Source organism: Zingiber officinale, chromosome 2B (genome assembly GCF_018446385.1).
Source record: "Zingiber officinale cultivar Zhangliang chromosome 2B, Zo_v1.1, whole genome shotgun sequence".
In the NCBI taxonomy this organism is placed as follows: domain Eukaryota; kingdom Viridiplantae; phylum Streptophyta; class Magnoliopsida; order Zingiberales; family Zingiberaceae; genus Zingiber; species Zingiber officinale.
This window is the reverse complement of record NC_055989.1, coordinates 125,815,773-125,887,861: the sequence shown is the minus strand read 5'-3', so window position 1 is coordinate 125,887,861 and position 72,089 is coordinate 125,815,773. Positions and strand designations below refer to the sequence as shown.

Genomic DNA, 72,089 nt, shown 5'->3' with positions numbered 1-72,089 from the left:
GCACCTTGATCCTAACTCATGATCCTAATATCTCACACACATCTAAAGTGTATCAAACACATCCAAGTCAATTTTGATGTGAGATATGGGTTTAGGTATCTTAGACTAAGGTCTCATGCATTTTCTAAACACAAATTTGATCTCAATATCAAAGTGTGTTTTTCATCCTTAAATCAATTCAATTGATTACTAATGCAAGAGATGATGACATGGCATAAAATGGTATCATAAATGAAAACATGTGCCAATGTCATGATGTCATGGCATAAAGTTTGAAACGAAACTAACACATGACATATAGATAACCTAAGCATTATCATGACATTTCAAATGATAATAAAATAAATATGATGTCATGGCATGGCATATGGCAACCAATCATGGCAAGTTAGCACAAATAAAATACCTAAATTCCCTATCTAAGTATCCTTAGCCTTAGCTAACTTAGAATCTAACCCTAGATTGCCCATATATCCCTAAGAGACAACCAAAATCCCAATTATGGTATTTCTCTAGGTTTTCTTAAATTGTGCCAAATAAGATTAAAATCGATATTTTTCAAATATAGCACAATTTACTCTTTAAGGAGTAAATAATAATCCTTTTTCATTTTCAAAGGTTATCAAAATCTTGAAAATGCTCCTTGAGTGTCAATTTCCTCAAAGTTGGGTTAACTACCCTTCTAATTGGAGTTGACACTCTCTAACCCATCTATGGGGTAGAGAAGATGCTCCTAGGAACCCAATACCTATTAGAGCTCATTGGGTTCACTAAATATTCACTAGGGATAACTTCCCTAGCAACCCTCCTAATGACCCTCTTAGGCTTTGAAGCCTTGGTCATTTGGGTCTCATCAAGGTCAACTATAGGGATGACTCCCCTTGTAACCTTGGTAATGGTCTTCCTAGCCCTAGGTTTTGTTCCATAATCAAATGGAACATTGTGGTAAGTGGGCTTGACCATTTGGGACTTAGGTTTGTGACCCAAACCTTTCTTGTCCTTGGACTTGGGTTTTTGACTCTTAAACCCTAGAGATGACTTCTCCATGTTTTTAAGAGCCTTTTCTAAATTATCAAGTCTTGACCTCAAGACTTGATTTTCCCTCTCCAATACCTCAAGTTTTAATTTGTCATTTTCTCTTGAGATATTCCTAGGCATGTGTCTAGTCTTCTTGGGATTTCTACCTAGGTTTTCCTTAACTTTAGAAGCGTTAATCCTAGGGTTGGTATTTCTAGTGTTATCCTTACCTAGGCTAACATGTTTAGCTCCTAAGCACATGTATTGGTTCCTAAAGTTAACATGCTTATCATTATTAACAATTGCAACAAAACTACTAGCATGAGTTTTATTAGAATTGCAATAATGAACCTTAGAGGTTACCTTAGGGTTTGCCTTAGCTCCCCATCGATGTGCCCGGTCTCTTGCCCTTGTGAGGTTGCCTCCCCTGACATTGGCTCCTATAGTGTCCCCTTTGTTGCATTGGAAGCACACCACGTGCTCCTTGCCTTTGATGGGACCCCGGCTTCCTTGACCTTTGGCGCGGTGGAGTCTTTCTTACCCTCTTTGGACACTTACTCTTGTAATGTCCATGTTCCCTACACTCAAAGCACATAATGTGTAATTTAATTGAACTTAAATTGCTCGAGTTACCTAGGGTTGAGGGTGGATGCGAGCTCTCTTCTTCATCTCTTTCGGAGGTAGAAGCTTCTTCTTCTTGCTTCGAACTTGAAGAAGAACTTTCCTCCTCTTCGTCCTTAGATGTTGAGTAACCCTCAACTTCTAATTTGCTCCCTCCATGATGTGAGCTACTTGGCTCACTAGGCTCCTCTCCATGGCTTGAAGTGGAGCTCTCCTCATGGTACTTGGCCAAGTTATCCCATAATTCCTTGGCATTGTTGTAACCTATCTTACACAAGATGTTAGTAGGCAATGAAAATTCAATTATTCTCGTTACCTCTTCGTTGATTTCGGATTTGTGAATTTGTTCTCTTGTCCACTCCTTCTTCTCAAGTGGTTTTCCTTCCTTATCCACCGGAGGAGTAAAACCTTCTTGTACACAAAACCAATTCATTATGTTAGTCATAAGAAAGTACTTCATCCTTACCTTCCAATACGCGAAGTCGCCGCATTCGTAGAAGGGTGGAATGGTGACATCTTCTCCATAGAGATCCATTCTCTAGCTTTGCTCCCACGGGTGTTGATCCGATGAAGAGCGGCCTTGCTCTGATACCACTTGTTAGGATCCTTTGTACTCGGCTAGAGAGGGGGGGTGTGAATAGCCGACCCCAAATCGTCGTTTCTTTCTACAATAAGGGTTAGCGCAGCGGAAAATAAAACAAAGAAACGAAAGCGGAAAGATCAAACCTCAAACTCGTCGATGTAACGAGGTTCGGAGATGAAACTCCTACTCCTCGGCGTGTCCGTAAGGTGGACGAAGCCTATCAATCCGTCGGTGGATGAGTCCCCGGAAAACCGGCTAAATCAAACTCCTTCTGGGTGGAGAAACCTCGCCACAATGTCTTGCAACAGCAAGATAAACAGAAGTACAAGAATACAGCAAGAAACTAAGTACAATACAAAATGTAATAACCCTAGCTTGTCTTCTTGTCGACTGGATGAAGCAACAGCTCCAAGCGCCTACAACAGCAGGTGATCCAGCCGGAAGCTCACGCGAAGCTTTGGACGAGCTCAACAAAGCTCAAGCACAGCAGCACTTAGCAACAGGAAGGAGGAAGAAGAAAAAAAAGCGTGAGGCTCGCAGCAGCAGCCCTCCTTTTATAACCTGCGAAGAAAGCGAGGAAAACACAGAAGAAATCTAGCCGTTGTGTCGCAACGGCTAGTGCCTGGATCGGTCTGTGGACCGATCAGGCTCCATGTGGATCGGTCCACAGACCGATCCATTCCCTAACTTCGCTTCTGTTCCGTCCGATCGGTCCATGGACCGATCAGAGATGGTCCAGAATCGATCAGGGAACCTCCGATCGGTCCGTAGACCGATCAGCTTCTCTCCCGAACTTTTGCGCCTCGATCGTTGTCTCGACGGCCCGCATCGATCAGAACTAATCTGATCGGTCACCGCATCGATCAAGAATCGAACAGAGCTTGTTGATCCGATCGGTCACCGCACCGATCGAGCAAACAGATCACCGGATCGGTCCGGTGACCGATCCGGAGCTTGGTTTTGCCCAAACCAAGTCCCAAGACTTCAAACCAATATCCGGTCAACCTTGACCTATTGGTACTTCATCCCTAGCATCCGGTCACCCTCGACTTAGAAACTCCTGCCAAGTGTCCGGTCAATCCTTTGACCTACTTGGACTTTCCAACACCGAAGTCCGATCATCCCCGATCCATCCGGATTTTCCCTTGACCGCTTCACTCACTGGGACTTTCACCGGCTTCACTCACCAGATTTCCACACCGCCTAACATCCCAGTTAGGACTTTCTCACCGCTTCACTCACTGTGACTTTCCATCTGCCTAAATTCCCACTAGGACTTTCCACCGCCTCGCTTCACTCACTGGACTTTCCAACTGCCGACATCCTTAGGACTTTCCAGCCAAGTCTCCATACTTGGACTTTTCCAAGCCAAGTTTCCATACTTGACTTTTCGCGTGCCAAGCTCCTGCTTGACTTTTCCGTGCCAAGTCTCCATACTTGGACTTTTCCAAAACCCCCTGCTTGACTTTTCCGTGCCAAGTCTCCATACTTGGACTTTTCCCGAATCAGGTCAACCAGGTCAACCTTGACCTACGGTTGCACCAATAATCTCCCAAACATCTATTCTTATCCCACATCAAGAATAGAACTCTCTCACGAGTGTCAAACATCAACATGCAACACAACTAGGTCAACCTTGACCTAAGGTTGCACCGACAATCTTCCCAAGTCAAACATCAAAATACAACTCGAGTCACGTCAACTCGAGTCGGGTCAACCAGGTCAACCTTGACCTAAGGTTGCACCAACAAGAACAATAAAATATGAATAATAAATTATTCGACTACCTCTAGACTGTCCAATTCTAACTTTCAAAATTTTTAAAAATCCTAGGTCGAACTGATGCCCACTGTTTCCTCAACAGGGAGCGCATCCTCACCTACTCCTTTCAGGAGAAATTATCTTTTGCCAAACCGGTCCTCCAACCAGACTGGACTTTTGCTTAGCGTCCGAGACTTCAGGACTTTATGCTGAATGTCCGCTCCTCGACACATCCAGACTTTCACCTGGTCCGCGACTATCAGGATTTTCACCTAAAGTCCTTGACTCTAGGATTTCACCCAAAGTCTTCGACACGCCAAGACTTCGCCCAGTCCCCCGAATCAGGACTTCGTTGCCTAACCGTATCTAAAACTTTCCACTTACCTAGAATCCACTAGGACTTTTGCCTAAGAACACTTAGAACTTTTTTGCAAGCTCATTCACACTTGTTAAATAACAAGACATCTTAATTTTTAAACCCTTTACAATAATCAAAACGTAGGTTCGATCGTCTTGTGCTCCCTGCACCAACATAGCTGGTATAACATCTTCAAAAAACAACACCCTCAATTTTTGCTATATTATTCATAGACTTTAATAGTTAGAGATGCTAATACTGGACTTAATTTATTGCAAACAAAAGTTATGAGAGACTTAGAATAACTTTAACTATTTAGTTGGAATTATATTAAACTTTTCTGTAACAATTTCTTAACACTTATGACAGTTTCAAAAAACTACTGTAATCTTGAATTAGGAGAAAAACTATTTAGCAAATTACTAGGAGGTTTAGACAAAGAAATTCACAAATCATGGATGGATATGAAAGTTAAAGGATGGATAGAAAGCGATAGAGGGGGAGGGGGTGAATATCGCTCTTGAAAAACTCTTCTTATCGTATCGTAAAACAATCACAGTAAACAGCGAAAAATGGAATAATAAAATAAACGACTCAGGTGGTTACTTGGTTCAGAGCCTACGTTGACTCCTACTCCAAGGCTCGCGATCCTTGATCACACCGTTGGGCAATTCACTATAATTCTTCTTTCTGAAATCTTCGGAAAGAAGTAATTCATACAATGAATAATATAAGATAGTAACAACCTATTATTGAAACTAAGTACAATACAACCAATATAAAATTATACCGACAGTAGAAAAATGATGAAACTCGGTCAGCACTTGAATGAAGTAGTAGCTTGCTTGAAGAAGTGTTGCAGAGTAGTTGCACGAAACTTTTGCACAGAGGTGAACAGAAACCTTGATTGACTTGATTGTCTTACAGCCTCGGACCTTGAGCTCCTTTTTTATAAGAATTGTTAATGTTTGGTCGACCAATCCTTGGGTTCGGTTGACCGAACCCGCTACCTTCCTTCTTTGCTGAGATCCTATCTTCGGGCATTGATGACATTTAATAGTTTAGTCGACCGATCACTATGTTCGGTCAACCAAACTATGAACCTTCCATGTTTGCCGAGATTTGCACTTAATGCTTCATTAATGAGAGTTTATTCGATCGACCGATCTTCCAGTTTGGTCGACCGATTAGTTAGGTTTCCTTCTCTGCTTTGGCTTGATCTGATCTGTACCACATCATTAAGGTTCAGTCGATCGATCCTCTAGTTCAGTCGACTGATCCTCTGGTTTGGTCGACTGATCAAGCTTTGGTCGGACTGTGCTCTATGTTTGGTCTGAACTGGTCTTTGGTCTGAGTCAGCCTAGTTCGGTCGATCGATTAGGTTCTTCCCTGCAAAACAAAGTCAGACAATTTCCTGCAAAACAAAGATTAACACAGTAATATAGTGAGATGCATGATTAGTAATAGATAGTAACACTGTCTTGATCTCAACTTGGAAACATTCCCGGTTTCTTTAGTTGAATCAGCGATATACGGTTTGTTCCTTACCGGAACACGACCTCACTATCGCTCTTCCAGTTGCTTAGCTCAACCTACCTGCCAAACATTGGTCTTCTAGACATGTTTGGACTTTACCGCTTAGTATCGGATCGGCCCACCAAGACTTTCCCTTGATCTTCAGTTCTCCAAACCTAACGAGCTTCCCCGCCAAGTGTCGAATCCTCTTGACCTACTTAGTCTTTCAGCATGGCTTCCACGATCTGCTAAGTCTTTCCTGCCTAGTCATGACTAGGGCTTTCCTGGTTGAGTAAATAGCCTGCACATTCAGTTAACTTGTTAGATCACCACAAGACTTAACTTGAACCTTTGAAAATATCAAAACTCAGGTTTGATGCTAGTGCACATGAATCCTCCAGACCAAGACTTTGTTACCTAACTGTAGCTAGGACTTTCCACCTACCTAGAATCCACTAGGACTTTTACCTAAGAATACTTAGGACTTTCTTGTAAACTCATTCACACTTGTTAGATAACAAGACATCTTAACTTTTGAACCATTTTCTATAATTAAAACATAGATTTGATCGTCTTGTGCTCCCTGCACTAACATAGCTCGCATAACATCTTCAAAAAAACAATATCCTCAATTTTTGCTACATTATTCATAGGCTTTTAACAGTCAGAGATGCCAATACGGGACTTAATTTATTACAAAGAAAAGTTATGAGAACTTAGAATAACTTTAACTATAATTGAAATTGGATTAAACTTTTCTATAACAATTTCTTAACGCTTATGGCAGTTTCAAGAAATTATTGTAATCTTGAATTAGGAGAAAAACTATTTAGCAAATTAATAGGAGATTTAGACAAAGAAATCCACAAATCATGGATGGATATAAAAGTAACACCCAATATAATAATATAGAGGTATGAATACAATATATTATCTCTATACTTAAAGATAAATGTAGTTATATCTAAATCTAAAAATAACTTTAAAACCAACAATATGATTTTTATAGCCAAATCTATACTCCCTAACAATATGAGTTATAACAAGATCAACATTGACAAAGAAGGAGACCTTTCAAGCCTGCTATACAGTCTAGGCCTAAATATAAACCCAAGAAAGCTTATTACTAAGAAAAAACTAGATAAAGAAACCTTATCTAAATAAAGATAAACATATCAAAACATTTAAGCCTAACAAAACATATACAAATCAAATAACTTATTTTGCTTATAATGAACCAGAACACTTATTGTTTGCATGTCCAAATAGGAAAATTTTACAAATAGAAGCTAAATTAGTCTCTTGTATCAATTACTTAGAATTAATAGAAATATAAGTGGACATTTTTGATACTTTCTATTATTGGGTTGCAATGGTTACAAACAAAGTCTCATATTGAACACATGGAAAGGATCATAGATTTATAAGGAAAAGATATCTCCATTGGTATGAGATCTTTTGGGTAGAGCCCAAAAATAAAATCATGAGGGTTTAGGCCTAAAGTGGACAATATCATACCATTATAGAGATATCTTAATTCTTTTGGTCATAACAATTGGTATTAGAGGTCGAACTATCAGAAGGACTACAAAAGCCATGATCCAATCGAGTCATGTGGATGGAATATTGACCTCTAATAAATGAAGTGGGGGCTCTCATGTATTGATCAAGATGACCATACACCAGATATAGAAGTCCTAGTTATGGCTAGGCAAGGAAGACCTAATAAGTTGGTTGGACTGAGTGACAAGAAAATTCTAGTAGGTTGAGTGGATTGAGGGACAGGGAAGTCCTAGTAGGATGGTTGGACCGAGGGGCAGGAAGGAAAGTCCTAGTGGATCAAGGATCATATGATATCAAGCAAATAAGCTTGAGGAGACGGTCCTTTGTTTGAGGGGGGATTATTAGGTTACAATAGTTATAAATAAAGTCCCACATTAAAAACACATGGAAAAGATCATGAACTTATAAGGGAAAGATATCTCTATTGGTATGAGGCCTTTTGGGTAAAGTCTAAAAATAAAATCATGAGGACTTAGGCCTAAAGTAGACAATATTATATCATTATAGAGATATCTTAATTCCACCTCTATTTATTATATTGCTTCTATAGAGGATATAGAAGAAATAACAAGTACCTCTGATTATAAATTAATTAAATCATTCTTAGATACCCCATGTACCTTAACAAACAAATATGGAACACCTAGTAACACTTTCCAGTAAGACATGGTTGACTTAATAGACTAGTGGGATGACTTATTCCTACTAGAAGAAACCAACTTAATGTTTTCCCAATTTATACCCCAGAGTTTAACAATAGTCAAACCAGAATTGTCAAACTGTCTCCATGACTAGATACTAAAAATAGGAATTGATAATGTTTCTTGCTTTCTATGTGGTTTTTATACACCAATCGATAAAAAAAAATCTTGTAAATTATTTGGAAAAAAAGTTTGCAACCTATGCCTACAACAAACTTTTAATATTGTCAGCCCTGCAACTCAGTAGGTATACGACAGTATCCGAAATGTTCTCCTTAAAACCAAAGTATTTGTTCTAGATACCCAATTTAACTTATTGGAAGCTGAGTTAGCTAGTCTTAAACAACCTCCTACTCCTTCATATCATGGGAAAAATCTTATGATCAATGAACCAACTTTAGATACTGACTTAGTTTTTATAAAAAAAATCCTAGTATCTGCAATACAAGAAGAACCACAGATATAAGAGTTTGGTGCTTGGTTAATATCCATGGACATGAATTCACCTTACACACTTTTCTTAATAGTGGAACCACTAATTCCACTATTGACAAAGCCACCATTCTCTTCATTTTACCTACACCACTTACTAAAACTGCTACTCAACCATTGGTCAGTACCCAATTTGACGGCTAAAAACTCTTATACACACAATTTGTTACCAACATTCATTTACGATTCTATAATAACGGTGATATTTTAGCTCTCCCATTCTCTATCCAAATTATGGATTAAACCTCTTTTACACCCTAATATCCATTTAATCTTAAGACTTAATTTTCTTATTACTCCTAATTGTGCTTTATTACTCGCTAAAGGCTATGCACTTTTCTTGTCTAATCTTGTTGTCTCCCCCCATTATCTCAGATTATTCTTCTACAGTATGACAACATGGTGAGATCCTTCAACTATCGATCCCTCTACTTCTATTTTTTTCAATTACTCCTACTATACTTAGCAATGTATCATGTCAATGCTCTATTAAAACTCATGTAAGGGCTCTTGTCTAGTAACACAAGAATACTCGTGTACTTTAGTCATCCAAGAATTTTAAGAAAACTAACAATAGCCTTTATTTAGAAGAAACTTTCATAAAAGAAAATCTTGGTAACATGGATTTAGATATTCTAGGAGACCTACTATCTTCAACATTTTTTACTTTACTTAATCAATCTACAACTATATTTAGATTTCATGATCTCCAGATTAGAAAAACAAAAAAAATCATAGGCGAAAACCACATAACATATTAGGAAAGAGATATGATCTATTGTAAATTAGTAATAATAAACTCATATCTTACCATAAAAGCTTAAGACGTAAGATATACAAATTGAGAAATAGAAGAATGTATAAAGCATATCAAGCAACTACTCAACCTTGGAGTCATTCAAAGGTCTATGTCTAGATATAGGAGTCCAACTTTCATAGTAAATAAAAGATCTAAATAAAAATATGGACAATTTATAATAGTTTTTAATTACAAAAGATTAAATGACAATTGTCAAGAAGATGACTATAAGATATTTGACTAAGACCAACTTTTAAACAAAATATAAGACTCAAAATGATACTCTAAATTTCATATGAAATTAAGATTTTGGCAAGTTAAAATGTACCCTGATTCAATCGAATGAACAGTCTTCTTATGTCCAGAAGGATATTTTGAATGACTAGTCATACTATTTAAACTTAAGGTAGCACTTTAAATTTTTCAATAAAAAATGGATGATATTTTTTTAGATGTCTCTATGTTTACGTGTGTATATATTGATGATATCCCAGTCTTCTCCAAAACAAAGGATGAGCACTTGATAACCTACATATGATTTTTAACTTATTTGAGAAATGTGACCTTATAATATCTCGTAAAAAGATGAAACTAACCACCAAATATGTTAAATTTTTTGGAGCAAAAATTGGACAGAGAAAAATTTCACTTCAACCTCGTATTACTTCTAAAATACTTACATTCCTTGATAAAATGGAAGATATAAAAACTCTTAGAGAATTTCTTGAGCTTCATAACTACGCCTAACATTACCTTAAAAACTTAGGAAAGATTAGTGGACCACTATACAACAAAATTTTAACTGCAAGATAAATTTATTTTTTAACCAACAAGATATTCAGTTAGTAAAACAAATCAAAAAAATTGTTAAAACTATCTCAGTCCTAACCCTTTCATTAGATATTAATTACATGGTAATAGAAAATGATGGGTGTGAATTTGGATGGAGAGGAGTCTTATTTAAAAGACTTAATATGATCCCAAAATATTTGAAGTTTTATGTAGATATGCTTTAGGAACATAAAAGGGAAAAGACCATTTAACTTTCCTATATTATGAAATTCTAGCAATAATCTATTGTCTTGATGTATTTATATTTTTTTATCTACAACAACTAAGAAATTACTATTAGAATTGATTGTAAAGTAATTATTAAATATCATTAGCAGACAAAGGGATTAAGAAAAGTTTAAGCACAAGAAGATGACTTAAGTTTAAGGACACAATTATAAATCGAGGATATGAGAACATATTAAGGGAATAAACAATTCTTTAGTAAATACTTTATCAAGACTTTTACATTAACTTATCTTACAAGACATATGGATTGACAAAAGAAGGTGAGAATCTTGGCCATAAAAATAATGAAGTTTGGGAACCAAAAACTTCAATAATTTACAAGACATGAGGATCAATTTCATTTTTTTTCAAGAGAAATACAAAATTGTCTATTTGACAATATTTGGAACATTCTACAATATCAGGGAGCTCCAGCTACAAAATTGATATAATTAATGTTTTGTCCAATTACTTCTTAAAACAATGCAAGAAGTTTTTTACTATGCAATATTCTCTGGTACCCAGCAAGGATATATTCAGAATGGGAAGAAGTAAGAATCACGATCCAAGAATGTGAAAAATTTCCTACAAAGAGTTTTACTTATTGGATGATGCATTGACTTCTGTTAGGACAAAAGTAGGTCATAATTTCTTCATTAGTACATTACTTAAGACTAGTGGATGTAACGACCCAACTCCTGGGTACTAAGCTGTGAGCCGGATCGCTACATTAACTACTGAAACTACTGTGTTGTACTGTGCGGAAACTGGGTAGAATAAAATTTTACTAAACTATTGTAGTTGCCTCTGTTAACACTGTGAGAGTGAGATTTCATATTCAACTACCCTCTAGATATTCATAGCTATGCTGGGGAGGTGAAACTGGAGCTTTGGATCGGTCCGTGGAACGATCCACGGGCACGCACAGGAACGCTGGCTGGATCGGTCTGTCGACCGATCCAGCTGCTCACTGATCGGTCGGGAGATCGATCAGTGGCTCACTGATCGGTCGGCTGACCGATCAGTGACTGCTGATTTCGTCCCGAACTCTTTGTTCGCGGATGGATCGGTCGGCTGACCGATCCAGGGAGATACAGTAGGCTACTGTATCTATCCGGGTCGGTCGGCTGACCGATCCAAGAGGAGGAATGGAACTGGATCGGTCTGCTGACCGATCCAGGTTCTGATAGTCTGATACGAAATTAGAACTTCTGATTTCCAACACTGATTCGTGCCAAAAATCACATACACAAACTCCAGACACATGAAAAGCACTCTAGCATGTAAATACTAACATTCTAAACATGATAACTAAGCAAGACATAGTTTACTAAGCTGTAACACCTAGTAACAAGACTAAATCATAAACTAGACATGTTAAGTATTAAAACTGAAATAAAAGCGTATAGATCCCAAGGATCTTTATTCCAAACCCCTTGCACACACACATCATCGTAGCATCGCCCTCCAGCCTCCGCTAATCCACTTTTCTTTTACCGGTATCTGCAGTATAAGAAAAGTAGCATCTGTAAGCTAAGAAGCTTAGTAAGAAACCATCTACCTCACAAAAACTTGCAACGATGCGATTATGTTTTTAAAACATGCTGTTGGAAAACTGAACTGAGCATGACAACATGGCATGGCATATAAAAGCATAAACTGGAACTGAAACATGGCATAGCATATAAATTGAACATGCTTTAAACTGAACATGGCATACTTATAAACTGAGTATGAAACTGAACTAGTCATGCATATATCTAAATCTGTACATGAACTCAAATAATGTAAATGAACTGAACTGAATGAATCGAAAGCTAAATTAGTGTTCTCATCATCGGTTTCAAATTTGAAAACTATACATATAATAGATGAAAATACTAAACATCCTGTTTGGGCCCAATTTACTGTGCGCGATCCCTACGAGACCCGGATTGCAAGTTCAATCCAAGAGGGTTACTAGGTTATCTCGAACCTAGGGACGATCAGGAGTCCAGCCCATGGATATCTGATCCAAATACAGTGCCAACTGAAAAAAAAAAGTAAAATACTTAATACTGTTTTATTTTACTTTGCTGTTCTAGGTTATCTGAACCTAGAGCTAGGTTATCTGAACCTAGAGGCTACTGTGGGAGCCCACCCAATGGATGTCTGATCCATATAGCTGTAATAACTGATAAAAAAAACTGAATATAATATTTCTAATGCCTTTTTCATGCTGTTAGGACGCCTACTGGTGCATCCTTCTGAACTGGGCATTCTACCGAATGCTTGGTGTGCACTGAGAGCACACCCTATAACTAAAAACTGTAAAACTACTAAACTAACGCCAAAATTAATAAGCGAGAGCAATTATACTGCAGGTGAGGGGTTTCTTACCTCAATCGCAAGGTTTTCTTACGATTCTATCCGCTAGGTTTTCCGAAAAACTGCTCCGTTCGATGAACCGTTTACGTCCTCGCGTTCCTCTCGCGGAGAAGAACCTTTTTCGTGTTGGAGTCGTCGCTGGAAGATGTTCCCTTGACCCTTGGCTTGGTGTGCCGTGCGTGAGGAAGAGGAGAAGAAGAGAGGTGCGGCGGTTTTAGGTTTCGGGTGAGGAAAAACTACGGTGAGAAATAATCTAAAACTTCTCACTTAAATCCTTATTTATATTTACTAATTAATTCATCCAAAAATCAATTATAAATATAATTGATTCCCTCTTCTTTCAGCACGACCCTGCTGGGTTCAACTGGTTACTAGCATTATCCCTACACCATAGGTCTCGGGTTCGATTCCCGCCTAAGCTATTTTGCGGTTCTAATTATTTTTGCTACTTCCGCTACTCGGAAAAATTCCGGAAAAATATCTAAAAATTCCAGAAAAATCATAGAATAATTCTAATGCAAGTTTGAGAATTTTCGGGCGTTACAATCCCCCATACCTTATAAAAAGTTCATCCCCGAACATAAAACAATTCTGGGTACTTCTGTCTCATGCTGGCCTCTGTCTCCCAAGTCGCCTCTGCTGCTGTGTGATTTTGCCAGCTGACTTTGACTAATGATACTTCCTTGTTCCATAATTTCTTTACTGCTCGGTCTATTATCTGAATAGGTCGACTGTCATAGCTGAGATCATCACGGACTTGTACCAACTGGGGCTCAATCACTTGGGTGGCGTCTGGAATATGCTTCTTCAACATGGAGACATGAAATACGTTGTGGACCGTTGACATCTCCTGAGGTAGCTCTAGCTCATATGCTACCTTGCCCACTCTCTTCGTGATAAGGTATGGTCCCACATATCTGGGAGCCAGCTTGCCCTTCTTCCCAAAACGCATGACTCCCTTCATGGGAGCTACCGAGGAAAACTGTATCCCCAACCGAAAACTCTAGGGGTCCGCCGTGTATCAACATAGCTCTTTTGACGGCTCTGTCTGCCTCTATCCTCTGCGAATCTGATGGTCATTGTGGTATCGCTACTAGATCCGTCTCAAGCTCTAGTTCCTTCTGCTCACCACTCTCATACCAACAGATTGGTGATCCACCTCCGCCCATATAGTGCCTCATAAGGTGCCATGCCGATAGTGGCACGATAGCTATATGCAAATTCTGCTAGACTCGGATATTTGCACCAACTTCCTTGAAATCTAGGGCACAAGCTCGAGCATATCTTCGAGTACCGATTTACTCGCTCCGTCGACCATCCGTCCGAGGATGGAAGGCTCTGCTGAATTTTAACTGGTGCCCATAGTGATCGCACACACTTCGTGTGTGATGTAAATCTTGCCTCTGCCGATATAATGGTTCGTGGGACTCCATGCACCTGACAATCTCCTTGAGATACAATTGAGCTAGCCGCTCCATGGAATAGGATATTCGATAGCTAAGAAGTGGGCTGATTTAGTCAACTCGACTATTACCCGGATGGCATCGAAACCATTCGTGGTTGGGTAATCCCACTATGAAGTCCATAGAGATATCCTCCCACTTCCATTCGGAATCTGGATCATTGCCGAACTCCTCCCGGTCGCCGATGTTACGCCTTAACCCTCCGGTGTTAGACATATCTGATGTATCTGGCGATATCTCGCTTCATCCTGTGCCACCAAAATCGTTTCTTTAGATCCCGATACATTTTGGTGGAACCAGGATGCATCGCATAGGGAGTCCTGTGAGCCTCGTCTAGAATCTGTTTTCATAGTTCCTCCCGATCCGGAACACAAAGTCTGTCACCACAAGACACTACCCCACTGGCGGACACTCTCGATTCTGCTAACCCTTGCTTGATTTTCTGGATTTCAGGATCCTGCTCCTGAGCTGTCTGGATATCATCAAGCAAGGTAGATGCTAAGGACATAGTGGAAAGCTGCCCGACTATAAGCTCGAGACTAAAATTTGTAATCTCCTTCCTTAGGGGTGGTGACATAGCTGCTAAAGATAATAAGGTAGCACTGGACTTCCTGCTGAGTGCGTCTGCTACCTTATTAGCTTTCCCTGGATGGTAGAGGATATCTATGTCATAATCCTTGACCAGCTCTAACCATCTGCGCTGTCGCATATTCAGATCCTTCTGAGTAAAGAAATACTTCAGACTTTGATGATCTGTATACACTCTGCACTGAGCTCCGTACAAATAATGTCTCCAAATCTTGAGAGCGAACACCACTGCTGCAAGCTCAAGGTCGTGAGTAGGATAGTTCCTCTCATAATCCTTGAGTTGTCTGGAGGCATAGGCGATCACCTTGCCCTGCTGCATCAGTACTGCTCCTAATCCCAATTTAGAGGCGTCACTGTAGATGTCGAAGCTGTCTGTGTTTTCTGGTATAGCTAAAATAGGAGCACTGGTCAATCTCGCTGAAGCTGTTCTCGCAGTCCTCTGTCCACTGAAATTTCTTGTTCTTCCTGGTGAGAGCTGTCAGTGGGGAGGCTATCCTAGAGAAGTCCTCTACGAACTTCCTGTAGTAGCCTGCTAGTCCCAGAAAGCTTCTGATTTCACTGGCGTTCTTGGGTCTCTTCCAGTTACTTACTGTTTCTATCTTGCTGGGATCTACCATAACACCATCCTTGGAGATGATGTGACCTAGAAAGGCTACCTGGTCTAGCCAAAATTCACATTTCGTGGATTTGGCGTACAGCTGGTTCTGCTGAAGGATCTGCAAAACTGTCTTCAGATGCTCTGCATGGTCCTCCTGAGTGCCTAAATAGATAAGAATGTCATCGATGAACACGATGATAAACTTGTCTAAATATTCTCTGAATACTCTGTTCATGAGGTCCATGAAAGTAGCTGGAGCATTGGTCACGCCGAAAGGCATGACTACGAACTCATAATGTCCGTATCTGGTCCTGAAAGCTGTTTTAGGTATATCATCTTTCTTGACTTTAACCTGGTGGTATCCTGATCTGAGGTCAATTTTAGAGAACACTGTGGCTCCCTTTAGCTAGTCAAACAGGTCATCTATCCTGGGAAGAGGGTACCTGTTTTTAATTGTGACCTGGTTCAAGGCACGGTAGTCTATGCATAGGCGCATGCTTTCATCCTTCTTCTTCACGAACAACACAGGTGCTCCCCATGGTGAATGACTAGGGCGTATGAAACCCTTATCAAGAAGCTCCTGTAATTGCTCCTGAAGTTCCTTCAGTTCTGCTGGAGCCATGCGGTACGGGGCCTTGGAAATTGGATTTGTGCCGGGAATGAGCTCTATCTCAAATTTAATCTCCCTGTCTGGTGCTAAGCCTGGTAGCTCTTCAGGGAAGACTGCTGGGTAGTCACAAACGACTCGAACCTCTGATAGCTGTTGGTTCTTGTCCTGGCTGGTGTTGACTACATTTGCTAAAAATCCCATGCATCCTGAATCCATTAGCTGCTGTGCTTTCAGTGCTGAGAGAAACTTCTTGGCTTTTCTCTTTGGTTTTCCCATGTACTCAAACTGTACTCCTGCTTCAGGTTGGAATATGACCTTCTGTTTACGGCACTCTATAGAAGCGCCGTATCTGATCAGAAAATCCATTCCAAAGATGACATCGTAGTCCGTCATTTCTAGCACTATCAGATCACCAAAAAGTTCTCTGTCTGCTATAATGACTGGCACTGCTCTGAGCCAGTGTGTAGATGTCATAATGTCTCCTGAGGGTAGTGTTGTCAGAAACTGACTATTGAGTACCTCTGGAGGTGTTGCTAATTTCTCGGCAAATGCCCTGGATACATAAGAGTGGGTTGCCCGAGTATCGAATAAGACAGTTGCATTATGCTGTAAAATACTGATCTGACCTGTGACAACTGTCGAGGTATTTGCTACGTCCTCTCTGGTCAGTGAGAAAATCCTGGCATTTGTGTTAGCTGTGGGGGCTTCTAATCTGCCCTGACTGATCTGTGGACCATCTAAGGCAGCATACATCTAATGTAGCTGCGCTGGCTGAGCTCCATACTGTATCGGCTGAGGCTGAGGAAGGCTGTTCTTGTTCGGGCACTGTTTAGCCATGTGCCCTTCCTGTCCACATTCAAAACAACCTCGCGTACCTTTGCGGCAAACTCCTGGATGATGTTTCCCACAAGTAGCACACTTGGGATGTCTGGAATGTTTTCCAGCTGGTCCTCCTTTTGGGTCACTGTTTGCCTTACATTTCCCCTTCCAGTTGGAGTTATGTCCCTGTTGTTTCTGCTGAGTACCTGAGCCAGCTTGTCCCTTGGGCTCGGTGGAAACCTGCTTCTGCTGGGTGATGCTGTGATGATAGTGCTCGGTGATCAGAGCACTACTCACTAGCTCCTCTGTGGTTTGTGGCCTATGAACGCCACCAGCCACATTCATTGCGATCTCTGGTCTGAGCATCTTCAGCATCAACCGTACTCGTTCCTTCTCTGTGCTGACTAGTTCTGGACACAGCCGGGCCAACCTGTTGAATTTCTTCACGGCTTCCTGAACTGATAGGTTGCCCTGACGAAATTCTGTAAACTCGTCATAGTGTCGGTTCGTGACTTGCATGTGAAAGAATTCCTCGAAGAATTCTTTCTCGAAGTTGGCCCATGTCATCTGGTTTACTGGCCACTTCGATTTAATCCGCTCCCACCACATGCGTGCGTCTCCTGTTAAACAGAAGGAGGCACACTTCACCTTTTCGTGCTCTGGCCAGTCTAGAAGCTCCATCGTGCTTTCCAGTGTTTTAAACCATGCCTGAGCATTCCATGGTTCGCTGGTGCCTGAGAAGTTCTCGGGCTTAATTCTCTGCCACTGGATAAGATAAGCTTCTCTCTTAGCCCCTGCTACTGGGGCTACTGGGACTGGTACTGCAGGCTGAGCTGGTACAACCTCTGTGATTACTGGAGTCGTGAGGTTCGGTACTGGAGTGACTGGGGGAGTAGTCTGCTGGTTAGCCTTTAAGGAGGCTATCTCCTGCTGCTGTTCAGCTAACTGCTGAGCCACTAGTGTTGTAAGGTCTGGGGGAGGCACTGAACTGCCTGCCTCATGCTGGGGCTCAGCCGCTGATGTTTTCTTAGCTGGACGTCCTCGTACCATTTTCTAAATAACAGAGAACACATATATATAGCTAGGCTATCATGTTATAGTTAACTACTGGTAACATGTTAAATACTATCACTGTAAGCATGAATTAATTAACTACCAACATGAGAGAAAACATGAAGCACATATAACTGATATGAAAGCTGAAAACAAAACTGAGTGAGAGATGTTCTTACTTGGAAGCTATAGGCACAATGCTGATGTGTGTGTAGGAAGTATGGAACACTGCTCTGATACCACTCTGTAACGACCCAACTCCTGGGTACTAAGCTGTGAGCCGGATCGCTACATTAACTACTGAAACTACTGTGCTGTACTGTGCGGAAACTGGGTAGAATAAAATTTTACTAAACTATTGTAGTTGCCTCTGTTAACACTGTGAGAGTGAGATTTCATATTCAACTACCCTCTAGATATTTATAGCTATGCTGGGGAGGTGAAACTGGAGCTTTGGATCGGTCCGTGGAACGATCCACGGGCACGCACGGGAACGCTGGCTGGATCAGTCTGCCGACCGATCCAGCTGCTCACTGATCGGTCGGGAGACCGATCAGTGGCTCACTGATCGGTCGGCTGACCGATCAGTGGCTCACTGATCGATCGGCTGACCGATCAGTGACTACTAATTTCGTCCCGAACTCTCTGTTCGCGGATGGATCGGTCGGCTGACCGATCCAGGGAGATACAGTAGGCTACTGTATCTATCCGGGTCGGTCGGCTGACCGATCCAGGAGGAGGAATGGCACTGGATCGGTCTGCTGACCGATCCAGGTTCTGATAGTCTGATACGAAATCAGAACTTCTGATTTCCAACACTGATTCGTGCCAAAAATCACATACACAAACTCCAGACACATGAAAAGCACTCTAGCATGTAAATACTAACATTCTAAACATGATAACTAAGCAAGACATAGTTTACTAAGCTGTAACACCTAGTAACAAGACTAAATCATAAACTAGACATGTTAAGTATTAAAACTGAAATAAAAGCGTATAGATCCCAAGGATCTTTATTCCAAACCCCTTGCACACACACATCATCGTAGCATCGCCCTCCAGCCTCCGCTAATCCACTTTTCTTTTACCGGTATCTGCAGTATAAGAAAAGTAGCATCTGTAAGCTAAGAAGCTTAGTAAGAAACCATCTACCTCACAAAAACATGCAACGATGCGATTATGTTTTTAAAACATGCTGTTTGAAAACTGAACTGAGCATGGCAACATGGCATGACATATAAAAGCATAAACTGGAACTGAAACATGGCATAGCATATAAATTGAACATGCTTTAAACTGAACATGGCATACTTATAAACTGAGTATGAAACTGAACTAGTCATGCATATATCTAAATCTGTACATGAACTCAAATCATGTAAACTGAACCTGAACTGAACTGAAAGCTAAATTAGTGTTCTCATCACTGGTTTCAAATTTGAAAACTATACATATAATAGATGAAAATACTAAACATGCTGCTGGGGCCCTGGCAACTGTACTTACTGTGCGTGCATCCCTACGAGACCCGGGATTGCAAGTTCCGAATCCAGTAGGGTTACTAGGTTATCTGAACCTAGGGATGACTGTGGGAGTCCAGCCCATGGATATCTGATCCAAATACAGTGTCAACTGAAAAAAAAAAGTAAAATACTGAATACTGTTTTATTTTACTTTGCTGTTCTAGGTTATCTGAACCTAGAGCTAGGTTATCTGAACCTAGAGGGTACTGTGGGAGCCCACCCAATGGATGTCTGATCCATATAGCTGTAATAACTGATAAAAAAAACTGAATATAATATTTCTAATGCCTTTTTCATGCTGTTAGGACGCCTACTGGTGCATCCTTCTGAACTGGGCATTCTACCGAATGCTTGGTGTGTACTGAGAGCACACCCTATAACTGAAAACTGTAAAACTACTAAACTAACGCCAAAACTAATAAGCGAGAGCAATTATACTGCAGGTGAGGGGTTTCTTACCTCAATCGCAAGGTTTTCTTACGATTCTATCCGCTAGGTTTTCCGGAAAACTGCTCCGTTCGACGAACCGTTTACGTCCTCGCGTTCCTCTCGCGGAGAAGAACCTTTTTCGTGTTGGAGTCGTCGCTGGAAGATGTTCCCTTGACCCTTGGCTTGGTGTGCCGTGCGTGAGGAAGAGGAGAAGAAGAGAGGTGCGGCGGTTTTAGGTTTCGGGTGAGGAAAAACTACGGTGAGAAATAATCTAAAACTTCTCACTTAAATCCTTATTTATATTTACTAATTAATTCATCCAAAAAACCAATTATAAATATAATTGATTCCCTCTTCTTTTGGCACGGCCCTGCTGGGTTCAACTGGTTACTAGCATTATCCCTACACCATAGGTCTTGGGTTCGATTCTCGCCTAAGCTATTTTGCGGTTCTAATTATTTTTGCTACTTCCGCTACTCAGAAAAATTCCGGAAAAATATCTAAAAATTCCAGAAAAATCATAGAATAATTATAATGCAAGTTTGAGAATTTTCGGGTGTTACAGTGGACAAGTTCAGTCAACAAAAACTTACTTACAAGCAACAAGCTCTCAAATTGATAGAATGGAAATACAACTATCATGTCGCACTTACAAGCCTTCTTACTTAACTTTGGTTAAACTCTAAAATAAGACAACTTAAATAAAAAAAACTATAGTTACTTCAGAGCTAATGGCTTCAGAAAAGATACTTTCGAGATTACCTAATACTATTTCATAAGATATTTCTTTATACATTCATTGCATGGCTAAAAAGTCAACTTTCCCGCATTTTTTAGACTCATGCGAGTTATTTAAAGTACTTCACACAAGTCCCCTAGAAGGCATAACTATAGTCTATGAAGAAGAATTTAGTTACAAACTAAAATATCAAAAACTCTCCAAATCTTATGCTAACTCAATAAATTATACGTGTCAATGCCAACTATTTTACTCAATAAATTATAGATGTCCATGAAATAAATGGTCTTCAGCTAGACATTGACGAGTATTTTTCTGATCTAGATCTTAAATAAGCAACGATTAGTGAACTAGTAGACTAACTGAAACATTAGCGTGCTTCAGTCCAAGGTAGTAATTGGCTATGAGACCGACATGATAATCCCTCAAAGTATCTCTTAGCTGGAGAAACATATACAAAGAAAATCTATTGACCCTGAGACATAAGCACTAAAATTTTCGTTTTCAACTTCACTACTCAACATAACGTTGTACCAACACTACAAGAAAAAGATAGAATAGTAGATTGACAAGAAACTAGTTAGAGTGTATACTAAAAGTCTAGCTTTTTGCAAACATTTATTTTGAAATAAAGAATCGCATTGGTCAAATGTCTACATGCTAAGTGTAGTTGTTCAATTAATTTATATTGTAGATAACATGGTGTGTGATGTCACACACAGAAGATCATGTTATCGATTCCTTATAAATTATAAACAGTAGCTCACGACTAAGATGAATAGGAACAAACCATTGGAATAGTTGTAGTGTAATTTGGTATTAGTTTATCTTAACTATAAAGTTACACTAGTACACTCTGAGTGTATTGAGCAGGACCATTTGAGGTAGTACCTTTTTATACTAACTATATAAAAAAATAATACCTCTGTTATTATGGAAGTGTGTACTCTTAATCATGATATAATAACAAGCATGTATACTTAATATTTATTTCTTTAATTTATCAAAGGGTACAATTTAGTTCGATAAATTAATAGGCCCGATAAGTTGGGAAATGATATTATTTATATGGTGTGTTGTTAATAATAGAATGAAACTGTGTCCTAGGTATCTAGGTTGATGATGTTCACAAGAGGAGCTCATAAGGATTGTCATGTAAACTCTGCAGGTGGACTTAGTCCGACATGACGATAAGGTTGAGTGGTATTACTCTTGGAGCTAGATATTAATTAAGTGAGTTGTCAGTAGCTCATTTAATTAGTGAGCATTCAATATCTTAAACACAGGGAGATTAACACACTCATGATAAGAAGGAGCTCATAAAGTAATATGAGATTTGTGCGATAGTTCAATAATAACTCTTTAGTGGTACGAGTTATTATTGATGAACTCGAGCTGGGTGTTCAGGGTGAACACGGGAAGCTCAAGTTCATCGGGAGACCAAAACCAATTCCTCCTCTCAGTCCCTGTCGTAGCCTCTTATTTATAAAATCTTATACCCAACTTCTTACCCACCTTAAGGTGGTCTGCCAAGCCTAGCTTGGAGCCCAAGCTAGGGTCGGCCAAACCAAGGCATGATGGGTCAAGTTGTGGCCAGCCCTAGCTTGAACCCAAGCTTAGGTGGCCGGCCAAAATAAAATAAAAGGGGAGTTTAAATTTAAATCTTTCCTAATGTGGAAGACATGATTTTAAAAGAGAGTTTTAAAATTAAATCTTTTCTTTTATAGATTTCTACAAAGGATTAAGGAAAGGTTTGATATATTTCCTTATTTGTAGTTTAAAGGAAGATTTTAATTTTTGATAAACCTTTTCTTTTTGTAATCATCCATATGTTTTAAAAGAGATATTTTAATTTATAAAACTTTCTTTTTATAACCAACCATGAAGGGAATTTTAAAAGAGAAATTTTTATTTTAAAAATTTCCGGAAATAAATTAGAAAGTTTTAATTTTGTGTTTAAAACTTTCTTTGTTTTGGAGGAGATGGTGGTGGCTGGCCATTAAGGGTTTATAAGGAAATTTTTAATTGAATTTTCCTTCTTAAACATTGGCAAGGAATATAAGGAAGTTTTATTTATAAAACTTTCCTTATTTGCCAAGACCAAGGAATATAAAAGAGAGGGTAGAGGTACCTCACCTCACAACATATCATCTAGTATTCCTCTCTTCTCTTCCTTGGTGGTGGCCGACCCTCTCTTCCTCCTTTTCTCCTATTCTTCTTCCTTGTGTGGTTGGTGACATCTTCATCTCAAGGAGCTTGGTGGTGGTCAGATCTTGTTAGAGGAAGAAGGAGAGATAGGAGGCTTTGTTTCTTAGCATCCCTTGGAGCTTGGTTAGTGGCCGAAAGTTCTTCATCTCTTGAAGATTGTTGGTGGTCGAAACTTGCTTGGAGAAGAAGGAAGCTTGGGTGGATTCTCGTCTCGGTAGATCGTCGCCTACACGACGTCCGAGATAAGAAGAGGAATACGACAGAAGATCGTGAGGCCTATAAGCTACAAAAGGTATAATTAGTTATTAGTTTCCGCATCATAACTAGTTCATCATTTTGTTTAGATCTTGGAATACCAAACACAAGAGGCTAGTGATTCTAGGTTTTCAGATTTATGATTCGATTTGTGTTTCTTTTGTTTTTCGATCTTGTCATTCGATTGTTCTTATTGGTTAAACCTAGGGTTACTATAAGGAGATTAAATATTGAATTTCATTGAAAGGCTTTATCTAGGAAGTGGTGGATGATCCCATACCCAAGAAGGCCTAGTGCCTCGCCATGTTTAACCTGGAAGCCGATCTCTAAAATAAATATTTAATCAAATTTGTAACATAGGTGGATTTGGATTAATAATGTTAAGCATCATTTGCGATCCAAGTCTAAACCTCTAAGAACAGATAAGTTGAACTTGGAATCAATAATGTTAAGTTCTGTTTGTGATTCCAAATTTAATTTCTAAAGAACAGAATAGGTTGTTGGAAAGGTTCAGGACTTGTACAAAATTTTTGTACAGGGGAACCAGTACGATATTCCGAGTAGCAACTGACAATTGATATCAGAGCTAGGGTTTGCCTCTGTGTATTTGGTTTTCAGTTTAATTATGCACATGTCATACATATTTTAGGCAGGATAATAGTAGGATGTGCAAATAAATTTAACTCTGTGGTTGCAGGCATCCTAGATCCAGCTATTATGGCCCTAATGTGATTATGTATGATTGGACCCTCGGACATGTCGAGGTCATTTTATGTGTGTGCATGATTGTATGTATTAAATACAGCAGGAGCTGTATTAGTTTTAGGATTTTACATTTTTGTTTCGATCTAGATTACATGTGCATTCCTTCATGGAATATAGGATCGATAAATGTAAAATTCTATTTTTATCGCGGATCGTATCCTTGTGAGGAGTGGTGCTGTTTAAGGACCAGAGACGCAGCGGAAAAGAAACCTGGACATTGTCCTAACTGCTGAAGGCTATAAGTTTGTACTGTTAGAGGTCTACCCTAATGTGCCTAACGGCGATTCTAGTGAAGAGAAGATTGAGCATCATAGGAAATGGGTCAAGGCAGATGAGATAACGCGGTGTTACATTTTGACTTCAATGACAAATGTACTGCAACATCAGCATCAGGACTTGCCAACTGCCTATGACATGATGAACAATCTCAAGGAACTCTTCGGACACCAGAATCGGGCTGCTAGGTAAGAGGCAATGAGAAAATTAATGACAACCACTATGTCAGAGGGGACACCCGTAAGGGATCATATCCTAAAGATGATGACTTATTTGAATGAAATACAAATCCTTGGAGCTGAAATTGATGGGGAATCCTAGATCAATATTATTCTTCAAACGCTATCCAGAAGTTTTGAGCAGTTTCGTCTGAACGATAACATGAATAAAAGGGCTTATACGTTGGCAGAAATTCTGACAGAACTTCAGGCAGCAGAAGGTATATTTCGTCATAGTTCTCAGATTCACTTTGCTAAAAATGTTTCTACTTCTAAGTTGAAAGGCAAGAAGAAGAAGAAGCAGGCTGGCTCAGCAAAGAAGGTGAATAGATCTCTAGATACTGGACCTAAAGCTGGAGTGAAGAAGCCAAAGGGCAAGTGCTTCATCTGCAAGCAATCTGGACATTGGAAGACGGACTGTCCTCAAAGGAAAGAGAATAATAGAGGTATATCTTATTCTCTAGTAGTTGAAACATATTTAGCGGTGTTATCTATCAGTACCTGGTGTGTAGATACAGGAGCCACTGATCATGTCTGCAATACATTGCAGGGGTTCTAGGAAACCCGACGACTATATGAAGGAGAAATAACCGTCTACATCTACGAAAGTGATGGTTGTTGTAGTGGGAGACGTCTACTTATCATTCGATAGGAATAGAACTTTGGTTTTGAAAATTGTCTTTATGTACCAATTTTTAGAAAGAATTTAATTTTAGTTTCTAAACTGTTTGTGGATGGATATACTGTTTCTTTTGATGACAAAGTGGTTGTCAAGAAAAATAGAGTAATTATCTGTTCTGGTACATTAGTTGACAATTTGTATACTCTAAATCCAATAACTCCCATAAAGCAACAAATGGAAATTAATAGCACATCTTCTAATTCTAATAAGAGAAAAGAACATTTGGAAATGAATCAAACATATCTTTGACATCTAAGGCTTAGTCATATTAACTTGAGTAGGATTCAAAGGCTAATAGGCGATGGACTCTTGGGTTCATTAGTGTTGGAAAACTTTCCAACTTGCGAATCTTGCTTGGAAGGTAAAATGACCAAGAGACCTTTTAAGGCCAAGGGGTATAGAGCCAAAGATGTGTTGGAACTGATTCATTCTGATTTGTGTGGTCCTATGTCTATCCAGGCAAGAGGTGGTTTCGAATATTTTGTCTCTTTTATAGATGACTATTCGAGATATGGGTGCATTTACTTGATGCGCCGCAAGTCTGAATGCTTTGATAAGTTCAAAGAGTACAAGGCTGATGTGGAGAAACGTCAGGGTAAAAGTATCAAGACACTACGGTCTGATCATGGTGGCGAATACCTCTTTGGAGAGTTTAGGAATTATTTATCAGAGGCTGGGATTCAATCCCAATTGTGTACACCTGGTACACCCAAATAGAATGGTGTGGTAGAACGAAGGAATATGACTCTTATGGAAATGGTTAGATCGATGATGAGTTATTCAGAATTACCAAATACATTTTGGGGATATGCTCTGGAAACAACAGTGTACATTCTGAATATAGTACCTTCTAAATCAGTACCCTTTACTCCCATGAAATTATGGAATGAGCATAAGCCTAGTCTGAGTCATATTCGGATATGGGGTAGTCCAGCATATGTGCTGAAGGGAGATACTGACAAGTTGGAATCACGTACAGAAGTTTGTCTGTTTATGGGATATCCTAAAGGAACAAAAGGTGGTTTGTTTTATAATTCTAAAAATCAAAAGATCATTGTTAGCACCAATGCTCGATTTTTAGAGGAAGATTATGTAATGAACCATAAGCCCATGAGTGAAATTGTTCTAGAAAAAATACGAGAGGACACGCCTACTTTAGTACCAACAGTGCAAGATGAAATATTATAAGAAACTGCAACACATATCACAAATGATACACAACAACAGACAGTGGCTCGTCGTAGTGGGAGGGTTGTTAGGTAACCTGAAAGATTCATATTTTTGGGAGAGTCATCAGACTTGATCCCAGGTAAACATGAACCTGATCCCCGAACATATGACGAAACACTCCAAGATAAAGATGCAGAATCTTGACAAAGAGTAATGAATTCAAAAATAGAATCTATGTATTCTAACAAAGTCTGGGAGCTAGTAGAACCATCAAATAGTGTAAAACCTATTGGATGTAAGTGGATCTACAAAAGGAAAAGAGGGATAGATGGGAAGGTGGAAACTTTCAAAGCAAGGCTTGTTGCGAAGGGATATACTTAGAAAGAGGGAATCAATTATGAGGAAACTTTTTCGCCAGTAGCTATGCTTAAGTCTATCCGGATACTCTTATCTATTGTTGCTCATATGGATTATGAGGTTTGGTAAATGGATGTCAAGACAGCTTTCCTTAAAGGAAGTCTTAAAGAAAACATCCATATGAAGCAACCAGAAGGGTTTATTGCAAAGGGCAAAGAGCATCTAGTATGTAAACTTAATCGGTCTATTTATGGACTGAAGCAAGCTTCAAGGTCTTGGAACATCCGGTTTAATGAAGTAATCCAGTTATATGGATTTATTCAGAGTCCGGATGAGTCTTGTGTATACAAGAAGTGTGATGGAAACGTGGTGGTATTTCTTGTACTATACATAGATGATATTTTGTTAGTTGAAAATAATATCAAAGTGTTGCCGGAAGTAAGGGTATGGTTGTCCAAGCAATTCGATATGAAGGACTTGGGAGAATGTGCACATATTCTCGGGATCAAAGTAATAAGGGATCGCAAGAAAAGAATGTTGTGCTTATCCCAAGCTTCATATATCGATACGATCCTAGCTCGTTTTAGCATTCAAGACTCCAAGAAAGGTTTTCTATCCTTTAGGCATGGAGTATCTTTATCTAAAGAGATGTCTTCGAAGACATCAAAAGAGATAGAAGAGATGAAGACATTTCCTTATGCTTCAGTCGTAGGAAGCCTAATGTATGCTATGTTGTGCATGAGACTGGATATTTATTTTGGCATTGGCATAGTTAGCAGATATCAAAGTAATCCAGGACAGGGACATTGGACTTCCGTAAAGCATATGTTAAAGTACCTGAGAAGGACTAAAGATTATATGTTGATATACCAAGCAAATGATCTGCTCCCTGTGGGTTACACGGATTCTGACTTCCAATCAGATAGGGACAATAGTAAGTCTACATCAGACTATGTATTTACTTTAGGAGGTGGAGCCATAGTATGGAGGAGTGTTAATCAGAAATGCGTTTCAGACTCAACCATGGAAGTTGAGTATGTGGCAGCCTCTGAGACAGCCAAAGAAGTTGTGTGGCTTAGGAACTTCCTAATGGACTTAGATGTGATTCCTGGTTTGTCCAGAATCATCACAATTTATTGTGATAATAGTGGTGCAGTAGCAAACTCGAAGGAACCACGAGCCCATAAGGCGAGTAAACACATAGAGCACAAGTACCGCCTGATACGAGACATCGTAAAGTGAGGAGAAGTTGTTGTCGCCAAGATTGCATCAGCAGATAACCTGGCAGATCATTTCACTAAGGCCCTTCCGGCGAAAGCTTTTGATCGGCATGTTGAAGGAGTGAGAATCAGATGTATGGCAGCGTTTATGACAACATAATCTTTTAGTATAAGTGGAAGATTGTTAGAGTGTATACTAAAAGTCTACCTTTTTGCAAACATTTATTTTGAAATAAAGAATCGCATTGGTCAAATGTCTACATGCTAAGTGTAGTTGTTCAATTAATTTATATTATAGATAACATGGTGTGTGGTGTCACACACAAAAGATCATGTTATCGGTTCCTTATAAATTATAAACAGTAGCTCACGACTAAGATGAATAGGAACAAATCATTGGAATAGTCGTAGTGTAATTTGGTATTAGTTTATCTTAACTATAAAGTTACACTAGTACACTCTGAGTATATTGAGCAGGACCATTTGAGATAGTATCTTTTTATACTAACTATATAAAAGAACAATACCTCTGTTATTATGGAAGTGTGTACTCTTAATCATGATATAATAACAAGCACATATACTTAATATTTATTTCTTTAATTTATCAAAGAGTGTGAATAGTTTGATAAATCAATAGGCCCGATAAGTTGGGAAATGATATTATTTATATGGTGTGTTGTTGATTATAGAATGAAATTGTGTCCCAAGTATCTAGGTTGATGATGTTCACAAGAGGAGCTCAAAAGGATTGTCATGTAAACTCTGCAGGTGGACTTAGTCCGACATGACGATAAGGTTGAGTGGTATTACTCTTGGAGCTAGATATTAATTAAGTGAGTTGTCAGTAGCTCATTTAATTAGTGAGCATTCAATATCTTAAACACAGGGAGATTAACACACTCATGATAAGAAGGAGCTCATAAAGTAATATGAGATTTGTGCGATAGTTCAATAATAACTCTTTAGTAGTATGAGTTATTATTGATGAACTCGAGTTGGGTGTTCCGGGCGAATATAGGAAGCTCAAGTTCATCGAGAGACCAAAACCAATTCCTCCTCTCGGTCCCTGTCATAGCCTCTTATTTATAAAGTCTTATACCCACCTATACCCTACTTCTTGCCCACCTTAAGGTGGTCGACCAAGCCTAGCTTGGAGCCCAAGCTAGGGTCGGCTAAACCAAGGCATATGGGTCAAGTTGTGGGCGACCCTAGCTTGAACCCAAGCTTAGGTGGCCGGCCAAAATAAAATAAAAGGGGAGTTTAAATTTAAATCTTTCCTAATGTGGAAGACATGATTTTAAAAGAGAGTTTTAAAATTAAATCTTTCCTTTTATAGCTATCTACAAAGGATTAAGGAAAAAGTTTGATATCCTTCCTTATTTGTAGTTTAAAGGAATATTTTAATTTATGATAAAACTTTTCTTTTTGTAATCATCCACATCTTTTAAAAGAGAGATTTTAATTTATAAAACTTTATTTTTATAACCAACCATGAAGAGAATTTTAAAAGAGAAATTTTTATTTTAAAAATTTCTGGAAACAAATTAGGAAGTTTTAATTTTGTGTTTAAAACTTTCCTTTTTTGGAGGAGATGGTGGTGGCTGGCCATTAAGGGTTTATAAAGAAATTTTTAATTTAATTTTCCTTCTTAAACATTGGCAAGGAATATAAGGAAGTTTTATTTATAAAACTTTTCTTATTTGCCAAGACCAAGGAATATAAAAGAGATGGTAGAGGTGCCTCACCTCACAACATATCATCTAGTATTCCTCTCTTCTCTTCCTTGGTAGTGGCTGACCCTCTCTTCTTCCTTTTCTACTATTCTTCTTCCTTGTGTGGTCGGTGACATCTTCATCTCAAGGAGCTTGGTGGTGGTCAGATCTTGTTAGAGGAAGAAGGAGAGATAGGAGGCTTTGTTTCTTAGCAACCCTTGGAGCTTGGTTAGTGGCCGAAAGTTCTTCATCTCTTGAAGATTGTTGGTGGCTGAAACTTGCTTAGAGAAGAAGGAAGCTTGAGTGGATTCTTGTTTCGGTAGATCATCGCCCACACGACGTCCGAGATAAGAAGAGGAATACGACAGAAGATCGTGAGGTCTATAAGCTACAAAAGGTATAATTAGTTATTAGTTTCCGCATTATAACTAGTTCATCCTTTTGTTTAGATCTTGGAATACCAAACACAAGAGGCTAGTGATTCTAGGTTTTCGGATTTATGATTCGATTTGTGTTTTTTTTGTTTTTCGATCTTGTCATTTGATTGTTCTTATTGGTTAAACCTAGGGTTACTATAAGGAGATTAAATATTGAATTTCGTTGAAATAATTTGTCTAGGAAGTGGTGGATGATTTCATACCCAAGAAGGCCTAGTGTCTCGCCATGTTTAACCTGGAAGCCGATCTCTAAAATAAATATTTAATCAAATTTGTAACATAGGTGGATTTGGATTAATAATGTTAAGCATCGTTTGTGATTCAAGTCTAAACCTCTAAGAACAGATAAGTTGAATTTGGAATCAATAATGTTAAGTTCTGTTTGCGATTCCAAATTTAATTTCTAAAGAACACAATAGGTTATTTGGAAAGGTTTAAGACTTATACAAAATTTTTGTATAGGGGAACCGGTACGATATTTCGAGTAGCAACCAACAAGATATACTACAACCTACTTAGATGCTCAAGCCAGAGCTACCAACTCACAAGTCCTGTCCTTAGAATATGTTGGGGAACATAATCTTGATAATATGATGGAGCCCTAGGAGAAATGTAAGTCATGACATCACTATAATTAATGAAGAAACATAAGCCATGACATCACTACAACATAAAACATTGTTCATAATGAAAAAAGCACTACTTATCAATAGCAATAACAAAGACCTCAGCGGACACTTTAATCCTATTTTATTCCCAGTCAACTTTATTTTCCACTCATCTTGCTTTATTCTCCACCCAACCTTCTAAATAGAAACCTTATCCTCTACTTAACTACTTTATGAAAAAGCAAAGTAAGAAAACTCCATATAAATACCACTTCAGACTTGAAGCATAACAAGGAGAGAGATGAAGAAAAGAGTTAGTGTACAAGTATGTGTGTACGGTTCGAGTTTTCTTACAAGTGTGCAATGTGTTCTAGTTTTCTATAAGTGTTTAAGTCTGTTTCTTTCGAGTCTTTCTGCTTATGTAATTTTCTTACTATAATTTCCTTGTTGTAGTTTCTTCTATAATACCTCTTAATGGCTTGGTTTTCATAATAATATGATAGCTTAAAAGTATTTCTAGATCATGAAGGGCTCTACCTTGTTTTTTTTTTCCCTAGTAAAACCTTCCTCAGTCATTTTCTAAGTAACTACAGTGTGAATAGTTACCATATAAAGAATAAATAATCTGTTAGCCAAATAAGATCTGTGCAGGCTAAGTAAGATAGGCGGACAACAAAAACCTGAAAATAGTCATGGCAACGGTTCAATTATGAAATCCTTTGTATGTAAGGTTCATTGGAAGTCAATATTAGGTTAAAGAACAAGGCATTCTTTCAATTGACCTAGTCTCTCCAACTACAACAAAATCTTCACAAACACAAAACCAAGTACAACCCCACATAGTCTCTCTAACTACATCAAAATCTCCACAAATACAAAACCAAATACACCCCTATAAAATATTGGTATCAGAGCTTTAAGAATCTATGGACCACAAATGAATGATTTATAGTACTACTGTGTTTCAGGACTTTTAGAAAATAGACTATTTAGATCTAACTTTATAATCCCTATCTAAAAAGATCATAACTTTAGATTAACTTGTACATAATTGTTATATTAGATCTAAAACCTTCAACCACTACTTACATGATGAAAACCTACACTTAATACTATTACAGACTTATTAGTTTAGGTAGTTATATAGCAACACAGCAAAGCAAAGTCATCACATATTGGAACAAGTAACCAATAATTTTACATAACAAACACATCCTGTAAGTGACTTATGATGAAATATAGACTTCTTAAAAGAATCACAAGATTCTTTAAACATAAGGTTTAGCCAACTTAATCTACTTAGTATCCCAATGAGAAAAGAGATCTTAAACCTTTTAAAACTTATTGAAGAAAATAAGCCTAGGAATGTTGTACTTCAGTCAAAATTGTACTACTTCAAATCAAAGAAGTTATTACAACAAACAAAACACAAATAGAAGAAGAATTTAAACTTTTATGCAATATACTTGAAGATATCAAGTATAAATGAACAACTAAACTTTGAGAATAATTATTACAAAAAAGCCTTAAAAATACTCAAATCAATTTTCTAAAATCAAAGAAAATGGATATTGTAATCTTGAGCTAACTTGGAAAGGTGATCAAGTCTTATTTCGGTAGAACAATACTATAATAGCATTAGTAACATCTCTACATCACAAACTTACTTGAATAGAGAATAAAATTTTACAAGTTTGCTTAGATATATATATATACACACACGAAAATGTTATGTTACACATCTATTCGTGAGCACCTAGTGTTATCCATTTTAATTTTTTTTTTAGGGTTTAGGGTAAAATATTTAGGCTAAAGATTTTTTTTTATTATAAAAAATAATACTAGATGTTCACGAGGTGCTTATAGATATGTGTATATATATATAGAATTATGATATCCTACGCATCGCACAGTGCGCGACTGTAGGATATCAGCGTGTTTTTGCTAATTTTTTTATTTTTAAAAAACCATATTTCCTTTTGTATAAATCTTAAATATATTATTATATTCAGTAAACACATTATTATATCCCGTAAATGTCTAATTTTTTTAAAATTTTTAATTTTTCTTTTGACTGAACGCTATAACCCAATTGGGAAGCTTGAACCCTAGAGATAAAATCTTAAAATTTTTTTGAATATAAATCTCAAATACATTACTACTTGGTAAACACATTACTATACCCATAAATATCTAAATTTGTTTCATTTTTAATTTTTATTTTGATTGAACACTATAATCTAATTGGGAAGCCACCCTAGAGATAAAATCTTAAATTTTTTTTAATATAAATCCCAACATTATTATACCCCATAAACGTATTAATAAACCCATAAATACCTAAATTTATTTTATTTTTAATTTTTCTTTTAATTGAATACTATAATTTAATTGAAAAGTCTGAACCTTAGTAGTAAAAACTTTTTTAAAAAACATGAATACTATAATTTTTGGAAAGTTTAAATCAGTTAAAAAACTATATTAAAAATTTTTAAAAAAAAACTAATACGCTGTGTGGCACGCACAACCGCACACTATAGCGTCGTGCAACGTATCAGATTCGTGTGTGTGTGTGTATATATATATATGAGCACCTAATGTAATTTTTCATTTGAATTTTTTTAGACTTAATACTATACCCTAACCCATAAAGTCAAAATCCTAAATAGCTAAACACAAAGCTTTTTTTTTTTTTGAAAAAAAAATGTTGCACACCATATACACACACACACGTGGGTGCCTCGCGTGGGAACCTAAGTGCAGCCCAGCGCCCCGCATGCACTCAGGCACCCAAGCAGGGTGCCTAGTAGATCCATACTATATATATAGAGAGAGATGTTATTACGCTCCACACCTCTCATGGGCGCCTGAGTGCAATCGGGCGCTTGAATCACTTCCGGGCACCCACGCAGGGTGCATATATGGGGCGCCCAATAGATTAATCCTGTGTGTGTGTATAAAGTATTCCATAGTAGTTTTGATGTGATCAACCAAGTCAAGTTAGCTCCTGTTATGTTTTTAACCCTTGTGTCTAAGTATGCAAGAACTTAGGAGCACAGGAAGTTGAGCGAAAGACACAGCTAGCAAGAAAGACGACATGAAAGAGAGTCGACGGGCTTGGTGTGCTCGAGAGACGAGGAACTGCAGAAGAGTACGTTGGCGGACGAGAAGGAGGTGTGAGACGTTTCTGAGGGACGAGAAGCAGGAGTGGAAGACTACTTGAATGTCAGAAAATGGGTTCGGATGAGCCCTATTCTGGATGGATGAAATCACCTAAGCGAGTGGAGTTGGAGCGGAAGATTCGGACCCAAGTGAGCGAAACCGAAGTGGAAGACTCGGACCAAAAAGTCAACTAGAAGTTGACTTTTGGGTCCGGGCGCCAGGAACCCCTCTGTGCGTCCGGACCTAAAAATTCAGCCACACGCAACGTGGCACGTTCCGTTACGACAGGGATAAAATTTTATCTCCCTCCAAGCCCCTGAAACCCTTCCAGGCGCTCCGACCAGGGCTATAAATATAGCTCTGGTCCCAATAACCTAAATCAATACTTGTAAACACTTGTAATTCAGTTTAGCTTTGTAGTTGTGAGATTTAACTGTTGTAAGAGGTTTCTCTGCCCAGAGGAGATTTTAATGAGCTTTGATTTCCTTGGATTAGCAATCCGCTGATTGCAAACCAAGTAACCCTTTTGTGCCTCTTCTTTTTAATCAATATCTTATTTCTTTTATGCAAGTGCTTATTCTAATAGAGCTATACAGTTCAAGAAAGGGGATTTTGTTTGTTTTTAATTATGCAGACTATTCACCCCTCTAACCGGTCACCAAAGGACCTCCAATATATATATATATTGGAGGTCCCTTGGTGACCGTATATATATATATCTTGCATACTCTTGGATGATCCTCACAGGTCCTAGCGCCCTGATTCACTTTTGAGAATCGAGGCACTCCGCTGAGCACCCGAGCGCTCGGCCATGTAAGAGGTGCTTAGGAGTGTGCAGGATAAAGGTGTCCAGACTTGTGTGTATGTATATATACTGCGAACCCGTTATTGTAGATTTATGTGCATCCAAGGCGCCTCCAGTGTATTAGAGGCGCCTTGGGATTTTATTATTTTTTAAATATTATTGAGCTGCTTGATCAAATCTCAGGCACCTCATTTTTTATTTCTTTATTTTCTTGTTATTTATTTATTTTTTAAGGATATATTATATATATTTAGGGTTTAAAATTTTAGGATTTAGAAGTTGGATTATAATGAGTTTAAATTAATAAAATTTTCCCTCTAGGATTCAGGCTTACCTCTTATATATATATAGATATATCGAATGAGTTGAGACGCCTCAACTCCATAAAAAAAATTGATGAAGGCGCCTTCAATGCATTGGAAGCTCCTTCAGTCAATGTGCGCACAATTCTGCAATAGACGATCTGCAGCAGAGCAGTTGTCACAGGGGTAAATTTTCACCTTTGAAACTCCTGCGCGGCAGTCAAGTTCCGCACTTGATTCAGCCTCCGAGTTGCACCACCAACGTGCTAGAGAATGCACAAGCCACGCACAAAGAAGATAAGCCAAACGTACAGGAAACTCCCAACCTTTTGTATTCACAAACAAAGGATTACAATGGCTCTCTTGGCAGAATGCTCATACAAAACTCTCTTGTGTCTTGCCTTTGCCACCCCCTTGCCTATTTATAATGCATAGGCAGGGTTGGTTTGGCAGTTTACAAGCAGTTGCATGGCAGTTGGCTCAACTGCCATGCCACATGTCCCAAACCGCCAGCCACCTCGTCGCTGCCTTGGCGCCATGTCAAAGCCAGCCTGCACCCTTGTGCTGTCCATGGTTCTGCTCCATGGGCTTGGGCCGAAACAGCCCATTTTGCTGCATCCTTCCGTATGCTGCATTGCATGCACCCGCTGCATGCCATGGCTCATGATTTCTCCGAGCCATGCTTGGCCAAATGCTCCGATTCCGCGCGTCCGCTTCTTCGCATCTGTTTGCCACCGCCAAGTCGACCTTCCGCTCGACTTGTGCTCGGACAGTGCCCGCGCACTGCCACTTGTCCACCCGCTGCTTGGCATGTCTTGCGCACATGCCCACTTTGCTGGATCCAAGGAGCAACGAGCCAATCCTTGCGCCCAGCCATGCCGTCGAGTCTAAGGGGCTAACAAACCACCCCCACCAGAAGAAGTCGACGCCCTCGTCGATTGCTTCTGTAAGTATGCTTGGATTTGCTTCTCGAATTGCCACAAAGTAATATCTCTTTCCCATGTAGCCTCTGACTTAGGTTTTCCTTTCCACAGCACCAAGAATTCTGTCCTTCTATTCTTTTTGCTCATGCCAAATGTTCTGTGGTTCAGGATCTCCGCAACATCATCACTGAATTGCATCCGTACAATAGGCGGAGCTCTCTTGGCACAGCTTCTTGAGGGATCCATGTCATCTGCATGATATTTCTTCAAGAAACTTACATGAAATGTGGGATGTACCTTGAGCCTTTCAGGTAAGTTCAACCTGTAAGCCACATTCCCAACCTTCTCCACAACTTGGAAAGGTCCGTCATACTTGGCAATTAGCCCCCGGTGCGCATTCTTGCTGCTTATTCTCTTCCAAATTTGAGGTGTGAGTTTCAGTAATACCTCATCCCCAACAGAGAATTCCAAAGGCCTTCGTTTCTTATCAGCATACTTTTTCATCCTTCTAGCCGCTTTCCTCAAACTGTCTTGGGCTTCCTCAAGCAACTCCTGCTTTTCCCTTGCATATCTGTAAGCTGCAGGGCATTTTCCTCCAGACTTTTGCTTTGCTATTTCCATAGGAGTTGTAGGTTGCTCGCCCAGCACTATTTCGAATGGACTCTTTTCTGTTGCTGAGGACTTGTGCAGATTGTAGCAAAATTGCGCACTGTCCAGCAGCCCCAACCAGTTCTTCTGACTTGCTGTCACATAGTGCCGCAAGTATTCTTCAAGGACATGGTTTATTCTCTCAGTTTGCCCGTCCGTCTGCGGATGATTTGCTGTTGAAAACTTTAGGTCGGTCCCCATCATATTGAACAAGGCCGTCCAAAATCTCCCAGTGAATCGAGTGTCCCTGTCACTCACAATGTCATTAGGCAAGCCAAAGAACTTTACCACATGACGGTAGAATAATTCCGCAGCGACATCTGAGGGGCAAGCCGAAGGAGCCGCAATGAAGATGGCATATTTTGAGAATCTGTCCACCACCACCATGATGGAAGACATGCCGTCCACCTTCGGAAAGCCACTAATGAAGTCCATCGAAACAGAAACCCAAGGTTTCTCCGGAATGGGCAACGGCTGAAGTAGTCCTGCCTCCTTTTTCCTTTCTGTCTTGTCTTGTTGGCACACAAGACAAGTTTTGACGTAGGCTTCTACGTCATTCTCCATCTTTGGCCAAATGTAAGAACGCCCCAACAAAGCCAGCATCCGCTCAACACCCGGATGTCCAGCCCATAGTGGATCGTGAGTCTCCTTCAGCAACTCTTTCCGCAGACCACCCGCTGCAGGCACAAAGACTCTTCCTCCTTTGTAGACTAGGAGGTCGTCCTCAATCCAGTACCGCCGAATGACTCCGTCTCTTACTTGCTGCACCAACTTCCCATAAGCTGTGTCACTTGCAGCAACAGCCTTTATCCTTTCCATCATATCAGATTCTACTCTAGAGATAGAGTAGAAAGTAGCAAAAACTTCCTTCCGACTCAATGCATCAGCCACTTGATTGTGCTTTCCAGGTTTGTGCTCCCAAGCAAAGTCGTACTCAGCCAAGAATTCCTGCCAACGGGCCTGCTTAGGAGACAACTTCTTTTGGGTTGCAAAGAAAGTGTTAGCAACGTTGTCTGTTCGAACAAGGAATTTCGTTCCCAGCAAATATACCCGCCAAACCTGTAGGCAATGTACTACTGCCACCATCTCTTTTTCATGGGCAGAGTACTTCTGTTCTGCAGCATTGAGCTTTCTGCTTTCAAAGGCAACGGGATGGCCTTCCTGCACCAACACGCCGCCAATGGCTCTATCAGAAGCATCCGTATGAACTTCGAAGGGCAACTCGAAGTCCGGTAGTCGCAATACAGGTTCAGATGCTATTGCCGCCTTTAATTTTTCAAATGCTTCCTTGCATGCATCTGACCAATCCCACCGCATGTTCTTCTTTAGGAGGTCTGTCAATGGGGCAGCCTTCTTTGAATATCCAGCAATAAACTTGCGGTAGTAGTTCGCCAAGCCCAAGAATGACCGTAGTTCTGGAATAGTTGAAGGGGGCTGCCACTCAACAATGGCAAGCACCTTCTTTGGATCCATCCGCACCTTGCACTTGCTGACCAAATGTCCCAAGAACATGACTTCTTGGCTTGCAAATTCGCACTTCTCTTTCTTCACAAAGAGTTGATGCTTCTTTAGCCGCTCGAGCACCATCCCCAAGTGCTCCAAATGTTCCTCCAAAGACTTGCTGTAGATAACAATATCGTCCAAGTAAACAACAACAAAGTTATCCAAGAAGTCGTACAGCACCTCGTTCATTAAGTTGCAGAAAGTGGCAGGGGCATTGGTCAAGCCAAAAGGCATGACCAGAAACTCGTATGAACCATAACGAGTTACACAAGTTGTCTTTGCCTCGTCTCCTTCCGCAATTCTGACTTGCCAATATCCCGATCGCAAGTCAAGCTTCGAAAACCATGATGCCTTGCTTAGTCTGTCCAACAGATCTTGCACTAGTGGAACAGGGTACTTGTTTTTCACCGTCACTTTGTTCAGGGCCCTATAGTCCACGCACATCCTCAAGTCGCCATCCTTCTTCTTTTGGAACAGCACCGGTGCACCAAAAGGAGCCTTTGACGGTCGCACATGTCCTGCTTCCAGCAACTCGTTCAATTGCTTCCGTAATTCCGCAAGTTCCAAGGGAGACATGCGGTATGGCGAACTCGCAGGAGGGACAGCACCAGGGACGAGTTCGATTTTGTGGTCGATATTCCTCCTTGGTGGTAAGCATCTCGGCAACTCCGAAGGCATCACGTCTTCAAATTTCGACAGAATGTCTTGAACACCAACTGGTAGTTCGACATTCTGGTCAGGTTTTGCATCGATCAAGGCCGCCAAGTAAGTTGTTTCGCCTCGCCTCAAGCCTTTCTCCAAGGATATGGCTGATATGATGTTGGTTTTCCCCTTGTTCTGGCCCTTTCCGTAAGGATGCACAGCCGATACGAAGCACGGGTTGGACTCTTGCATTACCATCACTCCATCCAAGTGAGGCATAGGCACCGTCTTCGTCTTTCGTAAGAAATCCATACCAAGTATGATTTGGAAATCTTCAAGTGGAATCACCATCATGTTCGCTTTCCCCACCTGAGTGCCAACAGTTAATGGTACGTTGTAAGCCATACCCACAACTGCTTGCGCCTTGGCATTCACCGACTTGATGTATTTCGGGCATTTGCTTACTGACAGCCCAAATTCTTGCACCAGTTTGGCAGATACGAAGGTATGAGTAGCCCCTGTATCCACCATTGCATATGCACTTTTCCCGTTCAGCATCACAGAAACGTGCAGAAGTTGAGAGTGAGCCCGCACCATGTCCTCTGACATATTGGTTAGTAATTCAAGGGGCTCATAGGCAACAATTGTGTTGAGCAATTTTAAAGGATTGACAAGTGTAGCAACTTCCTGTTCGTAGTCATCCTCTTGGTCACCCAACAAGAGAGCGTTTAACTTCTCGCGTTTCGGACAGTCCTTGGCAAAATGAGGGCCATTGCATAGGAAACAGCCCTGATTCTTCGAGTTATCTTTCCCTCGAACCGCCGAATGTTCTGCTTTCCCTTTGCCATGGTTGTTCCCCGGGTCCTTCTTTTTAGCATCCTTCTTGCCTTCCTTCTTCCAATCTCCTTTCTTGTCCTTGCGAACAAAATTGGACTTGGAAGATGAAGACACGTTCAGATTTTCCTTGCTCATGCGAAGGTCCACCAAGGCATCGGCAGCAGCAATTGCACTAGGCAAATCCCTCACGTTTTGCCTACGAAGTTCAACCTGCGCCCAAGGTTGTAAGCCATACAGGAAATTATATAATTTGTCCTCCTCGGACATGTTCTGAATGTCCAGCATCAAAGAACTGAATTCTTTGACATAGTCTCGCACAGAACCACTCTGTTTGAGACGCTTCAAGCCGTCACGCGCAATCCAGGAAGTATTGCCAGGAAGGAATTGGTCCTTCATTTCCTTCTTCAACCGATCCCATGTATCAATCTTCTGTCGGCCCGCATTTGCATCATCCACCATGCGAGTCCGCCACCAGAGTTTCGCATCGCCAATAAGGTACATGCTAGAGATTGTTACCTTCTCAGTTTCCGGCACTTTGGCAGCAACAAAGTACTGCTCCATGTCCCACAGAAAGTTCTCGAGTTCCTTGGCACTCCGCGTGCCTCCGAAAGACTTTGGTTCGGGAACTCTCACCAATGGACGTTGAGGCACCGCTTCGGAACTAGTAGCCATTGCTCTTCGCAGAACAATGATTTCGTAGCGAAGATCCTCGTTGTTCTTCCGTATTTGCGCCATCTCTTCCATAAGAGATTCTTGGATATGCAACAAACTTCCCTCCAAGTTGAGGACCCTTGCCACCAGATCGCAAACGTCCTCTCCATCCGGCACCGCACCGAGCAAGGCTTCCACAATGGAAAGCCTTTCCCTTAGTTCGTGGCTACCACCAGCCATGAACTTGGCTCTGATACCAGTTGTCACAGGGGTAAATTTTCACCTTTGAAACTCCTGCGCGGCAGTCAAGTTCCGCACTTGATTCAGCCTCCGAGTTGCACCACCAACGTGCTAGAGAATGCACAAGCCACGCACAAAGAAGACAAGCCAAACGTACAGGAAACTCCCAACCTTTTGTATTCACAAACAAAGGATTACAATGGCTCTCTTGGCAGAATGCTCATACAAAACTCTCTTGTGTCTTGCCTTTGCCACCCCCTTGCCTATTTATAATGCATAGGCAGGGTTGGTTTGGCAGTTTACAAGCAGTTGCATGGCAGTTGGCTCAACTGCCATGCCACATGTCCCAAACCGCCAGCCACCTCGTCGCTGCCTTGGCGCCATGTCAAAGCCAGCCTGCACCCTTGTGCTGTCCATGGTTCTGCTCCATGGGCTTGGGCCGAAACAGCCCATTTTGCTGCATCCTTCCGTATGCTGCATTGCATGCACCCGCTGCATGCCATGGCTCATGATTTCTCCGAGCCATGCTTGGCCAAATGCTCCGATTCCGCGCGTCCGCTTCTTCGCATCTGTTTGCCACCGCCAAGTCGACCTTCCGCTCGACTTGTGCTCGGACAGTGCCCGCGCACTGCCACTTGTCCACCCGCTGCTTGGCATGTCTTGCGCACATGCCCACTTTGCTGGATCCAAGGAGCAACGAGCCAATCCTTGCGCCCAGCCATGCCGTCGAGTCTAAGGGGCTAACAGCAGTGTATATATATATATATAGTATTCAAAATTAAAAATTTTAGATATTTACATGGAATATTATATGTATTTAGGGTTCAAGATTTTAAGATTTAGGGGTTGAGTCATAATGGATTTAAGCTAATAAGATTTAGACTTCTTTTTTGACTTATAGTGTTCAAGATTAAAAAATTTTACATACTCACTTAGTATAGTGTTCATCTTTAGAAGATGTTGATTAAAAAACAAAAACAAAAAATAAATCCAAGCGTTTGGACAGTTTTATATATATATAAATTCTTTTGCAATTATTTATAACTTTCTAATTTAATTGGCTAAGTTACCTTTGAAATCTGAATTAAACGGGCCTAAATTGAAGACGAATATTATTTTAATTATCCCATAATTATTTAATGATTAAATAAATATTCTATCTTTAATCAATTACATAATACTATAATAGACACAACAAAGCACACCTACTCGAGGATAAATGGAATTGATAGAAAAGGTAGGATGATATATTCTTTTCATAATCCTCCTTCAATCTTGAGCAAAGCACAATGAACAATTTACCTTATCCTTTTCGTTAGTAAAAGATTATCAAAATATTTCGATTAAAATATTTCAATGTTCTTTTAGCCGTCGAAATTACACAAGGAGATTATAAATAATTTCCTTTATTCTAAAATACTAAAATGACTACCAATTAATACTTGATTCAAATAATCAGTTTTAAGGGGGAAAAAAATCCTTCTTACCTTCTATAGACAAAACGAAACAAACCTTATGGAAGTAAGCTCCACATTCACATAAGTCTAGCCTTCATTGCAGCTAGGCCTCTTTGAATTGTGCCTCTACTCCTTCAAAGGTCTCTCTTTTTCTCCAATGGAATCAAGGTCTTTATCAATATTTTCAACGTCGCAACAAACTCTATTGTTAAGACCATCAACCCTACAATCGTTATCATGTCAATCAGTGAATCTATATACTAATTATTCACCCTTTTCAATCAAAGCACCTACGTTAATCTTGGCAATCCAAACATAGAGCCAATGGCCTCCATTTGCATAGAAATCAAGCTCAAACACATTGAGGGGATTAAGGAATTGGCGCGGTGTTAGGGTTGTGAATAAGGATTATGTCAAATTGAGTTTTGTGCGAATAAGAGTAATTTAATATTTTTTCTCAATTAATTGCTCATCTTTCTCGTTAAGTAATCAATCGACTAGATAAAAAATAATGACCTCTTTTCTTTCCCTTAAATGCTCGAAAAAAATCCACTTTTTGTCGTATTTCCTTTCTCATCTCTTCACGATCAACTCATTTCTTTCTCTCTTATAATTTCTTTCTTTTGTAAACATAATCTAACGGTTTTTGACCCGTTCGATTTACTTATTCTTTCCGCCTTATAATTCTTTTCCTCTTTGCTTCTTTATTCTTGGTTAAGCTAAGCTTTTAGTATCAAACAAGAACCATTGGACAATACATAGGAAGAAAAATATTTATTTATAATTTGTTTATAAAATAAGTAAGTGCAAAAAAAATAAAAAAATAAAAAAAATCTTAATGAAAATATCTAGTTCGATTGTTTATCTAAAAACATATCTTATATATTTGAGCTTGCTTTTAACTTCTCACTTTTTAATTTAAAAGATTTTTTTTATCTTTTTATTTTTTTTAAAAAATTCTTTCTAGCGTACCGGACCATGCATCCAATCTTGACTGATGGGTGCCTTCCCTTCCATAAAAAATAAAAGGAACCCAACCCTCGATGCCTGCCCCAAAATTACCCTCAGCGCCCCGGCCTTTAAATACCTCTCCTCACACAGGCCCTCCTCCAATCTCGACAAAGCCAGAACCCGAAAAAGAGAAGACAAAGTGAGAGAGAGAGGGAGAGGAAGAAGAAGAGTCTGACAGAATCGCAAGGTATTCGCCTCCCCAATCTTAACCCTATGTGCATCGATCTCCCTAAATTTCTTCCCCAGATTCGGGTTATTAGGCGCTCTCCCTTAGCCGCAAAGTTGGATCAGAACCACCGCTTTTGCGGCGGAAATCACGAGTTTTAGCCGAATCCGCGGCGAAGGTAGTCTCGGTGCTGGAGAGCGATGCGGGAGTTTTTTCGTCAAGGGAATCTATTGCAATTATTGCTTCGACGTGGTCCATTCCTGGCTACGGATCCTTGATCGCCTCATCTTCCTGCTTCCAGCTTTTGAATCCTTGAGGGCCTGTTTGGGTTTGGATTGTTGAATCCGCTGATCGCTGAGAATGATCAAATATCAGACGAGTCTTTGACGAAGAAATAATCAGCAATTTTTCTTTGTAGTTTTTACGGGAATGTAATGCTGATTTGATTATTTGACGGGTGTCAATCTCAAAATAACGGTGTTAATTTATGCAATGCATATTTTGCATAGAATACATAAGTCATGAAGAGAGAGTTATATAATGATCGTGTAGATTTGTTAGTTCTCACTTTTTTGAGTTTTCATTGGATATGTATAACAAGCATTAGAACATGTGGGTCACTTATTTCTAAGCGATGGTAAGAAGTTGAAAGGATGCATCCTGATGGTTAGCAGGTTGTTGGGAGCATTTCTATAGATGAACTGTAGTTACATGAAAAAACATTAGGCCCTTCTAGATATGGTTAGTCAATTGCTTTTCTCGGTAGTTCTAAACTACTGTTTAGTCTGTGCAAAATTAAACACTAGAAGAATATGATAGAGAAGACTTCTTTTCCTGGTAGGTGAAATAAGGTAGTGAATGGTTTTGTTATCATGAACGATGTTGCTAGATTTATCTACAGTTTGTAATTACTTTGATTTTTGCCGCTTCCTGCCATGAATGTATGACGACTTTGGCACCATTTACCTTTGGCATCATTTGCCCATTAAGAATTTACATTCCGTGAGAAAGAAATAATGTTACTTCTGGTGTATTTGGTAAATCCATACTTGTCAAACTTGGTTTGGTGATTTGTGAGAGAAACAAAAGTTATTGTAAAATGCATCTAGATGTTTTATTTTATGCTAGTGCTGCATGCCTAAAATTAGTATCATTCCTGTTGTGTGAATGAAGTGATGTTGTGTCCCATGCACTTCCATTTTTTTTCCTATGTTCATGGTTTACGTTTTTAATTGGTTACTCTGAGTGATTATTCTGTGTCCAAGCATCACGACATGCATGTCTATTTCTATGTATGGTATCTCCGAATTATGTACCTTTTGCTCTATTTGGTAATAGACAAATACGTGTCGAAAACAAGATGTTTGTAAAGTTCCTACAAACTTTAGGAATACAACTTTTTTGGTTTGTACAATTTGTTGTTTATCTTTAACTTGTTCTTATTTAGTCTGAACTTTTATTATTTTTTTTTAATGTTTTGAATGCTCGCTTTTTACTACTTTCCTTGGCGGTCTCCTATTGAATGCTATGCATTTTTTCTTTTAGAATAATCTGCAATATAATCGTCATTGATGTTTACCAATACTTAAACTTCTGCACTGAAACCATCAACTATTATGAGCAAAGCGTACTAATTTATCGATGGTATGTCATCCAAATATTTATCTGGATCCTCTCTCTGACCCTTTTTTCTTTGTATTTTTTTTGCAAGGACAGACACTATCTTTGGACTCTAATCTGTGGCACAATTGCTGATGATCTACTTCCTGAGACGTCTCTCCTGCTTCCTATTTAGATTTTGAACTTATGTTGACAATTGTATATCATGGGACAATTTTGATTTGAACTATTCCATTTTTTACCCTTGTATGTGACGCGACATTCCAGTGGTTCTATCATTTATTGCAGCTTCTGAACTTTGTTGGTGATATAATACTTGAATATGATCATAAATCATATATAATTTCAGAACTGCATAGTTCTTCCATTTCTGTAACATCATTGTACAGGAATTGGTAGTTGTGGTTCCATTTGTGGGAAGGAGACAGACATATGCCATAAACTCATCGAATTTTGATCATCTGGAATATTGGAAATTCTGATTGTTTCTTATCCATGGAGAGCTTAGCCCACTTGGAAGCATTGTGTGAGGTGCTTTATATGTCTCAGGATTCAGCTGAGCGAGCACATGCAGAGAGCACCTTGAAATGCTTTTCTGTGAACCCTGATTATATTACTCAGTGCCAATATATTTTGGACAATGCTTTGACTCCTTATGCTTTGATGTTGGCCAGTTCAAGCTTATTGAAGCAAGTCATGGAGCAAAGTCTCTCCCTGCAGTTGCGACTTGATATCCGTAATATTCCTTTCAAAGTTGTAAATGCTAACTTTTGCTTAGTAAATACTTTTGTTTTACTTTTTACAAGCTTTGTGTTGAATTGTACATTCTTACCTCATTATCTGCTTTAGTCATTTTACATCAAACTGTTGAAATTTTGACTAGTTAGTTGCCAAGGTTAAACTACTAAAGCTGTGTGCGCACAGTTGAGTTGTATAGCATTGCTGGTTTTGATGAAGTATCTAAATTGTGAACAAGGAAGAAAAATCTGAACTATTATTAGTTTATGGACATTTTTTTTAGTACAAGTATTTATGTATGACTAAATTACTAAGTTAAGACAATTTTGCTTTCACTTGCAACATGTTAAATTGACTTTGCGATTTATATTAACCATGAAGGGAATTATGTGGTAAACTATCTAGCTAGCAGAGGACCTGAATTGCAGAACTTTGTAGTTGGATCGATGATACAATTGTTGTGTCGGATAACAAAATTTGGATGGCTTGATGACGACAGATTTAGAGATATCGTCAATGAAGCAACAAACTTCTTGAGTCAGGTAATTACTGTCAACTGTTAATTTCATTGAAGCTTGTCATTGCAAAATCAATATCATGGATTATCAGAGGTGACCATTATTTTCTTGTTATTCACTGTTGATGCTATGATGCATTACTCTGAAGATTAATCTTTCTGCTTGGTTCTTCCTAATCTTTTTAACACTGCGTCCTCCTAGCTATTAAATAATTTCATCTCATGATTTTGCCTCTGGTTTTCATGTCACAGTTCAAAAAAGATGATTAAGCTGAGCTTGGGTACAAATAATAACTGAAGGCTAAATGAGAACAAAATTTGTAAATGGCTATATGAATTATGAATTTTGAATCAAGTCCTTTTGATCAAAGTGAATTTCATCTATTAAGTCTAAATAAGTAAAGGCTAAATGAGTTTTCATATAAAATGGTGACAAATGTTTTAAAAGGAAACATTTGGTAGTATTTAAAGAATAGAAATGTTCCTTTCCTTGATGCCACCTAAAAGTAATCTGTTACTTTACATGGCATCCACTTGCTATTATTGATATCAATTTGTTGAATGTTTTCATATTTGGTTTATTTTATAAAATGTTGAGGCGGTTTACATAAACAATCCTTTTCTATCAGCTGCAAGTGTACAGTTTTAAGTTTATATTTTTAATCATTTCTATTTTTTTTGTTCCTTGTTTTTAGGCTTCCTCGGGCCACTATTCAATTGGTTTGAAGATACTAAACCAACTTGTCTCTGAGATGAATCAGGTTAGTAGAATATTACATGGTGCTATCAACTTATAATTGTTATTTCTTATCCTGCTACATGATAATCAAGAGACATGTGAAAATCTGCGTGTCTCCAATTGCCAACTTATGAAGAGTTGCATGCCTTAGTTGATTGGAGAGACGATCTGCAAATAGTAAATTTTTATTATTACTGATTAATAGAATTGGAGTCTTCTTTTAAAGACTTCTATGATAACTCCATCTTATTGAGATTGAAGAAAAATAGACTAAGTCTACTAAAATAGTAAAAATATAAAAACTATATTCAGACCCTCCAAGATAAAATTATATTTAAACTCCCAAACTTGTTTATTTTTTTGAATCAATTGTTTTTAAATTGATATATTGTTTCTTTTCATTACAAAATTTCGCGATGCTTGTTAGATGTAGTAATTGATGGATGGGCAACGGCGATAGGAAGGAGTAGAGAGGTCTGGAGAAGACTTCCCCTTTTCCTCCTTTCCACCTTATCTTATTCTCTTAATATCCTTCCATTTTGTAGAGGCAAACACCAAACTGTGCTTTGCCAAATTGGCACAAACCCTTGAGCCAACCGGTAGTTTGTGTCTCCTTAGGTGATGGGACCTGAATGGTCGGGTCTCCATATAGTCAGACACTACAATAAACACTGAAGCAAAATCTCAAACCTTGTTCTACTTTATAAGCAACAAATTATAGAATATCAGTGCGAAAATATATAAAATAATGTAGTGAAGCTTGTTTAATTCAATATGCTTCAATAATAGATTAATTAAGAAATATATGATTCTATATGAAGCCAATCATATTCTCAATAGATGCACCTAGTCAACTAATCAACAAGGTTGATAACACATTGAAAAATTACATACTGAAATGGCCTGCATAATGAAGTTTCTGACTTCTAACTATGTACCATATGACCAAGAGCAATAAACCAAACAAAATTAGTCAGTAACATACATATCTTAGCTAACAAAAATAATTCGAAGTGGTAGGTTGTTCAAGTGACCAAGATTCTCTACCTCAGATAACCATACTGTAACTAACTAACAAGGTTTGTAACGAATGATTATTGAAAAATTACATACTCAAATAGCCTACACACGGAAGTTCCAAGCTTGTATCATATGAACAAAAATAATAAACCAAACAAAATTAATTACTAACACGCATATGATAGCTAACAAAAATAATCATATTTATAGGTCGTTCAAGTAACCAAGATTTTCTACTGGGTTAATCAGCTATTTTTGCATAATTAGAAGAGGTTCTGAGCGAGCATCTATCACTTTCTTGAAAACCTGACAAGTATAATATAAATTCATTGGTCAAGGATTTTTCACTTTTTAATCTTTCCATGACAATTGTCATTGAGTATATGTTGGCTTAATACTTCATGTCTTTAGTTTTCTCCTATGAAGAAATATGTTGTAGCACTGAGTCTAGGACAACAATCTCATGCAAAGACAAATTTTTCATTAAGAGTAAAATAATGACGTAGAATCATGAATCGAGGTGCCGAACCATGCTGGTCGATATGGACAAAATTTACCGTTTGGTCTATTGAGTCACATGCAAGAAGTTTAAGCACCAACATTGGACTGGCAGCTGGTGACAAAAATAGAGAGGGAGAGAAGAGACTAAGGTAGAGAAGGAGGAGAAGGTATTAGAGAGAGTAAGAGTATCTTAGAGACAGAAGGGAGTGGGTGCTATGGACGAGCGAGAGGGATTTCTTGGAGAAAAAAGGTGAATTAAATATAATTGCTAACTTCTTAAAAACATCGCCAATCTAATTAAATTTTATTATTCAATTGGACTATCTTATATATAAGAGCCTCATTTAATTTTAGATAAATCAAATTAAAAAGAAGCTTCAAATGCTGCTCTATATGGTAATGAGTCTTCTATATTGATTATGGAGGCATGAAGTTTCTTCAAGGATTAGTATTAATTACGCAGACAACTAAATAATATAATAATAATAATTAATTTTTCTCATAATGGAAGGGGTCAATGGAGAGCATGAAGGTTCTTTAAGGAATTTTTAAGATGAATGGTTAAGGTAAATGAATTAGGAAATAGTTTCCTATGTTATACTCCTTATCTTTATGATGTGCATTAGTATGTAACTATGTATTTTATGAGTTTATGCTTAATATATTTTTTGTTGACATGTATCTCGTGAATACACGTAGCAAATCTCTTAGTAGACTTAGTACAGTGGGAAATGATAGATTGAGGAATTAAATCAATATGATGACGAACTTTAGACCATAAGCAAATTTTAAAACATTTACCTATTATGCTCTAGCCTTTAAGTTGAGTATATCATCAAGTCTAAGAATGAAAAACTCATACTTGATGGTGATCCGAAGTATTCTAAATTCTCACTTTCACCATCTTTTTTTTTTCATCCGCCCTATTTAAAATTTCAATTTCACCCCCCACCCCCACCCAAACCCCACCCTCTCCTCCTCCTAAAATTTTACTTTCCCAACATGTTCTATTTTTCCACTGAACTCTCTCAGCTTTTTATAGGCATGGAGCAAGCATATCAGAATCTCCATCTTCGTCTTTTCTTTCACCTCTGTGGTAATGATAACCTATTGATAAGAGATTCCCTTTTCCTCATTCTCCATACCTCCTCTTTACTTTCCAAACTGCCAACCTATCTTCCACCCATGTATGCCTCAAGCTCAAGTATTCTATATGACCCTTATGGAATTTGATAGGAACCAAGTTCCAGATGTGGGCCAAGTGCTGGATCATGGGGAAACAAGCCCAAAACATGGCTTGTATATTCCAAGAGGGACAAAATACAAAGGGGCCTGAATAGAATTAATATATAGTAGGCAGTTTATATTTTTGAGTCAGTTATATCTTTGTGACAGTTATGTTAATATGTTGTAGGGTATGTGTGTGGTTATAAGTTTGTGGGAAGTTAGAGGGGAGGGAGCCAAAGAATTATTATCAGAAGAAGAAGAGAGCATTGGCTTTGGCTGGTGGAGAGAGTTTCTTTACAAATTTTCTAAAGAGAAAAATGCATTTCTCTTGATGTCTCGAGTATGGAACTATAAATGATACAGTAGGAGTAGAAGATCAAGTAACTGAATGTCTAAGGCAATTTTGCCTATCATATTGTTCGATTTAGTGGCTGTTACTCTTGGTAGATGCTAAAGCTGTTTGAGAAAATTTGATCTCAGATGATAGGCTAATGTTTTATAAGATTATTCAGGTTTTTATGAAGTTTCTTATTGCACTCCTTTGTTTTACTTTCTCTTGCTGTCCAAATGTATTTAATTGTCTTTTATTTTCTATTTTTTGTCATATAACAACATGTGTTTGTTAGGTCAACAAGCATAAAATTAAATGAAAGAAAATGAATTTGATTAGAATCCGCTGCTAGTTACATTCACTGTGTTTTGACAATATGCTTCTTTTGATGTTTTTTTAATCTTTGAAATAAATATGTTGCTATTTCATTTAATTAATTGCTTGAAATTGATCATATCTGTCAATGAGGAAAATGATATCTTTACCAATTAATTTTTACAGCCAAACCAAGGGATATCTTTAACAGTACATCGAAAGGTGGCCTGCTCTTTTAGGGACCAATCACTTTTCCAGATATTTCAAATTTCTTTAACTTCTCTACATCAACTAAAGAGTGACGAAAATATGCAAGGTTTTTTATAATTAATTACCAATGAGATTGTTATATATTTACTGCTTATCTATGATATCATTTTAATGCTATTATTTGTTTGCAGTCTCTGTCCTTAGGCAACTCACTCTTTCACTTTCCTTGAAGTGCTTGTCTTTTGACTTTGTTGGAACTTCAGTAGATGAAAGCTCTGAAGAGTTTGGTACTGTTCAGGTACTTCACTGAAAATTACCAATTGAATGCCCATACAACTTCTTCATGCTTTTACTGCTTGAAGAGACATTATTGCTGTTATACTTGTTTCTGCAGATTCCATCGTCCTGGAAATCTGTGTTGCAAGATCCCTCCACGCTCCAAATTTTCTTTGATTATTATAACATCACCGAACCACCACTATCGAAAGAGGTACATTCGGAATGAATTTTTTCTAACATGTTTTCTATTAGACTGAGTTAATACATAATCTATTGTTTTATAGGATGTGGTTTTCATGTCTTTACTCATGCACTTGTCTTCAATTACTAGTCAATAGTTTCCTGAAATGTTTTACTAGTTCTATTTTTACAATACGATCTCTTTTGACAGCACTTGGGAATATAGAAAATTGTAAACCCCACATGTTGCACTGAAGGTGTATTTAAAAAATATCTGATTAAATATGTTTTAAAAATTTTAATATACTAACTTCAAAATTCAATTTATTTAATTTTAGGCATGCCAATTTAGTTTCCATTTAAATATGATATACAAATTAGTTCTACAACTGAATTCAAACCTCATATTATAATTTTAAAATAATATAAAATATCAGTTTAATAATATTAATATTTATTTAACATTGTAATCATTAGTTTTAACTTACCATTAATTTAGTATATTGATTTGATTTTCATTTAAATATGATATACAAATTAGTTCTACAACTAAATTTAAATGCCATATTAAGTTTTAAAACAATATAAATATCAATTTAAGAATATTATTATCTATTTAACAATTGTAATTATTAGTGTCAACTTATCATTAATTTAAAAATCTAATTATATTCTTTTTTAAACATAAATGTGGGTTTAATTATAGATCTAGTTATACAATACTTATTTTTATTTCCTAAAAAGATATGGATTTAGAGCAAATTCTTATTGTAATTTTAATTTTATAGGAAATATTTCAATTAATCCGTCAGAAGTCTTTACTCTTACTATTACATTCTGATACCTATCTTTAATTGTTTTAATATATGCTAACACCTTTCTCTTCTAAAATTCTTAACATACTTTCTCTTAGACTATCATTAGTTTTTTCTAGGTCTATAATAAGTCTCGCTTCTTTTCTTATTTTCCCAATACTTTTTAATTAATTGTGTGTGAAGATGTATAATTTCTATCGTCAACCTTTCACGCATGATTCCAAATAACAAATTGGATCAGAACTGGACAAAATGATTGGTCTGGATCAGAACTTTGACAGTAAGAGTAGGAGCCATCAGACTAGGTTATATGATTAGATCAGATGCAAGTTTGCATGTCCTTTAGTCACATTCTGTTTATGTTTGATACGATCATTCATATTTGTTTTCATCTATCTTTTCTGAATTATGATCATTAAATTTGCTCACTCTATTTACAGTTAAATGTGTCTTGTTTGTAGGCTTTGGAGTGTTTAGTCAGGCTTGCCTCGGTTAGACGGTCATTATTTACTGATGATCCTGCACGATCCCAATTCCTATCGAATCTTATGAGAGGGACAAAAGAGATACTACAAACAGGCCAAGGTTTGTTTTTAATTAGAGTTGTGGATTGTATTTAAGATTTGTTTTCCTAATTTAAACTTGCCTTGAAAGCAAAGTTCCTGGTAAGATTATTTACTCTTCATGTCAAGGTCATAGATTAACATAAAAGCAAGTTCACTTATGTAATTCTATTGATATACTTAGTTAGATTAGTGAAGGGGATCTTTGGCGCAATGGTAAAGTTGTTGTCATGTGACCTTGAGGTCACGGGTTTGAGTTGCGAAATAGTCTCTTGCAAAATGCAAGGTAAGACGGTGTATAATAGATCTAATGTGGTCCGACTCTTCACCGGAACCCTGCACTCGCATGGTTGCCCTTTTTTTATACCTAATTAGAATAGTACAACATGACTCACGTGGGACTAAACTATATACTATAACATTCCCTTAAGTTGGAACATGTATATATATTGTTGCCCAACTTATAACACAAAATAGAAAGAAGTCCCACAAAATGAAAACTAAGGCATAGCATTAGTGCACATTTGAGGGTTTTGGTGTTCCGATGCTGAAGTTGACTGGATCATCTATACTTCAAAAGAGGATAGTCTTATTTGTTAATTCCCTCACTGCTAGTGGAATTTGTTGTTTCCCAAACAGTAGCTTAAGAAAACTAATTGTATCACATGAGGAGTGATGATTTCAATATTCACTCTTGAAAAAGAGGATAATATAGAGGGGTGATGGGAAGAGAATAAGCTATTGCATTTACTTTAAAAAAGAGGAGAAAAGAGAGATAGTAACTAATCTACCTTATAAAATTGCAATCAGATCGATGATGAAAGTGATGCAAGCAAAAGTAAAATTAGGGTCCCAATATATGTTCTAAACGCTCAGATATATCAGGAAAAGCTATAACTTGATTTTGGCACCGACTGAATGAACCAAGAACAAGAAAAACATTTCTCAATAATGAATAGATCATTTTCAGTGAAGGATATCAATACTTTTCTAGCATTTTGCTTCTGTTGAAGGATTTTTTATGAATTTTTGATGATGAATTTGAATTCTCAATCATTGAGGTTCCAACAGTTAGTATATGTGTTGTAAAAATGGCGTCAAATCAAAGGACATGGCCCTCTATTATTAGAATAAGGAATATGATGTTAAAAAATAACAGATGAATTTTATGTGACAATAGAATGCATTCTTCCTGTTATTTAAGTTTGAGCAGCACAGATCATTGCACTTCAAAATGAGCCAAGGATGAGGTTCTTTGGTGGTGGCAAACAATTTTGCTTCAATTTGTAGATGAAGTCAACCTGAGGAATAACAAATGAAAACATTGACAAGCGTCAGATTAGCAGATCTTTAGCCAACTCATCTATTTATTTGGATTGGGTGATTGAGATGCTCATTACCATATTCAAGGGGGTTCTAGTTGATGGTCTACATTGATAACCATATGCTTCACTTCAACCATTTTTAGACTATCTTTCGATCTGTTGGTACTGAGGTGGTTAAGTGGAGGAGCATGTTTGATACAAGTATGAATATTTGATCATGACCAAGATTTAAAATTTTATTTTGAGTCGAGGTATTGTTCCTCAGTTGCAATGAGATGCGTGGGTGTCAGTGTTAGTGCTGGTCCAACAGTAACAGTGGAAAAAGAGAAGAATGAACAAGAATACTCTTCTTCATAGAGCTCTCCTTCCTTTTCTGGCTGATGTCATTGCTCACCGCAAGGACTTGCATCAAATAAAGTCCTTGTGTACCTTCTTCCAGATAGGTTACACCCTGCACTCCTCTTACATTGAGTGACATCCCTCACACCCAACTAGTAGATCTTGGTTTTGATGAACTCCGCTGTGCATATGTTGCACTTGATGATTGTGCAGGCTGTGCAGTTCCTCAACAACAAATCAAAATTATCCTAGACGACGTCACAAGCTCTTTTGACCACTCAACTTCATCCTTGCTAGATTTGAATTTACTTTTACTCACAGCTTGTTTTCCTTACCTAGGACACTGAGGTTTCAGTGTCCTGTCCTAGTTTTGTGTGCTAAGGGGATGAGATGTTTTCCCATGCCGATTGGCTTGAACCATTTTTAAAACATTAATCTTGACTACTATCTATTCTGCTGCAAATTAGGTGCATTAAGTACTATAGGTGATTAAGGATCTACCTGGTACACCAGGTATCACATTGTTTAAAGAACCTAGATATTTCTGAACAAAAGATTGCCAACAAGGGAATCTAGCACAGGTTCTTATCCTAGATCCCAAGGATTATATCATTTGATTATGCCTTGTGAACCAAACATGCAAAGCAGATGGTTAATGATCCACTAGTATATACACTTACCATGAGGATGTTAGCATGGTTTAGCCAAGTGATTCTCGTTGGTTGAAGGATGGGCTCAAGGTTTAAAATTTCGACTCGTGCCGAGGTTTCGGTCTCAGACCGGAACGATACGGTTTCGGTATCGTATCGTGCCGTGCCGATACAGTTTCAGTATTTTTTATTTATCTATAGTAATTATAAGATAAATATGTTTATTGTGTATATAAAAATAAGTTGTATATTGATTTATTATAAGTTCTCAATTATTGAATAATTTAATATTATTAGAAAAATAATTAAAAATAGTTTTATTTAAATAGAATTGATATATCAATAATTCAAATTAAAATGGAAGTATCTATAATAATAATAATAATAATAATAATAAGTATATAAATTAATACAAGATATTACTTTATATTAATAATAATTATATTAATTAACTATTTTTTCATTTAATTAATTATTAATTAAATAATATATATTTTAAATAGTAAAAAAATATCAAGTAAAAAAATTTAAAAAAATATCAGAATATAAATATAATTTATTAGAATTTTTTAAAAAAATTTAGAATTTTTAAATTTTTTAGAATTTTTTTAAAAATTTAAAAAAATAAAAAATATATTAGAATATAAATAAGAATTATTATATATTTTTAAAATTTTTAAATGAAATTTAAAACATTATTTTTTTCATAATATTAATTAATAAAATTTATTTTAATTTTAAATATATTTTTTATATATTTTATTAGGATAATTTAATTAGGGTTTATAAAAACCTCTTTGAAATATCACACATTTTCCTTAGGAATTATTTAAATTAATTAAATAAAATAAATAATTATTAAAAAAGAAAAAAAAACCTGCGTATGCGAGATTGCCTGCGATCATCGCGGGCGATCCCGCGGGGGGCGTCCGGCACAGTCGCTGGACGCTTTTAGCGACGCCTTCGGTGCTGAAGGCGTCGTGGGATGCCACCGGAGCTGTCCCGCATCTATTCCGGCGCCGACGGAGGCATCCCACGTCTTCTCCGGCGCCGCCGAGACAGGCACGCCTCCCGTGCTGGTTTCGGCCGTCCGGCGGAACGGTAAAAACTGTCCGTACCGGGCGGCACGGAACGACATTTCATACCTTGGATGGGCTATCCATTAAATAATTGTTGTATATAACATAAGATATTGTCAGATTGGATGAATCTTCTATAGTGAAGGTGTAATGGGTAGAGAGAGAGAGACAAAAAAAAAATTGAATTAAAAAATGAATTAACTAATTTGAATATTACCAGTCATAAACTTTTAATAGTTGGACGAACACTGTTTGATGAAGATGTTGGTTAATTGGACTCTTGAAGATGTTTTATCTTCTTTTTGTAGTATAGCCAGATTAGGGATCATTTTGATGTGTAAATTCCATGAACCTTTTTGAGTTTGAGAATAATGTACATTCTTATATACATACTAACTTAAAGGCAAACAATTTACTTACTTTTTAATTCTATTTATTTATCGAATGCATAGAAAAAATTTAAATGAAATTTAAATGATCAATTTTTTAATTCATGGAGTTTATTTTTAAAAAATTCTTTATTTTATTTATTATCTATTTGTTTATTTTGCCTTACCCAGTTGCAATGCCCTTTAAATTAGGACTAATAAATTAAGCGCTAATGTGAAAATATTTGAATTGCAAGGGAAACATGGAATTCCCCCAAAGGTTTTAATACTATTTTCCCTTTTTGTCTGAAGAACATGGTCATTATCAGTTGTGTGGGATAATGTATGATATAATTGCTTTTACTGTGATTTTGTTCATATGGAAAATTGTATCTTAGATTCAGTCCAACTGTCTGCTTGATGAAATATGGAGAGAATTACAATCTTGGTAGTTAAAGGAGATGCTATTGAAAAAATTTATTTGTCTTTGTTTAGCCTCTCTTTATGTGGGTTTGGTAATCATTATTTTGTATAAATTGGACATACATTTGTGATAATGAGTCACCCTCTCTAAGCCTTTCATATCACTTTTTTCTCACTAAATATTAAATACTTTAGCCTCAATATTTGCTGAGTGCCTTTTGTGAGGAATCCAGCTCAATATATGGTTTTCTGACTAATTTTAGTCCATAGGAATGAAATTCTATACTAAAACACAGGAATTATGTGATTTTCTGTAAATTCTTTTGGTAGAGTAGTCACATGTTCCTATGCCTACCTGCAAACATGTTTTTCTTCTAACATACAATCATTTTACAATTTTGCTTTGAATTTTTGTGCTAATGATGATTATGATACTAATTTCTCCCTTCCTTGCACCCCCTTTTTCAGGCCTTGCTGATCATGAAAACTACCATGAATTTTGCCGTCTCCTTGGCCGTTTCAAAGTCAACTACCAGGTAATCTTTAACTGTTTTTTTTTTGGTTTATGAAAGTTTCTATTTTGCATATTTGGAAGATTTGAAACCAAGTTATCTGGCTTTGCCATGTAATTCATCTTGCAAAACATATGTTTTAGAGATAATGGGGTTCTGTACAATTCTCATGCCATATGATTGATATAACATTATTGAAATACTTGTTGCATATTTCAAGAATCAAGTTAAAGCTTAGTTACATGAGATTTTCATCTTCTAAGTAAATTATTGTTAGCAAGAATCAACTTAACGCTTAGTTACTTGAGATTTTCATCTTCTAAATAAATTATCGTTAGCAAGAATCAACTTAAAGTTTAGTTAATTGAGATTTTCATCTTCTAAGTAAATTATTGTTAGAGATAATGGAGCTTTTAGGAAGCAAGTAAATTTACCCTACTCATAGTTAGTCTGGCTACCTGTTGTTCCTCACCCACTGAATCTTTTTATCCTTGTGATACTTCACCTTCACCTAGGTTTCTCCTTTTCTTTCGGCCACTTTTATGCTCTGTTTACTTGCAGGAGCGGATGAGTGAGGGAAAGGATTCCACCGTGGAAAAATATTCCTACGGAGAGGGAAGGGAAAGGAAAAGAAAGAAAGGGAAGAGAAAAGAATCCCTAAGGAAGGAAGAGAAAGCAGAGGGGGAGAAGACAGTCCTGCCACTAGAGAAGGCAAAGGGAGAGGAAGAGGGTAGTAAGGAGAACATAGTCCCAACGTTTGCGATTGTTGTGAGCGATCGTGCGTGGATGCTTGCGAGCTGTCCGCCGCTCATGAGTGATCATGCGTGAATGCTCGCAAGCCTCTCGCCTTCGCGGTCGTCATGGACGCTCGCCGCCCCGCTTGCCCTTGCGGTTGCTGTGTGCATTCGCCACCCACCGCACGCACTCGCGGTCGGAGTGGGTGCTCGTCGCCGCTGCTTATGATTGTCGCTAGCGGCCGTGCAAGGACGTCCGCCGCTAGCGAGCGGTTGTGCAATAATCCATCCTTGTAAAATAAACAACAGAAAGTTTTCCACGCGGAAAACTTTCCTTAGTTTTCGAATCTATCTTTCCAATTAAACTGAGCCTTAAAAAAAATGTAGATCCGTTACATTAATTGTTGCCGGCCCCACGGATATAGAGGGAGGTACAATCCTTGATGCAACATATGAAATTTGGGCAGCTTGATGTACGAAGCTCCCGCTAATACGGGTCTTGGGGATGAGTCTATTGTACATAGTTTTACCCTGCTTTGCAAGAGGTTATTTCCGCAACTCGAATATGTGACCTCTAGGTCATACGACAACAACTTTACGGTTGTGCCAAGACTCCCTTCTAACATATGAAATTTGGGGTGGCCAAATATTGAAGAAGTTGCTCTTTTTAATGCTTTATCTCTTTTGTTTTTAGTGAAGGGGATTCTTGGTGCAATGGTAAAATTGTTACTTTGTGACCAAAAGGTCACGTGTTTGAATCTTGAAAACAACCTCTTGCAAAAAGCAAGGTAAGGTTGCGTACAGTGGATCCTTCCCCGGGACCCTGCATAGCGGGAGCTTCATGCACCGGGCTGCCTTTTTTTTATGTCTTTTAATTTTAGTTTGATATACAACTATAAATAAAATAATCTTCTCTTCTTTATACTTAATCTTTCCTTGGACTGTGCTTCTATGTATTAATAATGTGAAGTTAGGCCCCAACTGTATCTGATCATGAAAAGATGGTCTCATTCTTCAAAGATTTGTTTTTCCAACTGTTTAGGTGATTTCTTTTAAGGCCTTCATTTAATATTCATAAAATTTAGTTGATTTTAGAACTTGAATTTCAGTATGGCTCCTGAACCACCATCGTATCCAATGACATTTTCTGAATCAGTTGGTTGCTAGTTACAAGAACTGTTTTCTTAGAAAGACAACCCAGCTACATGTTGTGTTTTATGAAACATTCTCTGGTTCCTATTCTGAGACTGTTTAATGACCCAAAAGTTCTAGATAATGATGAGACAGTTACGTTCCTGAGAAGAATATTATAGTGGTGCTCTTTCTGCCATATGTTGATATATTCTTTTCCATGGACTAGCTTAAACCCAAGTCTCTTAAGTTTGTTAATGAACTATATTGTCATCGGGGTTTTGACGCCATTCATTCTGGGTTTGTGCATGCCAGATAATCTGACTGAGATAAAGTATGCCCTCATTTTTCTTGAATTGCTTCTGTTCTCTGCTCATAGGAATTTGTCCGTGTCTTTTTGCAGTTAATATTCACATGAATGTCACTGTACATATTGAGGTCACAATTTTAGTGAACAGATGTTGCGCATTTCAAAAAATTCCTATGTTTGAAAGTCAATAGTTCAAGAGTTTCAGTATTTTTGTGCTATAGATAGACCTTGTTATGCAAGGATTTTGTTTTTTCACCTTAGCAGAGCACTTTCTCATTCAAGACTTACATTGCCTCCATGTTTCTGGGACTTAGATTGTTAATCTGTTGATTTATGCTGTAGTTGTCAGAGCTTTTGAGCGTGGAGATTTATACTGACTGGATTCGCTTGGTAGCAGAATTTACAGCAAAATCATTGCACTCGTGGCAGGTTTGTTGGCTAAGTTTTACTGATTTGCATTTTACGACTTTATCCAACCATTATTATTGGGGCATAGTGGCATACAACTCCATACAGCTCTATGTACCACACTTATAGTTTGCTCAGTGATCTTTGAGAATTAATCTATACATACCAAATCTACCTGTTATTTACTGTTCCAAGTAACCATGAATAGACCAGTATTCTTAACCTTGTTTTACAAGGTATTATTTTTGTTATCTTAAAGTTCTTATTCTCTGATTGTACGAATAACTTTTCTTATGATGTCAACTTGCTAGTGGGCCAGCAACAGTGTGTATTATCTGCTGGGGCTTTGGTCAAGACTCGTGACTTCTGTGCCTTACTTGAAGGGTGATACACCAAGTTTGCTTGATGAAACTGTCCCTAAAATCACAGAAGATTTTATCAGCTCTAGATTCAGTTCTGTTCAGGTAAGCTATTACTATGTTTTTTATCACTTCTTTTACAAAAGTTAAGGCCCTTAGTCTGGAAACGTTTTTAATTGCAGGATGGATTTACGGATGATCTCTCAGACAACCCATTGGACAATGTTGAACTTCTTCAAGATCAACTTGAGTGCTTTCCTTACCTTTGCAGATTCCAGGTTGGCATTTTTCAGTGTTTTTGTTGAAATTTCCTCATTTTTTATGCTATGTTTGACTTTCCTTGAAGTTCCATTCGTCACTATATAGATGAATCTCACTGAGAACAGAAATTATTTTATTTTATATATCTTAATAGTTTACAAGTATACTTATTTCATGATATACAACCATGTAGACAATTAAATGCTCTAAGATAGTAGGAATCTAGTAAAGTATTTGCTTGACAATTTATCTCTCCAGATAAATAGACAAGGTCTGACTATGACAAGTCCCAACACTATATTCAGAATTTGGGGCATGACACTTAGTACAGTGCCGCATAATTTTTTTTTGCCTTGATTTTTCATCTAATTTTCTCATCTTTTTTTATATAGATAATATTTGAGTGCCTTTTCGTGAATTTTGATTGTAATATATTTGTATGTTGTAGTATGAAAAGAGTAGTGTCTACATTATCAAGATTATGGAACCTATTCTGCAGGCCTATACGGTATGATAAATCTTAAAACTTCAATAATTTTAGTACCAATTATTGGGGTTCGAAATGGAATTTGTTATTTTCCGTTTGTACTATGAATAACATGATGCTTGATAAATGAAGGATTGGGCAAGATTACCAGCTCACAGAGATGTAGATGAACTTTCTGTCATTGAAGGACAGATTACATGGATAGTTCATATTATTGCTGCTATTCTGAAAGTTAGACAGTCTGTTGGCTGTAGGTAGGTTGGAGTTGATTTACTTAAAACCTTTTTTTGCAAGGCATTTCAATCATATGACCATCAATTTTCCCCTCCTTCAGCACAGAGTCTCAGGAGTTAATTGATGCAGAGCTTGCTGCACGTGTCCTGCAGTTAATTAATCTTACAGACAGTGGATTGCATTCCCAGGTAAATATTGGCAAGCAAACAAACCTTCTCAATTAGGCACTGTTGAATGATTTTGATTTTTTATTGTATTATAAGCAGTCTGGCAAAGGTGGGCTCTCTTCTGGTTGGCTAGTATAAGAAGCTAGAAATTGACAATTTAATTTACAAACATAGACAAGAAGTAAAATGAGAGAGGACTACCAATAAAGAGGAAAGAGTGATTAAGCAAACTGTATCGCTTAAGCACAATATGGTACATTAAGATATCGAAGGATAAGATTGAGAAGGTATACTGTCAAGTTACATAAAATTAATATACAACTTATTTTTAAATTTTATATATATATATATATCGAACCCATATTGACACAACACGATACGGTACTAAAACTGTATCGTTCCGGTATGGACTGAAACCTTGGCATGGATCGAGATTTTAAACCTTGGTATTAGCCATATTATGCTATGACATTTCTCCCACACAGTTCCTGGAAAGTTATGAGGGAGCTTGTGCATGCCAATGGCCTGTGGGCAGACCCTTTTGCGCAAAAAAGGAAAAAATCAAGTTGATATTTATGTTGTTTACAGTTTTTACACTGCGAGAACAATTGCTGAAGAGTGAAGACAATAAAATCCTTGAACCAACATTTGTCACTCATTATTTGTTTTTTGGTATATGGCATAAGGATTACAATGTGCACTTGACGTGATTTCATATCTGGTTCAGTATGAGTGAAATGTGTCTGCCACCCATGGATTTAAATTGAAATCAGGTTGACTCAAGCACAATTATTTGTTCACCTTTATCCATTGACATAAACTATGTACCAATCTTATTGGGTGACACATGCCTTCTTCTAGGCCTGTATGTAGCAACATCATCCTCATGATGGATGAGGTGGGTAAGATAAAGTAGAGGCAAGTGACAAAGACAGAGTCAGAGGTGGGAAATGTGGAGGTTTCACACAAGGCTTCATGTGGTGAGCAAAGTTAAATTGTGCTAAGGAGATCAATATTGGCGGTGATTAGTCATGGATTGTTGAATGCAGAAAGGAGAGTACGGACAAGGAGCTCAAGAATTTTTAATAGGATATATAAATTTATAAATATATTAGATATCTATATCATACAATAACTCAATTCAACTTGTATTTACTTATATGATAGCCTTGTTCAACTTTGGCTCATTTTTTATCTGAATTGAACCACCCTAATCAAGTTTGTGCACAGAACAATCCTAATCCCATCAAGTATGGATCTAATTAGGCCTTAATTGAAACCAATTTGTTTCAAATGTAACCCCGAATCCCCCAAAACCAAGTTGGGACGATACAACTTATGTTGATTCATGTGGGTGTTGGTAAAGCTTGACACTAAGATGGTGTCATACCAGGATAACTGCAAAATTGTACTAATAGTGAAATTTGGCACTTGGGCTATCTGTTCCTTTTGCAGTTCCTCTCTCAAGTATCACTTCAACAATTTCCTTTGCAGAGATATGGAGAATTAAGCAAGCAAAGACTTGATCGTGCCATTCTCACCTTTTTCCAAAATTTTCGAAGATCATATGTTGGTGATCTAGCTATGCATTCATCTAAGGTAATTGAACTTTTTTTTTCTAGAGGTATGGATCTCTCTTCCATGCATCTTTTAATTCCTCGTTTCTGCAGCAGTTATATTCAAGACTACAAGAACTTCTTGGCATCCAAGATCATCTAATTTTGCTCAATATTATTGTTGGAAAAGTAGCTACCAATCTCAAGTGCTACACAGAGGTGGCAGATAAACTACAACTAATCTTGATCAAAGGGCTTTTATAAAATACTAACATTTTCAATTATGCAGTGTGAGGAGGTTATTAGTCATACTTTAACTCTTTTTTTGGAGCTTGCATCTGGGTAGGTTTGTGTTTTTTTTTTAATTTTGCTTATAGTACTTCATGTTTCTTATAATTTGAAGCCATTCTCAGATATATGACTGGAAAGCTATTGCTTAAATTGGATTCTATAAAGTTCATCATTGCACATCACACAGTAACTTCTATCCCATGTTACCTTTCCTTTTTGCACTTCTTTTTTGTCTGTATTAACTCGTTGGAGTTTGTGGTTCAATAAGTAATTTAAATAACTCTTTGTTTCAGAGAGACAACTTCCCCTTCTTGGAAGATAATAGATGTTCTCGTAGCAGAACAACCTTCTATTATACTCTTGGTTACTTGATTTTTATGGAAGATAGTCCTGTAAAATTTAAGTCTTCTATGGAGCCAATTTTGCAAGTAAAGTGCTATTTCGGTATTCTTTTTTGTTTAGTCAAATTTATTTTTAGTACTTAAATATACATCTATATAGGTTATCATTGGACTCGAAGCAACCTCTGATGCTGCATTTCGCTCAGATGCTGTTAAATATGCATTTATTGGTTTAATGAGGGATTTAAGAGGAATAGCAATGGCTACGAATAGGTAAATTTGTTCTGTTCTACTGATGTAGTGTCCATTGGGTTTGAGCCATAACCTATATTTTCTTGTTCCTGCAGTCGACGAACTTATGGGCTTCTTTTTGATTGGTTATATCCAACACACATGCCGCTTCTCTTGAAAGCCATCTCACATTGGGCAGACACACCACTGGTTTGTTTGAATTTTTATTACCAAAAAGTTGATGTACTTTTCCATCTAATAAGTAATGCATGTTTATATATTCACCTACTTTTAGAAGTAGTCTTAGTTTATTCCATGCATAGAATTCTTTTTGTTGTCTCTTGAAGATGAGATTCCTTTTTCAATTGTACTGTTTTATATTTACTATTCACATTAATTTGCTTCTTGCTAAAAGGTTCATTTCTGACAAATTTTAGTGAATGCGATAAAGAAGTTTCATAACAGATTTGTGTTTGCAGAATTTCATTAGTTTTGGCATCCCTAAAGTTAATAACTGAAAATCGAAGATTATGTTATTGTGTAAGCTGTGAAATGCTTTCGTATTAAATTGAATTACATGTATCTTGTAACTTTGATATTTCAACAAGGGTAATCCTTCTAAGTTCTTAGAAGCACTGTATATATGTTGTTAACTTCACTTCAGGCAATTGATTGGTTATAGGCTAGAGTTAGTCACTACGGAGATTCCTAGTATCATCACCATATGAAAATCTTCAAAGGTGAAATTTGAATCTCAGAATGCAGTTTGTAGGATGATCAAATGAGCAAATAATAACAAATCATTTCAAAAATAAATCAGTTGAATGAAACAACTGGATCACAATCTAGTTTTAATTATATTTTTGTTGTAAATGCCAGAATTTTTATTTTATTTTCCTAACAAATCTAGCTAGTAATATATCGTGTCTTAGAAGGCCAACCAATTGGAGGATTATGAAAGAAACCTCTCCTCGTTTTCTTTAGACTATTTTTAATCATCAACAAAAGTTTGTTTTCTATAATGGCTCCTTCCTTATGAGGACGGTATGCAATCCCATGAAATTTGCTAGCTGAGGCATATGAATTATATCCCACTCGTTCTCCATCAAATGGTATTAGAGCTGAACTCTTATTCTAAAGCTTATTCAATTCTTGCCGCCAATCCACCTAATGAGTTGCTGTTAAACATTAGCAGTAATCTGAAATTCAAATTCCTAGTATTTCTCAGCTTCTCTACAGAAATCTTGCTCTCAAAGCTGCTAAATACCATCCTATTACTGCCAAAAAAATTCATGATCCATCCTATTGTATTTCATTAAACATACCCATCATATGAAAAAAAAAAACAAAATATTCCTTCGTTGTTCCCTTATCTCTTTATATTATTTTATTTAAAAGCATCATCATTTGTTAATTTGCTTAAATTTACATGACAAGAAGAAACACCACTACTTCTAAGGCAGCCAACATTATTATATTACTTAATGATCCTCTCTACTTGGACTCTTCATCTACTCCTTTTGCTGCCATGTTGGATATTGGTGTTCAGACACCAAGAACTCCGATTTGACATTCTTATTAATAAAGTGTAAATTGTCATTGATAAACAATTTACACATTACCAAAAATCATGCACACATTCTTATTGAAATTCCAGCACAATTTGAGATTTTAAATCTCAGATCTAACTAGGTTTAGTTGAAAACCAAGTCCAAATTTAACCCTAAAATTGGTCAATTAGACCCAATAATTTGTTGGTACAGTTTAACCCATGTCGATTCATGCTCTGTGATAAATATGGATTGGCACTGGAATAGTGGTGCTCTCAATTGAAACCTTGTGTAAATGTACACTGGTCAAACCTTTATTGCTCTGCCCTTGATTGTGTCCAAAGCAGTGTATGTTTTTTTGTGTCTTGGATACTAGTTAGTTTTGTTTTTTTTTATTGTTTTTTTGTGTGCGTGTCGTGTGGAACCTATTCTTGTTAATCTTATCTCTCAATACATCTCCTTTTTTAATTATATCCATGTCCTTTGTAATAGCTTAACTTTGTGCTTGATTTTGTCTTTCAAGTTTGATGTTTTCACAGAATCTTTTATGTGCTAAGCGTTTAAGCAATATGTTGCTAACTCATCATTTCTGGACAAATAGTAAACAATTTGTAAGAAAAATATTTTTTTTATGCAAGGGTGTTGAGCAGCATGATGTTGACAATACAAATATAAGTTTTGTATAAACCTACAAACAACAATGAGCCATATGGCAAATTGGTTATCTGAAGGATATGACATTCCTTTACGTAAATTCCTTTTTGTTGACAGTCCCATGAGAGTTTCTTTTCCCAGTTGTCACTAATAATAGAGCTTACCATGTATCTTTCTCTTAGATAAATTTCTTTGTAGTACTGTATTTTTTGAATGGTGTGCGTTGCTTTTCTTAATTCCTTTCGTAATGATGGGGCTGTAAAAATAATTAATTGCAGGTTACTACACCATTGCTCAAGTTTATGGCAGAGTTTGTTCTAAATAAAGCTCAACGTTTAACTTTTGACTCATCATCAGCTAATGGCATTCTTCTATTCCGTGAAGTTAGCAAGTTGGTTGTTGCTTATGGTTCACGAATTTTATCTTGTCCAATTAACACGGATGTATATGCTAACAAGTACAAAGGAATTTGGATATCTCTAACAATTCTCTCAAGGGGTAAGTCCAGATGACATTTCATACTGTATTTAATTACACATAAGCTGTGCACTTATAACCAGATGCTTCTCAGAAAGGTTGGCAACATCAAAATTGAAGAAACAGAAAACAACAATTTATTTTTCTCCATTCACTTTTCTTCAGACAAAAGAGGTCCACTATTTGGATTAAGCAAGATCTAGTATAACATAAAGATTGTAGAAGCATATTTATTTGTTCACTTTTGGAAACATGTCTGTTATTAAGCGCTCGTGTGTTCAGAGAAAACATAGAAATTGCTGGTTTTGGCAATCATTGTATTATAAATTTTAGCATTGACGTTTATCCCACTTTGTTTTGGATCTCACTTTCTCTTTCTTTCAAGCTGATCTTTGAAAGAGTCGGGTGTTTTTTTAATTGAAAGTAACTGAGTGATTGTCCATTCATTTGTATAGTCAACTTTGCTTATTTGATTTTGTAGGTTATCCATAAGTTACTACTTGGTGTATGGGTTTTTCTTGCCCCAAGAATGAATTTAGCGAATAGTAGTTATACCAGGGGTATCTTTGTATTTCCATGATGTGGATAAGTGCATAAACTTGTCCTAATGTTGATAATGAATTTTATATTGAATAAGCTTTGTTGATTGCTTGCACCCTTTAAAATGTTTTAATGTTTTATGATGCTTTGCTGATTCCTCTAGTATTACTTGGCAGCAATGACTGGAAATTATGTTAACTTTGGCGTGTTTGAGCTATATGGTGACCCGGCATTGGCAGATGTCCTTGACATCTCTCTTAAGATGATTTTATCAATTTCATTGTCTGATATTTTGGCCTACCAAAAGGTAAGATATATGTTCTGAGTTACTGGATTAGCTTACGTATTATTTCTCTTATAATATTATTCTGTAGATCTTCATAACACTGGGCACTTACTGACTTCAATTTGACATTTGAATTAATTCAAGATAGTGAGTGACATATTGTCACATTACAGAAGTATTAAGTTCTTACCTTTGAACTAAAGGATTTTAAATGCCATTCCATCTTAATGGGAATGCCATTTTTGAACTTGGAATCAAGGATTGTGATTGTGTATGAACATTCAGATATGTTTCTTGCATGGCAGAACATGTTTATTGCTATTTTTGACCTGTGTCTAATTTTGCAAGCCAAGGTTGTCTTGATCTTGTGCCAAAAAGGTCTCTTCTGAAGAATGTGGCATGCTATTTTTTTAACTTGTGAAAAACATTCTCCTTGCAGCCTTCTAACAATTACTGTCTTTTTTTCAGCTTACAAAGGCCTACTTCGCATATATGGAGGTTCTGTTCAGCAACCATCTTTCTTTTATTTTGACTCTCGATACAAGCACATTTATGCATATTGTTGCAACACTTGAATCTGGCTTGAAAGGTTTGGATGCTGGCATCTCATCTCAGGTATATATATATTACAAACTGACAAGCCCCTTGACTTCTAGCCATCATTCACATATTTCCATCTCCTTTATTTTACATCATCTTATTATCTGTTTCTTTAGGTTCTCAAATGTTTTTTTTGAATTTTTTTACCTCTTATAGTATTCAAGGCTAAGTTCTAATTTAATGAATTGAATTTCTCTAGTGTGCATCAGCTATTGATAATCTGGCTTCCTTTTATTTCAACAACATCACAGCTGGTGAAATGCCTCCTTCACCAGCTGCGATGAATCTTGCTCGATATGTTGCTGAGTGCCCCAATCTATTTGCCGAGGTGAGTCATTAGTTTCCCTGACACTATCCTAATAACAATTGCTATTATTGTAATTTTGTTCTGGTGAATAGACTGCAAATTAGGACATGTAACATATTTAATTTTTGGTGCTACAAAGCTGGTAATAATCATTTAAAGAAGAGTGTGAAATATTGAACATTATCAGGTGCATTTACATGGTAGGACAAGAATGGTTAGATGGATGGAGCTGAGGCTACTAACGGTGGTGCTCAGGTCCAAATGAGACATAGTTGTTCACAATGCTCACAAGAAATTAGTGGTAGTAGTGGTGCTCATTTCCGCGTGAGGTGCAATTGATGATTTTGTCAGATCATGAGCAAAGTCTAGTAATGGCGATGCTCACATTCATGTGAGGCTCAATCATCGACAAGTTTTGTTGGATCTCCAACAAGAACTGGTACAACTTTTGCATCGCCTTTAAGTTCTCAGAGTGAGCAAAGGTAAAGGTTTGGGTTGAGAATTGAGTCATATAGTGGCAATACATTTCTAAACTTGTTTCTAGTAGGTCTTTTAGATTTTCATAGGGAGAGTCATTGCTCTTAAATCTACAAGGTTAAAATTGCATATTAATTAACAAGAAGAGTTGAGAGCCCCTTTTATAAAACAACTAGTTTGCCTAAAACTAGGTCAAATTTATCAGATGTATATACCGAGTAAGGATATAATAAGGAGTTTCTGAAAAACTTTTAAAATTTAAAAATAGTTTTTACAACAAAATTATCTACTATAAATTTATCTATTGCATTTACTTACACCTAAAATTAAAGGCACAACACCCATTCAACCTCTCCTACACAAAACTCATCCATTGACACACAACAACAAAGTTACAAGTAATACAAAGAAATAGATGATAGTTGATTCAAAATGAACCAGGAACAAAGTCCTAATGCAAGTTGTGGTGGACCAAGATGCATTAAATGTCATTCCTTAATGTAATCCTACAAGTAGTAACACTTATAATGTATTATGCTCTTTGTCAAAAAAGCCTCTTCACGCAAACCATCTCTTCCATAGACTAACAACAACACTAACTTATTTGGAAAAGATTCTTAGAGGATATCATTTAAATAAAATAAACAATAAATTGAGTTCAAATTGACTATAATATTTCTGTGTTAAGAGAAGCTTCTTTAACATTAAGGTTAAAAGAGTAAAATCCATGCTTTTGACTCGACTCTCTTCACTCTCCTTATTCCCCAACTTGGAGGGGCAAGAAATTACATAGGAGGAAGGAAGAGCAAGGGAGCTGGATCACCTTTTTCATTGGCAATTTCTCCCAAACATGGGATACATATCCTTTCCCCCTTCCTTCACCCTTCGCTCTATCTTTACAACCCTACAGTTTGTATTATTTATCAATTAAATTAAGTAATTCAATAAAATTAAAGACTTGGGATTCCAACTCCTTTATTAAGAAGAGGAAGGGAACAAATCCAGTATGCATTTCCTAATCCCTAGCCACTACTTAGAACCTACTGTAAAAATCAATATTGTAAAAAGAGTGGACCTTTCTTCCCAGGCATTTCCTTGCCGTCCTTCACATAGAACTCTCTGATGTCAACGACGACGTTCCCCTGCCACTGCCGCACCGAAACCTTCCGATTCTTTGAAATCTACAATTCAAACCCACCATATATCAGATGAAGAAATTCAGGACCTCACCTGTTTCAGAACAAGAAAAGGCATTTAGGGTTGCAAGCAGCGAAGAACCGTACCTCACAGACGATGATGTCATCCTCTCCCCCGCCGTCTTCAGAATCCCCCTTAGGGAATTTCCTGGAGCGGGAAGCTTCAGCGTTGCCAGCAGAGTCTCCTTCGGCCTTCCTCTTCCAGCCTTTCCTCCACATATCTACTACACTCCCGCTGCTCTGCCTCTTCTTACCAGGAATTCGATATATATAGATATATATATATATATATATATATATATATATATATATATAACCTTAATTTCTAAATTCTAAAGTAAAATCTTGAAGTGACACATACATACAGATGATACCTCACATCTTACCTCGCACATTTTATACCCGCCTAAAATTTATTTTATGTTTTAAAATTTATATATGTAATACTATAACTCAATTCCTAAATTCTAAAGGCATAATCCTAAAATAACATAATCACAAGTTCAAACAAATTAAACTAAAAAATCAAAAAAAGAAACCTCAAATGCACAAGCACGCAACATTTGTATGTGTGTGCGTGCACATACGTGCTTGTACACTCACGGTGCATACTCATGGTGCATACCCACCATGGATAATTGAGATGAGTTTGGACGCCCGAATCATTTTTGGGTGCCCGACTCACTTCCAAATGCTCGCATCACTTCCGAGTGTCCCAACTCATTAGAATCACCCACGGTGGATGTGCATTGTGGATGTACAGGCTGTGTATATATACACACACACGATTTTGATACGCTGCGTCTCGTTTCCGTCCGCGATTGAGGCGCTCCAATTGTTAAATAGCTTTTTTTTGTTTATTTTTTTAGTTTGGGGTTAAGCCAATAAGATTTTGCCTTTAGGATTTAAGAGTTGGGCTATAGTGTTCAAGCTAAAAAAAAAATTAAAACAAAAAAAAATTAGGTTCTCTCGGAGTATATGTAGACCTGACCACAATTCAGAACCGACGGTTCAACGGTTCATGGCAGGTCGACCCTTAACCTTAACCACCCAAGACGATTACAGTTCACCGTTCAGTTCAAGATTTGTCACGGTTCGTCACAGTTCAAGATTATCATATTACAAAATTTAAAATTTATTTAAAAAAGAGCTTGCACTCATTTAAGTTATATACGTATCCCCTTAGGGTATAGGGGAATCAAAGTCCACGTAGTTCTTTTACATTTTTACCCTTTTACATTTGAAAGTGATGTTGTCACTCACTTCCATTTCCGGTTTCTGTTGTATTCGTTCTTTCGGTATCAAAATATTCAACTTCGTCATCTAAAAGTTACATTCCTTGAATTCTTTTCTCGGCTATGGTTTAATCGTCGAGCAATGCTTGAGTTTCTAATGAGTCGGGAGACAAAGTTGATCGTCGTTCATCTAATATATCGCCACTAGCACTGAATGTCTGCTCCACAACAACAGTTGACACTGGACAAGCTAAAATTTCTTTGGCGATCATAGAGAGGACGAGAAACCTTTGAGCCTTTTGTGACCACCATTTTAAGATATCAAAATTTTTACTATCTGCTTCATTAAAATAAAAAAATCATAAAATAATTCTAAGTTCTTGTATGAAACTTAAGGATCCTTGTGGACATTTCATCAATTTTTTTAATAAAAGTTATGTTTTTGTATGTTTTAAATTACTACTAATAGTTTGTTGTATTTCAGAAATATTAGTTTGTGTTCTATATTTTGCATAATATTGATTATAAATATCATATAAATAAATTATAACATTATATATAATATTAACTGGATCAAGAGAAGAAAAATTTTTAATTGTAATTAAAGTGTAAAGTTAACATTTTTTTTAAAAACTTCTAATTTAAATCTAGAATCTAAAACAAATGTAATTAAATAATTTTTATGAATAAAATAAAAATATTCTTCACAATTAATTTTCATAGCTAATATATAAGAAGATAAAAATTTATTATTAATACGTTCATTTAAAATTAATATTATATTAGAAAATTTTTCTAAAACTAATTAAGTAGTGAAATAATAAACACTAAAAAGTTATTTGATTGCATCATTAAATACTTTTAAAATTTCACAGATACTACTACAGATATTTCATTGTTGTGAAAATAAATATATATTAGTATTATATTTTATGCAAAAAAAATAAACATAATAATCATTTATACTGAAATGAATCTTGTAATAATTGGCATATTGAATTCCAACGTGTTGGTACATCACGTAGAAATTTTTAGGTCTCATTCCATTAGTTTTACAAAACTTATCATATTGTTTCATTATAAATGGATGCGATCATAAATAATAAATTGCAACTCTAATTAGTTTAATATAATTTTCTAAAAAATTTAAACTATCTTGAACACATAAATTTAGAATATAGCATACACAACGAATATGAAAAAATAAACCACCAATAATAGGTTGACAAATAAATTTTAGATTATCTATACAAGCGATATTGGAACTAACATTATCTATTGATATTAAAAATATTTTATGAGTTAATCTATATTCTTCTAAAATTAAACATAATAATTGTCGATGTTATGAGTATTATGTGATTCATCAAAAACTCTATAAGCTAACAATATTTTTTAGAAGTTCTAAGAGTTATCGATCCAATGCAAGTCACACCCAAATACGAATGTGTTTGCCAATGATCACCCTAAATATCGAAACATAAAGAAACTTTATTATCTAATTTACTAAATTCATCAATTAAATTCTTTCTTTCTTGTTTTATTATTTTTTTAATTGTATGAGTAAGTGCAGTCCTAAGAACACGT

The 72,089-nt window shown here is 37.2% G+C and overlaps 2 protein-coding genes across 2 annotated transcripts; one reads left to right on the top strand and one right to left on the bottom strand.

Moving 5' to 3' along the window:
* The first annotated feature begins 42,800 nt into the window (after positions 1-42,800).
* On the top strand, positions 42,801-67,698 carry LOC122048661 (exportin-7-like). The gene is made up of 27 exons (XM_042610198.1): positions 42,801-42,940; positions 44,636-45,275; positions 45,659-45,819; positions 46,490-46,555; positions 50,114-50,243; positions 50,329-50,435; positions 50,532-50,627; positions 51,873-51,996; positions 56,627-56,694; positions 59,188-59,274; positions 59,565-59,717; positions 59,795-59,890; positions 60,322-60,381; positions 60,493-60,614; positions 60,695-60,782; positions 62,256-62,360; positions 62,432-62,536; positions 62,607-62,659; positions 62,731-62,794; positions 62,902-63,036; positions 63,110-63,222; positions 63,297-63,390; positions 65,663-65,882; positions 66,578-66,708; positions 67,156-67,302; positions 67,487-67,615; positions 67,687-67,698. The coding sequence occupies exons 2-27, from the start codon at positions 45,035-45,037 to the stop codon at positions 67,696-67,698; spliced, it is 2,907 nt and encodes a 968-aa protein (XP_042466132.1). The 5' UTR covers positions 42,801-42,940; positions 44,636-45,034.
* Positions 67,699-68,816: 1,118 nt separating this feature from the next.
* On the bottom strand, positions 68,817-69,531 carry LOC122049519 (RNA polymerase II transcriptional coactivator KIWI-like). Its single transcript, XM_042610892.1, has 2 exons — positions 69,355-69,531; positions 68,817-69,252 (listed from the first exon to the last, which is right to left on the bottom strand). Exons 1-2 carry the CDS (start codon positions 69,484-69,486, stop codon positions 69,124-69,126), a joined length of 261 nt encoding a protein of 86 aa, XP_042466826.1. The 5' UTR covers positions 69,487-69,531; the 3' UTR covers positions 68,817-69,123.
* Positions 69,532-72,089: the final 2,558 nt, after the last annotated feature.

Bases quoted from the DNA above. Each gene is read 5' to 3' on its own strand.
- LOC122048661 (XM_042610198.1), top strand. From the start codon at position 45,035: ATGGAGAGCTTAGCCCACTTGGAAGCATTGTGTGAGGTGCTTTATATG. The intron at 62,660-62,730 runs GTAGGTTTGTGT...AGCCATTCTCAG, and splicing joins TTTTTGGAGCTTGCATCTGG to ATATATGACTGGAAAGCTAT. The intron at 67,303-67,486 runs GTATATATATAT...GAATTTCTCTAG, and splicing joins ATGCTGGCATCTCATCTCAG to TGTGCATCAGCTATTGATAA.
- LOC122049519 (XM_042610892.1), bottom strand. From the start codon at position 69,486: ATGTGGAGGAAAGGCTGGAAGAGGAAGGCCGAAGGAGACTCTGCTGGC. The intron at 69,253-69,354 runs GTACGGTTCTTC...TTTGAATTGTAG, and splicing joins ATGACATCATCGTCTGTGAG to ATTTCAAAGAATCGGAAGGT.